Source organism: Oncorhynchus masou, chromosome 11, assembly GCF_036934945.1.
Source record: "Oncorhynchus masou masou isolate Uvic2021 chromosome 11, UVic_Omas_1.1, whole genome shotgun sequence".
In the NCBI taxonomy this organism is placed as follows: domain Eukaryota; kingdom Metazoa; phylum Chordata; class Actinopteri; order Salmoniformes; family Salmonidae; genus Oncorhynchus; species Oncorhynchus masou.
The window spans coordinates 15068988-15140112 of record NC_088222.1 but is presented as its reverse complement, the minus strand read 5'-3'; the positions used below and the strand labels follow the sequence as shown (position 1 = coordinate 15140112).

The 71125-nt window shown below is 42.1% G+C and overlaps 4 protein-coding genes across 7 annotated transcripts; 3 read left to right on the top strand and 1 right to left on the bottom strand.

The window, feature by feature from the left end:
• Nucleotides 1-16677: 16677 nt before the first annotated feature.
• Nucleotides 16678-30823, bottom strand: mfsd14ba (major facilitator superfamily domain containing 14Ba). The gene is made up of 12 exons (XM_064977501.1): nt 30488-30823; nt 28817-28915; nt 27468-27530; nt 26917-27044; nt 26436-26550; nt 25049-25267; nt 24662-24775; nt 22122-22193; nt 21456-21568; nt 20465-20562; nt 18863-19026; nt 16678-18593 (listed from the first exon to the last, which is right to left on the bottom strand). The coding sequence occupies exons 1-12, from the start codon at nt 30566-30568 to the stop codon at nt 18351-18353; spliced, it is 1509 nt and encodes a 502-aa protein (XP_064833573.1). The 5' UTR covers nt 30569-30823; the 3' UTR covers nt 16678-18350.
• A 2313-nt stretch (nt 30824-33136) lies between these two features.
• On the top strand, nt 33137-47698 carry zmp:0000001301 (uncharacterized). The gene is made up of 17 exons (XM_064977042.1): nt 33137-33250; nt 33334-33376; nt 33525-33603; nt 34010-34098; nt 34445-34591; nt 35407-35458; nt 36051-36151; nt 37527-37612; nt 37789-37870; nt 38158-38243; nt 38370-38457; nt 38616-38664; nt 39092-39185; nt 39995-40095; nt 40250-40334; nt 40500-40604; nt 46894-47698. The coding sequence occupies exons 1-17, from the start codon at nt 33137-33139 to the stop codon at nt 46996-46998; spliced, it is 1506 nt and encodes a 501-aa protein (XP_064833114.1). The 3' UTR covers nt 46999-47698.
• A 157-nt stretch (nt 47699-47855) lies between these two features.
• On the top strand, nt 47856-64756 carry LOC135548172 (spindlin-Z). 4 transcript variants are annotated; one of them, XM_064977498.1, is made up of 7 exons: nt 47856-47961; nt 54253-54394; nt 54623-54712; nt 55384-55429; nt 57793-58055; nt 60100-60333; nt 62226-64756. In XM_064977498.1, exons 3-7 carry the CDS (start codon nt 54658-54660, stop codon nt 62423-62425), a joined length of 798 nt encoding a protein of 265 aa, XP_064833570.1. In that variant the 5' UTR covers nt 47856-47961; nt 54253-54394; nt 54623-54657; the 3' UTR covers nt 62426-64756. The 4 variants fall into 4 exon arrangements, with proteins under 4 accessions (XP_064833570.1, XP_064833569.1, XP_064833572.1 ...); XM_064977497.1 differs by having other exon boundaries at nt 54581-54712; XM_064977500.1 differs by lacking the exon at nt 55384-55429.
• Nucleotides 64757-66020: 1264 nt separating this feature from the next.
• nxnl2 (nucleoredoxin like 2) lies at nt 66021-68191 on the top strand. Its single transcript, XM_064977118.1, has 2 exons — nt 66021-66615; nt 67365-68191. The coding sequence occupies exons 1-2, from the start codon at nt 66314-66316 to the stop codon at nt 67534-67536; spliced, it is 474 nt and encodes a 157-aa protein (XP_064833190.1). The 5' UTR covers nt 66021-66313; the 3' UTR covers nt 67537-68191.
• The last annotated feature ends 2934 nt before the right edge of the window (nt 68192-71125 follow it).

Below are 71125 nucleotides of genomic sequence, written 5' to 3'. Positions count from 1 at the left end.
CACATGTAGTTGGATAGTTTACCTATCTAGGTATAATTAACTGCCATAGTTATTTGTGGTGGATGTACAGCAACAGATCCATTTAAATTATTCTATATGTTAGGATATGTGCAAACGAGAGGTTTGGGACTCTTACTGGTCTATTAATTCATTTTCGTTCAACTGTCGTACCATACCAGAACCCAAGATAGCTTGTTTTAGACATAACTCTGTATGAATTTAAGTGGTTACATTTCTCCAGCCCCATCCTTCATTTCCCAAAATAGTGGGGGACAGTTATTTTGTTTCAACTGTGGTTTGCCCCTTTAATATATGATTCATGAGGCTGGATTTCAAAATGAAAAATATGTTTAAAGCATTCAATCTCAATTTTTAAAAGTGGCAATTACCACACGATTGAACAAAGTAACTTCCTATTGATTGGTTTTGCAATGCAAATGCATTGTCTCTGTGAGCCAGGTCTAAAACACAATGACCACTCACAGCTCTATTTTGCTGTTTTATCTCTTTCCTAGATTCTACAAAACAGAACACACATTAAATGGGGCGTTGAGTCGTGATGCACGGAGAGAGAATAAAGTGGACTTTCATATGAATGAAACTTGACTAGTCTCTGTGCTGCTTTCCCCATGTCAGGACTGAAGGTCCTCTTCCTGCTTCTCCACTGTAACAGACTGAACAGGTAGAGGTGTCAGCTGTTGAACACTCTTTAGAAAGAGACATAGCTAGAGCTCTTTTCTCTGGGGGGATGGGGTGTAGCTGGCAGTAGTGGGAATTTCCTGATGGCTCCCAGTTCACTGATGGCTCTCCTTCCCTGACTCTTCCTCTGTCTACCAGGTCAACTGGATGTTGGTTCAATCAGCCTCAGCCAGACAAACCCAAAACCACTGATGGCTCTCCCTGTGTAGTGTGTACCAGGTCTGAGTATACAGACAAACAGACAAGAAGGACAGACGCAGACAGACCCAAAATTAGGTTTGATTATACAATTGAAAGTTTGCTCAGACAGCCGCAGATCAGAAGAACCCAAAACCACTAACGGCTCTCCCTGTGTAGTGTGTACCATGTGAGTATACAAATGAATGTTGTATCAGACGAACCCAAAACCAGATGATGATCATAAGAGAGCCTTCCAATCACCATCAAAACCCAAATGGCAGTGAAATTAAAGTGTATTGCTCCGTCAATACCAGACAAGTAACTGCACATTTCTGTGCTAAAACAGCATCTATATTTATTTTCTTAGTGACAAGGGTCAGTTTCTCTGAGACAGATTAGGCCCAGTCCTGGGCTGAAAAGCATTTGAGAAAGGATCCGAGAAATGCCCTGTAGAGCAATGGAGATTCACGCATATAAATTGACATGTTGGTGTTGACATATGGTGTTGCCTTTCTATGTATGTGATTATGGGATTGAGTTGCTGGTAAAGAGATGGTAGCTAACTGCCCTGGACTAATCCCTCTATCCAACACAGTGATTTATTGAGCTGCTCCTGTCTGTCTTTGTGAGCTTCCACTAGCCTGGCTGGCTGCCTGTCTGCCTCTGCTCCCGGTCCTCCTGGCTCTCCTTGTCCCCAACCAATGCCTGCTGACCCCGGGAGGGTATAGAAGCTCAATACCCAGCAGTCTCTGGATCAGTCTAGATAGGTCCTGACTAGATCTCATAAGAGGATAACACTTTCTCTTTATTGTGGCCTTCAACTATCCCCACAAACATCCTTACAATCTCCTCACTATTTTAACGAAGTCTGGTCTTCATAATGGAGATGGCGTCACAGCTGATCCAGATAAAATGGGATTTCCAGTGAACCAATAGTAGTGAGCTTCCGCAAGGCTGGTGAGGAGGACCCCCACAGTTCAGAACAAGACTTTAATCCATGGTACTTCCTCAGAGATAATGTCTTTCCTCTAGTCTATTTCCTGCACCCCACTGGCATGCTGGGCCTGATTCAATGACTCTACACGCAATCATGAGATGATTCTGAGAAGCTCTGAGATTAGATGAGGTGTGTTCATGACTGTGCGTGTGTGTGTTTGTGTGTGTGCATGCAGTAAATGTTGTGGTGGGATGTACCAGTATGTTTGGGAAGTGAAAATCCACTGTTGAGCTTGTAACGGATTGAAGTTGCCTAGGATTACACCCAGGACACTTTACAATCCTACAGTATGTAGATGGAGTCATGCATGGGTAGACTGATCTCTCTCCTGTTCACTCAAAATCCTCCCAGACAGGGGGATTTCCACAGTGTAAACACTTGTGGAAATACATTTTATTCAAGAATTCACATGATCCATTCAATCAATATAGTATTTTACAGTTGAGATGTGATCTGCACACTGGTTTATGAAAGTCAGAAACATCTACTTGCCCAAAGAGAATTGCAATTTTTGTGTATGATATCTTGATTATTCCATAACCCCAAAGCAGCCTGCACTAAATTTCCCATTAGATTCACTAATCATTTTCTAAAGGAGAGCATTACATGAAACTAGGAACATGAAAAGCGTCTCAACAACCAGATCTTGTATCCCACCTTACCTGGTGTTTGTATGGTGTTTTATTCCTAGAGCATGCGGAATGAGAAGGAAAGAAAGGAAGGAATATATGTGTATGTTATTGTTACCTATGATCATCAACTGTCAATTTACACAATCATTTATGTCACATTTTATACATTTTCTAGTACTCTTATAAATATGCATACAAGCAACGAAGCACAAACTTCTTGACTTCCACTGTAAGGTCTGAATCCTATTTTCTCTCACTTTTCTGAGACAGTTGAAGGAGTTATTTCTGGAAGAGAGACGGTCCTATCTGGACTTGATAAGACAACAAGAAAGATGCTTCTGTATCATGTCTGTAAGTGGACACCCTCAGTCAGTCGGCCTGGACTCAGCGCTTCAAGTAGCTGAAGTCTAATTTGTGCTAATCTCGGTTGGGGCTTTCTCCTGAATTTAGCTGCCCTCCTCCAACCTCGCCTTAAAAGAATCGTGAAATTATCTATTTTTCGTCTTTGGGATGGTGAATTAATACAGGCCCTAACTGGTTCTAATTCAGTCCTCATTATATTTTCTTGCAAAACTTGCAGAAGCACATGAGACTTTTTGACATTCAAAAGCAAAAATTCCCCATTAACTAATTCATGCATCGCTTTTAAGTTTTAATATGGTTTTAATGGATCCATTTATGAGAGAAAATTGGTAGTCTGAAATTCTCAAGAAGTTCACTCCCTCTCTCTCTGACTCTCTTTCTTTCTCTCCATGTCTCTCTTTCTCTCTCTCACCCTGTCTCTTTATCTATCTGACTCTCTCTCCCTGTCTCTCTTTCTCTCTCTCACCCGGTCTCTCTGAGTCTGTTTCTCTCTCTCTCTCTCTCCATGTCTCTCTTTCTCTCTCTCCCTGTCTCTCGTTCTCTCTCTCCCTGTCTCTCGTTCTCTCTCTCCTTGCCTCTCGTTCTCTCTCCCTGCCTCTCTGTCTCTCTCTCTCCCTGTCTCCATCTCCCTGTCTCTCTTTCTCTCTCTCCCTGTCTCTCGTTCTCTCTCTCCCTGTCTCTCGTTCTCTCTCTCCCTGTCTCTCTCTCTCCCTGTCTCTCTCTCTGTCTCTCTCCCCCCCAGCCCTTCTCCCCCTCCCTACTCACTCTCTCTTTCTGGGAGGATCAGAGTGTCCATCCATTGTGACAGAGTGACAGTGGTGAATGTATCTGTTCTGTGGCAGTAAACAAAGGGAGAGCTGGGTAAACAGACAGCCTGGTAGCCAGGGGCTGGGATGGGGCTGGCCGATGGAAGTTCATCAGGCTCAGGCCCAGGGTCTGAAAGTGTGTCACAAATGGCACCCTATTCCCTATATAGTGCACTACTTTTGACCTGGGTGCATAGGGTTTTGGTCAAAAATAGCGCACTACATAGGCAATAGGGTAATATATAAGCAATAGGGTGATATTTGGGACGCACATTTGAGTCGGCCCGAGGAATCTAAACAACACAAGGGGGATAGAGGGTGGGATAGCAGGGGAGTGCGGTCTGACTTACACCCACACAACAGACCACACTATACATCACACTGGCAGGGGATGTATTTACAGTTAACAAGCTGGGAGCGGGGGGGTAGAGAGAGAGGGGAGAGAGTTTGTTTTATTTTTATTTAACCTTTATTTATCCAGGTGAGTCATTTAAGAACAAATTATTATTTATAATGATGGTCGGACTAGTGAAGACTGGGGTGGCAGGTAGCCTAGTGGTTAGAGCATTGGACTAGTAACCGAAAGGTTGCAAGATTGAATCCCTAAGCTGACAAGGTAAAAAATCTCTCATTCATCCCCCGAACAAGGCCCACTGTTCCTAGGCTGTCATTGTAAATAAGAATTTGTTCTTAACTGACTTGCCTAGTTAAATGACGGTTAAATAAAAAATAAGAGAAAGAGAGCCCAGTTCTGAGAACCATATGTTTCTTAGAGAATGGTGCAGGATACCCAACAAGCTCATAATATTCTAATAACCATGTGTTTCTTAGAGAATGGTGCAGGATACCCAACTAGCTCATAATATTCTAATAGCCATGTGTTTCTTAGAGAATGGTGCAGGATACCCAACTAGCTCATAATATTCTAATAACCATGTGTTTCTTAGAGAATGGTGCAGGATACCCAACTAGCTCATAATATTCTAATAACCACGTGTTTCTTAGAGAATGGTGCAGGATACCCAACTAGCTCATAATATTCTAATAACCACGTGTTTCTTAGAGAATGGTGCAGGATACCCAACTAGCTCATAATATTCTAATAACCACGTGTTTCTTAGAGAATGGTGCAGGATACCCAACTAGCTCATAATATTCTAATAACCATGTGTTTCTTAGAGAATGGTGCAGGATACCAACTAGCTCATAATATTCTAATAACCATATGTTTCTTAGAGAATGGTGCAGGATACCCAACTAGCTCATAATATTCTAATAACCATGTGTTTCTTAGAGAATGGTGCAGGATACCCAACTAGCTCATAATATTCTAATAACCATGTGTTTCTTAGAGAATGGTGCAGGATACCCAACAAGCTCATAATATTCTAATAACCATGTGTTTCTTAGAGAATGGTGCAGGATACCCAACTAGCTCATAATATTCTAATAACCATATGTTTCTTAGAGAATGGTGCAGGATACCCAACTAGCTCATAATATTCTAATAACCACGTGTTTCTTAGAGAATGGTGCAGGATACCCAACTAGCTCATAATATTCTAATAACCACGTGTTTCTTAGAGAATGGTGCAGGATACCCAACTAGCTCATAATATTCTAATAACCATGTGTTTCTTAGAGAATGGTGCAGGATACCCAACTAGCTCATAATATTCTAATAACCATGTGTTTCTTAGAGAATGGTGCAGGATACCCAACTAGCTCATAATATTCTAATAACCATGTGTTTCTTAGAGAATGGTGCAGGATACCCAACTAGCTCATAATATTCTAATAACCATGTGTTTCTTAGAGAATGGTGCAGGATACCCAACTAGCTCATAATATTCTAATAACCATGTGTTTCTTAGAGAATGGTGCAGGATACCCAACTAGCTCATAATATTCTAATAACCATGTGTTTCTTAGAGAATGGTGCAGGATACCCAACTAGCTCATAATATTCTAATAACCATGTGTTTCTCAGGTGGGAATTTCAGTACTGCAGCATAACGTTTCCTCATTGTTCTATTTAAAGTCATGTTCTCAGAACATTAAGAAAACTTTCTATAAAAACCACAAGAAAACCTTAGTAATGTTCAGAGAATGATATTGTAAAACATACACATTCAGTTCTCTCTGTCCTCTATGTTGTTAAGGGTGTTCAGGATGAGTAAAAAATAAAGAAAAAGAACATGGCATGCTCCATCCTGGTGGCGTAGTGCACTACTTCTGTGGATAGAGAACAGAAGGTCAAAGGTTTGAATATCACTGACGCCGTGTTTAATGCATAATCAAAATAATTTCCCTGTGTCCTATCTGTGCTTAGAGTTCTAAACAGTTAACCTAAACTAGCAGTGTTATTTAAAGTCTTATTGAAACATGTTCTCAGAACTTTTTTTACCTTCAAATAACTTATCATTTTAAACCTTCCGGGAAAACTTTCAGGGAATGCAGCGTCATTCTCAGAACCTCCCTGCAACTGTTTAGAACTCTAAGCACAGATAGGAAACAGGGAAATTATTTTGATTAGGCATTAAACATGGTGTCAGTGATATTCAAACCTATGACCTTCTGTTCTCTATCCACAGAAGTAGTGCACTACGCCACCAGGATGGAGCATGCCATGTTCTTTTTCTTTATTTTTTACTCAAAATGTATGTTCCCAGAACAGCAAAAATGCTAACTTCCGTTCTCAGAATGTTTAAAAAACATTTTACCAGGGGGCAACGTTCCCATAACCAAAGGGAAAACAAGAACGTACGTTCCTACGACGTCCATGGAACCAAATGTGCTAGCTGGGAGAGGAATGGCTAACCTGCAATGAAATGAAACACTTTTCCAGGATACTGTACTGGAATCTGTTTATGACCCCCCTCTTCCTCTCCCTTTCCTCTGGTATCTGAGGGTGATGTCCTTATCTGTGAGGGTCTTGAGGGGTCCAGGCCAGACCCTGGTAATACTCCTCCCCAGGGCCATCTGGTTTCCTTCTAAACACACATTCAGGTTCTGTAATTGAATCCAATCCAAGCCATTTTTATTTTCATTCCGTCCTACTCAAACACCTTAGGATGTTCAACTTTTTTTGTTTGATTTCCATCTGCCCTCTCATGAGAAACAGCAGCTGCTCTAAAATAAAACATTTCCTGCTGGCCAATCATTTCCATAAGAGAGTAGACAGTGTTTGATTATATGTGACAAAAGGGCCATGTACTGTCAGGTAATAAAGAGACTTGTGGGTAAGAAGGTAGATGGGAATGGAATGAGAAAGGGCAGTTGTTTTTGAACTTGAAACTATCTGCAAAAAGTCACTACTGCAACAACAAAATAAACAACTTAAGTAGGACACTCATCAACATCTACTTCAGAAGGACAACTTTCTTCAACAAGAGTTTATCTCTTTCAAGCAACAGACTTCTAACAGGTCAAATGGTAATTGAAACGGATATGGTATAAACGAAAAAAGCACAAACATCCCTTTTGAAATTGGTTTGATGCACTGTGAGCCAGAAATGGCAACAGTAATTATACGAGCTACCCTCCTTTCTCTAACAGCACACTCCCCAAAGACCTGAGACATTTACATTATTTAAGAGGGGTCCTGTCTCTGCGACCTGAAGTCATTAAGAGAGAGAGATGTAGAGGGGGAGAGAGATAGTTTATTTATTTTCCCTTTAGTACTTTAACTATTAGCACATATGACATTTTAAATGTCTTTATTCTTTTGGAACTTTTGTGAGTGTAATGTTTACTGTTCATTTTTAGTATATTTTTTGTTTATTATCTACTTCAATTGCATTTGCAATGCTAACTTGTGTTTCCCATGCCAATAAACCCCTTAAATTGAATTGAAATAGCTAGAGTGAGACTGAGAGTGAGAGTGAGAGAGAGAGAGAGTGAGAGTGAGAATGAGAGAGAGAGACCTGTTGCCACAAGAAAAGGGCAACCAGTGAAGAACAAACACCATTGTAAACACAACCCATATTTATGCTAATTTATTTTCCCTTGTGTACCCTTAACCATTTGTACATCGTTACAACACTGTATATATACATAATATGACATTTGTAATGTCTTTATTGTTTTGAAACTTCTGTATGTGTAATGTTTACTGTTCATTTTTATTGTCTATTTAATTTTGTATATCATCTACTTCACTTGCTTTGGCAATGTTAACACGTTTCACATGCCAATAAAGCCCCTTGAATTGAATTTAATTTAATTGAATTGATTGAATTGAGAGAGAGACAGAGAGACAGAGAGACAGAGAGAAAGTGACAGAAAGAGAGACAGAGAGAGAGAAAGAAAAGAAAGAGAGAGAGAGAGAGAGAGAGAGAGAGAGAGAGAGAGAGAGAGAGAGAAAGAAAGGGAGAAAGACAGAGAGAGAGAAAGTCAAAGAGAGAGCGAGAGAGATAGAGTGGCTAGGCTGAGCAACTCTCTTTCTCTCGTTGACTCCCTCTTGCTCTCCCTCTGCCCTATGGTTATTACTACAACACAGAGCCAGGTTGGGGTTTCCAGCTGAAGTCATTGGCTGTGTAATTATCCCAGACTTAATAGTCTCAAAACCCCACCCGAGGCAACAGTGACTAGGGTCTACTTTCAATGACTCTTTTGGTAACTTTAATGAAGGGAAAAAAAGTGTTTGGCTTGGGCAACTTTCCCAACAAATCACGAGGTAAACATGCCAGAAAGTCATAATTCGAAACCAACATTTTCTGACAAAAACTTTTGCTGGAGTTTTAGTTGAGGTAGTTGATGCAAACTAGTCACTTATGTAATGCACTCATTAAAAATAACCTCTGTGATCTCCTTCTTGCTAGCTACTATTTTGTATTTTATTTAAGCAGATATGGTAGTGACGTACACTACCGTTCAAAAGTTTGGGGTCACTTAGAAATGTCCTTGTTTTTAAAAGAAAAGCACATTTTCTGTACATTAAAATAACATAAAATTGATCAGAAATACAGTGTAGAAATTTTTAACATTCTAAATTACTATTATAGCTGGAAACGGATGAGTTTTAATGGAATATCTGCATAGGCGTACAGAGGCCCATTATCAGCAACCATCACTCCTGTGTTCCAATGGCACGTTGTGTTAGCTAATCCAAGATCAACAGTGAAGAGGCAACTCCGGGATGCTGGCCTTCTAGGCAGAGTTCCTCTGTCCAGTGTCTGTGTTATTTTGCCCAGCTTAATCTTTTGTTTTAATTGGCCAGTGAGAAATTGCTTTTTCTTTGCAACTCTGCCTAGAAGGCCAGCATCCCAGAGTCGCCTCTTCACTGTTGACGTTGAGACTGGTGTTTTGCCATTACTATTTAATGAAGCTGCCAGTTGAGGACTTGTGAGGAGTCTGTTTCTCAAACTAGACACTTTAATGTGCTTGTCCTCTTGCTAGGTTGTGCACCGGGGCCCCCCACTCCTCTTTCTATTCTGGTTAGAGCCAGTTTGCGCTGTTCTGTGAAGGGAGTAGTACACAGGCGTTGTATGAGATCTTCAGTTTCTTGGCAAATTCTCACATGGAATAGCCTTAATTTCTCAGAACAACAATGGACTGACGAGTTTCAAAAGAAAGAATTTTGCTGTTGGCCATTTTTAGCCTGTAATCAAACCCACAAATGCTGATGTTCCAGATACTCATCTACTCTAAAGAAGGCCAGTTTTATTGCTTATTTAATCAGAACTACAGTTTTCAGCTGTGCTAACATAATTGCAAAAGGGTTTTCTAATGATCAATTAGCTTTTTAAAATGATAAACTTGGATTAGCTAACACAACGGGCCATTGGAACACAGGAGTGATGGTTGCTGATAATGGGCCTCTGTACGCCTATGTAGATATTCCATTAAAACATCTGCCGTTTCCAGCTACAATAGTCATTTACAACATTAACAATGTCTACACTGTATTTCTGATCAATTTGATGTTATTTTAATGGACAAGAAATTTGCTTTTCTTTCAAAAACAAGGACATTTCTAAGTGACCTGAAACTTTTGAACGGTAGTGTAGGTAGTGACATAGTTCCTCTATGCTTAAAGAGTCCGTCATTGTAACATTAGGTTACCCCTAAAAATTGTGAAAGACTCCAGCCACCCCAGTCATAGACTGTTCTCTCTGCTACCGCACAGCAAGCGGTATAGGAGCGCCAAGTCTAGGTCCAAGAGGCTTCTAAACAGCTTCTACCCCCAAGTCATATGACTCCTGAACAGCTAATCAAATGGCTACCCAGACTATTTGCATTGCCCCCCTCTTCTAAGCTGCTGCTACTCTGTTTTTATCTATGCATAGCCACTTTAATAACTCTACCTTCATGTACATATTACCTCAATTACCTCGACACAGGTAACCCCTGTATATAGCACCGCTATTGTTATTTACTGCTGCTCTTTAATTATTTGTTATTCTTATCTCTTACTTTTTTTTAGGTATTTTCTTAAAACTGCATTGTTGGTTAAGGACCTGTAAGTAAGCATTTCCCTGTAAGGTCTACCTACACCGGTTGTATTCGGTGCATGTGACAAACACAATTTGGTTTGATTTGAGATTATAGGAGTTTATTAGTCACATGCACAGGGTCGCAGATGTCATCGCAGGGTACACTGAAATTCTAACGCTCCGAGCTCCAACAGTGCAGGTCAAAAAAAAGAGAAGTGAATGAGACATTAATAATAATAATATACACATTTACAACTGTAGCAATGATAAATATTCATTGAGGGGTGGGGGCAGGGTAAGTGTCCATTGTGGGGGTAGATAGTCCGGGGGGCAGACGGGGAACAGGAGAACAGGTAGCTAGCTGTCTAGTCATGGATATACAGGGAGTACAGGCAGGGACTGAGGACACACCTTTGTGGGACCCTCGTGTTGAGGATCAGTGTGGAGGAGGAAATGTTGCCTACCTTCACCACCTGGAGGTGTCCAGTCAGGAAGTCCAGGACCCAGTTGCATAGGGAGGAGTTCAGTCCCAGGGTCGTGAGCTTTGTGATGAGTTTAGAGGGCGCTATGGTATTGGAGGCCGAGCTGTAGTCGAACAGCATCCTCACGTACAGCATCCTGTACGCATTTATTTTGTCCAAGTTGGTGAGGGCAGAGTGCAGTGCAACTGTTGCCTAGGGTCGGGTTTTCGAGACTAGCCAATTAGTGAGTGAATCATGTGGCAATGCAACGTTTACTCCGTTCGCAGGCAGACAACAGCCACTCTCACTACCCTTGTCTCCTCTCACTGTAGATCTGCATTCCAATTCAAATGAGCACCTTCACTTTTCCCTTCACTTGGAGTGAGTCCTCCAGTGAGTCCTCAGTGCTAGAGACGTCACTACAGACACCTTGGTTCGAATCCAGGCTGTATCACAACCGGTCGTGATCGGGAGTCCAATAGGGCGGAGCACAATTGGCCCAGCATTGTCCGGGTTTGGCCGGTGTAGGCCGTCATCGTAAATAAGAATTTGTTCTTTAACTGAATTGCCTACTTAAATAAAGGGTAAATAAAACAATTATAGTGACGCATCTATGACGTTTCCCAGATGAAGCCTTTCCCAAACGAGGGGAGCGGAGAGGAGGTAAGAGGTTGCAAGTACAGTAGATTGGGGCACGCCTTAGCTCCACTTCTTTTGAGGTATTACTACCCTCTGCCTGTGCTCCTCAGTTCCTACAGAGGTGTGATGCAGGCCTTCACTCTTGGCTCCGGGCATCCTACCAGGGACGTATAAGAGACTTATGAAAGGCATGGTGTTTAAGCGGGATTTTCACTACAAATGCCATTAGTGATACTGATTAATAAGGAGATTATGCAGTCTGAAGCTTTGTCCCAAATTGCACCCTATTCCCTAGTATACATTGCACTACCTTTAACCAGAGCCCTATAGGGAATAGGCTGCCATTTGGGACACAGTTGAGGATTTAAGACTTCCACTTGGAAAGAACATAGGAACTTTGGGCTCAATTCAATCCGTACACTCTTACAAGAAAAAGGTGCTATCTACAACTTAAGGGTTCTTCGGCTGTCCCTATAGGAGAACCCTTTGAAGAACCCCTTTTGGTTCCAGGTAGAACCCTTTACACAGAGTTCTAAACTCAGCAAAAAAAGAAACATCCTTTTTCAGAACCCTGTCATTCAAAGATAAATCATAAAAATCCAAATAACTTCACAGATCTTCATTGTAAAGGGTTTAAACACTGTTTCCCATGCTTGTTCAATGAACCATAAACAATTAATGAACATGCACCTGTGGAACTGACACTAACAGCTTACAGACGGTAGGCAATTAAGGTCACAGTTATGAAAACTTAGGACACTAAAGAGGCCTTTCTACTGACTCTGAAAAACACCAAAAGAAAGATGCCCAGGGTCCCTGCTCATCTGCGTGAATGTGCCTAAGGCATGCTGCAAGGAGGCATGAGTACTGCAGATGTGGCCAGGGCAATAAATTGCAATGTCCGTACTGTGAGACGCCTAAGACAGCGCCACAGGGAGACAGGACGGACAGTTGATCGTACTCGCAGTGGCAGACCAAGTGTAACAACACCTGCACAGGAACAGTACACCCGAACATCACACCTGCGGGACAGGTACAGGAAGGCAACAACAACTGCCCCAGGTACACCAGGAATGCACAATCCCTCCATCAGTGCTCAGACTGTCCACAATAGGCTGAGAGAGGCTGGACTGAGGGCTTGTAGGCCTATTGTAAGGCGGGTCTTCACCAGACATCACCGGCAACAACGACGCCTTTGGGCACAAACCCACCATCGCTGGACCAGATAGGACTGGCAAAAAGTGCTCTTCACTGATGAGTTTCGGTTTTGTCTCACCAGGGGTGATGGTTGGATTCGAGTTTACCGTCGAAGGAATGAGCGTTACACCAAGGCCTGTACTCTGGAGCGATTTGGAGGTGGAGGGTCCGTCATGGTCTGGGGCGGTGTGTCACAGCATCATCGGATTGAGTTTGTTGTAATTGCAGGCAATCTCAACGCTGTGCGTTACAGGGAAGTCATCCTCCTCCCTCTTGTGGTCCCCTTCCTGCAGGCTCATCCTGACATGACCCTCCAGCATGACAATGCCACCAGCCATACTGCTCATTCTGTGCGTGATTTCCTGCAAGACAGGAATGTCAGTGTTCTGCCATGGCCAGTGAAGAGCCCGGATCTCAATCCCATTGAGCACGTCTGGGACCTGTTGGATTGGAGGGTGAGGGCTAGGGCCATTCCCCCCAGAAATGTCAGGGAACTTGCAGGTGCCTTGGTGGAAGAGTGGGGTAACATCTCACAGCAAGAACTGGTAATTATGGTGCAGTTCATGAGGAGGAGATGCACTGCAGTACTTAATTCAGCTGGTGGCCACACCAGATACTGACTGCTACTTTTGATTTTGACCCCCCCCCCCCCTTTGTTCAGGGACACATTATTCCATTTCTGTTAGTCATGTCTGTGGAACTTGTTCAGTTTATGTCTCAGTTGTTGAATCTTATGTTCATACAAATATTAACACGTTAAGTTTGCTGAAAATAAATGCAGTTGACAGTGAGAGGGCGTTTCTTTTTTTGCTGAGTTTACATGGAACCCAAAAATGGTTCTCCTATGGGGGCAGCCGAGGAACCTTTATGGAACCCTTTTTCTAAGAGCATAGCACTGAAGATTGATCTGCATTGTTGATAACATATACCTGTAGGGATTCAGTTGTGGTTCAATGCTAAGTCTGGATGTATTAACTATAGGTATTGTATATTTAACCGGCAGGAAATGAATGGTGGCAGGTGTTAACTTTAATGCCTTTGCCTTAAACTTAATCTGACCCTGGTTCTTAAACCTAACCACAAACCCTATGCTTAAACTTCAGTTTTTATTCTGCCAGTCGAATACAGAATTGCTTAACTATAATCCTTCAGAAAATACATTTTAATTTACATTGTTTGCATTTAACTCTTACATCCTATAAGGATGAATTAAGAATTGTGATAAAAACATTCAAGATTTATTGTGAAGAGAAAAAGTGATGACAGAAAAAGTGTCTGTAGGGTGTTTCCAGCTGCTAAGAGTCTTTTGCTGCCTTATATGACCTGTGGTCACCATGGAAACACGTGAAGAGAGAGAGAGGGGGGGGGGGGACAGGGGGGAGGAGAGAGAGAGAGAGAGAGAGAAAGAGACAGAGAGAGAGAGAGAGAGAGAGAAAGCTGTCACCAGTGGTGTAAATTACTTAAGTAGTGCATTCAAGTAGTTTTATGATAATTTTTTGTACTTTACTTGTTTATATTTGACAAACTTTTACTTCACTCCATTCCTAAAGGAAATGTCCTTTATTAGTCCATACATTTTCCCTGACTCCCAAATGTACTCATTACATTTTGAATGCTTAGCAGGACAGGAAAATGGTCTAATTCACACACACTTATCAATAGAACATCCCTGGTCATCCCTACTGCCTCTGATCTGCCTGACTCACTAAACACATGCTTCATTTGTAAATTATGTCTGAGTGTTGGAGCGTGACCCTGGCTAGCCGTAACGATTTATTTTTGCATTTATTTTTTTAAGAAGAAAATGGTGCGTCTGGTTCGCTTAAAATAAGGAATTTTAAATGTTTTATACTTTTGATACTTAAGTATATTTGACTTTTACTCAAGTCGTATTTTACTGGGCGACTTTCACTTTTACTTGAGTAATTTCCTATTAAAAGGTATCTTTAATTTTACTCAAGTATGACAATTGAGTACTTTTTCCACCACCCTAATGCTAACCCTAACTTTATTTAAGCTTTTTGATTTTAATTTATGACAAAAGCAAAATGTTTGTTTTCATACATTTTTACAATATAGACAATTTTGACTGCAGCTGGCTCAGCTCTGAGAATGGCTCAGCTCTGAGAATGGCTCAGCTCTGAGAATGGCTCAGCTCTGAGAATGGCTCAGCTCTGAGAATGGTTCAGCTCTGAGCCAGCTGCAAATAGCTCAGCTCTGAGCCAGCTGCAAATAGCTCAGCTCTGAGCCAGCTGCAAATAGCTCAGCTCTGAGAATGGTTCAGCTCTGAGCCAGCTGCAAATAGCTCAGCTCTGAGCCAGCTGCAAATAGCTCAGCTCTGAGAATGGTTCAGCTCTGAGCCAGCTGCAAATAGCTCCGCTCTGCCTCCTGGACAAGACTCATCCAAATAAACGCCAGCCTGCCCTGCCCACTCACAGCTCAAATCTTCCATCTTGATTTCTATTGGGAAAGTACACAGCACAACACCGCCACCATGTGATCAAAATATGAATAACATTAAAATAGGTTACATTACTTGACTTCGGTCATGTTTTTTTATTATTACAATTCAACCTTTGATTTTTTTTTTCAAGACAAGACTTAAGAGGTATATATATACATAGCCTGTGTATATTTCATTTGTTTGGGTTATCATGAGCAATAACTTCCACTTCATGGACACTGTTAGTCCGCATCCCAAATGCCACCCTATTCTCTATATAGTGCAATAGTTTTGACCAAAACCCGATGGGGCCCTGGTAAACAGGCCCTGGTCAATGGATCCTGGTCAAAAGGAGTGTATTAATAAGGGAATAGGGTGCCAGTTTGAGACAAAGCTATAGTCATTTGTCTTATCTTCAGAAATGAACATGTTCACTTGTTAGGCACGTTTGTATAATAATCCTCTCAGAGATGCTGGGTGAAGATACAGACATAAAGAGCACATGGTGGAATGTGTTGTCTCAGTTATAAATCCTCATCATACAAACAAAACTCTGAAGTTGATGTGTAACTATGACAACAAAATCATCACCATGTTACACAAAATTAGAAAAATACTTCATGAGGTGCATTTCAGGGCAACAAAGTTCTAAACATGTTCCCAAAATATAGCAGTCCTAGAGATATGAATTGTAACCATTCCGAAATACTTTTCCATAACATATACAATAGTCTTCATCATAGAATTCATAATACTAATAATTCCTTTTTTACTCTTACAGGCGGGTACAATATAACACTGGAGGAAATCCAACAACAGTCACTGACTGAAAGTAGCTGTTGACCTTCTGACATCAATTTATGGATTCTTGGTCAAAATACTTCACAACAGGATTGGGGTTGGAGGTGACAGATAGGAAGCTTTACCTTCTCCTGCTCACTTCAATCATTTCCCTCGCTGATAGGAACCTGCGTACATGTACCTTAGAGAACAAGGAAATGACTGGCAAACCATCAGGGGAAAGCAGAAGCACTCTCTGTCTGAGCACAACCAATCAACTGTATACCTAATATATTGTTTATCGTTTCATTTCAGAGACAGACAGGAAGACATGTGTAGCTGTGTCTTTCTGTCCCCATAGCCACTTTTTGGGGAATATAAATACTTTTAAAAGTTCACATCCAGATACAACACATTTTGTGAGCTTTCTAATACTCTACTCTTAAAAAGATCCATGGACAGCGAGTCACTATTCATGCATTATGCATACAAACAGGAATCTCCTTCAGTACATACTCAACTTGACACGGTATTGAGTACCTTTACATACAGCTGTAGGTAGGTCTAGACAAACTACTTCTTCATTCACATTAGGGAAAACAACTTGGTGTTGTTGTTCATTGGGGGTAAATATTAGTTTTAAAAGCCTAACCCGTAGGTATACAGGCTAATACCTTTAATTCAATACAGTATGTACATATGAACATTTACAAATTGTGACAACCTCACAGAAAATAATCATTATGTACAATAAAATTGTGCCCCTAATGGATTTGATCAGGTCAAATTGCTTTCTCTTAATTTTACATTTTATAATCCCCGGGTTAGTGAAGTTTTACTCTTGGGGCGTGAAAACTATTTGAGATAACGATAGTTTTGCGTTAAAATCAGACTTCAAAATAAGTATTTTTTAAAGCTGAGGTAGCTTGCAACACTGGGACATATTTAGTGAAAGAAAATAAACAATGATTGAAAGTCATGATTTTGTCACCCCCCCCCCCCCACACACACACACAAAAAAACACACACAGGAAAAACAAAAATCCACCCCATCATATATTTCAGGGTAAGGTTATACTTACAAAAAAAGAATAAAAACAATTCTCCCAAAAATTACAAAAAGAAAACCAGTAAAAACTTGTTTCTCTAAGTTAAATACATTATTATTACTACCAGAGTAGCCTAGGCATTTCTGTCAATATGTTGCAGAACATTAGCAATATAATTTTTACAGTATGGATAATATAAATAAAATACCTCATATATTTTAAGATAAAAACCCTTTTTAGTACAGTAGCAATCAAGATTTCACAGACTGAACAGAAACTGCAGAGCACTGCATAAAACCATGACAACCATAACCTAATGGCATCATCCACACCTCAGCACTGCCTCCTACTGACAGGAGGCCACATTTAGTGAATATCTTAAATTGTTCTCACTATACAGAAACACTTTTAGCAGTTACTCTAGGACCAGTGGTTCAAGTACCAAAACTCTGCACAATAAAGTGAGAAGTTGAGATCTTGGGAGTAAAAATTACACCAAGATCTTATCTTCCTATGTCAAATATCCTATCATCCTAATCTCCCATGTTTACCCACCAGTTATAAGACAATGATATGATAACTGCTCTCTGAATGATATGAATTGTTGTAAGGCTTGTGAACAGAAGCTCCCCTGAAATATCGGACTTACAGTATACATCTCATACATTTTATAATGTTGTAATCTTATGGCTGCTCATAGTGAACAAGCTTTCTAAGTAAATATTTTAAGTGTTGTTGACTGACTACTGGCACATATCTCCTTGCATTTCAGACTCGGTTTAAGCCTCCTTGTGTTGAGGTACCATTAGGTGTGGGCTACAGTAAATGCTGAGCTTGAAGATGCGTTAAAGCAATAAGATGCCGGGCACAGCAAGCTCTTTCCCTTCTACCTCTATTGAACAACTCAATCTACCCAGCGGGCAAACCTGGTTGAAATGGCACCAGATACCAACCAGTAACCAGTTTTGCCCGCTGGGTCCGCCATCTTCGCTGTCGCTCCCTTCAGGATTAAAACTTAGAGGTCCTAGAGGTGAACCTCCCCCCCAAAAAAGCATCCCCTGTAAGATCAATACATCATAAACAGCAAATCCAATCCAGCTAAAAATTAAAAATAAATACTAGTTTTTATGGGACAGGGGCGGGGACTGGTTGGTTGTGCAGTGCAGAGTTGCACAGAATATTGAGGTTGGTTAGCTAGGCCTCTCTCCCTCTCCTCCGTTGGGGATACGTAGGCTACATGGGGGCGTGGTATCCATAGATGGGTGTAATAATACCAAAGCCGCCTGCTGCCCTCCATCCTCCCTCAGTCACACAACGCTGTCCTGCAGGAGCCACCTGCTGCCCTCCCTCAGTCATACAACGCTGTCCTGCAGGAGCCACCTGCTGCCCTCCCTCAGTCACACAACGCTGTCCTGCAGGAGCCACCTGCTGCCCTCCCTCAGTCACACAACGCTGTCCTGCAGGAGGGGCCTACTGCCCTCCCTCAGTCACACAACGCTGTCCTGCAGGAGCCACCTGCTGCCCTCCCTCAGTCACACAACGCTGTCCTGCAGGAGCCACCTGCTGCCCTCCCTCAGTCACACAACGCTGTCCTGCAGGAGGGGCCTACTGCCCTCCCTCAGTCACACAACGCTGTCCTGCAGGAGCCACCTGCTGCCCTCCCTCAGTCACACAACGCTGTCCTGCAGCAGGGGCTCAAAGTCCTCGTCACTGGTCGGGGCTGGCGTGTCCTCGTCGCTGCCCGGTAGCGGGGTGTTGATGTGGACGCCGGCTAGCATGGAGGTATCCTTGGCGTCAGCGCAGGTCACCACAGAAGGTTTGGTGTTCTCAGGGATAAACAAGGCTACCAGGAAGGCCACCACCACCGTGCATGAGCCCAGCAGGAAGGGAGGGCCGGGGATCAAGGATTTCTGTATGGAGAGAGACACGGTATTATAGATACAGAACTTCATTTTTCTGTAGGAACTTAATTTGACATTCATACAACACAAAGAATATAACCCATCTCTGAATAAAGAAACAGAACGATGAAGGAATATGGCAACGGGAAGATTGCAAGTGCCTACTTAGGAAGAAACATGTTTTAAAGCTAAATGAGACAGAAATGTATACAGCTATATAAAGTCTGCCTATACTAGATCCACAATGACGATGTTATTGGTGATCGTGATTAATTTACCTCAGTCGGGGGGTTAACAGGTAAAGGGTCGATGGGGTACTCTCCCTGGATGGGATCGATTGTGTTCAGCTCTACGTTAAACATGAAGAAGATAAGTCCGTACAGCGCCGGGCCCAGACCGTTACACAGGCCTCGGATACCAGTGATCATCCCCTGAACCAGACCTGAGGAGAGACAGGTTATACATTTATTTTTCAGGGACCATGAGTACCTGTGGTCCCTGGGCAGAACAGCATGACATCACAGATGATACAGCATACAGATACATAAACATCCATGAGACATTGTTTTAAGAACAAAGTCAAATGATAAACATAGGATATTTTTATTTAACTAGGCAAGTCAGTTAAGAACAAATTCTTATTTTACAATAACGGCCTACCCCTCCCCTAACCCGGACAACGATGGGCCAAATGTGCACCATCCTATGATGGGACTCCCGATCACAGCCCAGTTGTAATACAGCCTGGGATAGAACCAGGGTCTGTAGTGACGCCTTTAGCACTGAGATGCAGTGCCTTAGACTCCTGAGCCACTCAGGTGCCTTACATTTCTGCTATACGTCCGCTATGAAATAAATAGTCAAAGTTAAAAACATCCATGCCTTTATATACTGTGGTGTGTCTTAATGGAAAATGTCAGTAAACATATTTTTCATACTGATTTACTTTAAAAATGACAATGGAGGGGGAGAGAGCAGGACAAACCGGAGAGAGCAGGACAAACAGTCAGATTACATGAAGGGAAATATCTTAGAGCAGGACAAACAGACAGATTACATGAAGGGAATATCTTAGAGCAGGACAAACAGACAGATTACATGAAGGGAAATATCTTAGAGCAGGACAAACAGACAGATTACATGAAGGGAAATATCTTAGAGCAGGACAAACGGACAGATTACATGAAGGGAAATATCTTAGAGCAGGACAAACAGACAGATTACATGAAGGGAAATATCTTAGAACAGGACAAACAGACAGATTACATGAAGGGAATATTTTAGAGCAGGACAAACAGTCAGATTACATGACGGGAAATATCTTAGAGCAGGACAAACGGACAGATTACATGACGGGAAATATTTTAGAGCAGGACAAACAGACAGATTACATGACGGGAAATATCTTAGAGCAGGACAAACAGACAGATTACATGACGGGAAATATCTTAGAGCAGGACAACCTGACAGATTACATGAAGGGAATATTTTAGAGCAGGACAAACGGACAGATTACATGACGGGAATATTTTAGAGCAGGACAAACGGACAGATTACATGACGGGAAATATCTTAGAGCAGGACAAACGGACAGATTACATGAAGGGAAATATCTTAGAGCAGGACAAACGGACAGATTACATGACGGGAATATTTTAGAGCAGGACAAACGGACAGATTACATGACGGGAATATTTTAGAGCAGGACAAACGGACAGATTACATGACGGGAATATTTTAGAGCAGGACAAACGGACAGATTACATGAAGGGAAATATCTTAGAGCAGGACAAATGGACAGATTACATGAAGGGAATATTTTAGAGCAGGACAAACGGATGAAGTACATATAGAAAAGAGAAATAAAGGGAATGTCTTACCTTGCTTATCTGGGTCTGCACTGCGAGACACCAGGGCACTCACTGCAGGAAAGGTGATACTAGACATGGCTGCTACTGCACCTGCAGCCCACATCATCCTACACAGAGAGGAGACAGTGGTTAGCTAGACACATACAGTATGAGACATTTTAGCTATAGGAACTAGTAACCACACCCTCAGGACCAGCCCCTCTGAGCACGCTCAGTGACCTCTGACAAAACTGATCACGATTCCCCTTCACTTTTGCTTCCTTTTTTTTTTTAGATCATTTTTAATTTGAACAAGAGAGAGATAATTGCATTAAGTTTTTTTTAACAATAAAGTGGACAGTCAAGGACTTGTAATATTCTGTATTTCTAAAAAAAGTAAAAATAGTGTGAGTTCTAACTGTTGTCTAACTGTACTTAACTGTCAACACAGGCCAGCCCTGTTGATAATACTCAGGTAGCCACAGTACAGGCCAGCCCTGTTGATAATACTCAGGTAGCCACAGTACAGGCCAGCCCTGTTGATAATACTCAGGTAGCCACAGTACAGGCCAGCCCTGTTGATAATACTCAGGTAGCCACAGTACAGGCCAGCCCTGTTGATACTACTCAGGTAGCCACAGTATAGGCCAGCCCTGTAGATACTACTCAGGTAGCCACAGTACAGGCCAGCCCTGTTGATACTACTCAGGTAGCCACAGTACAGGCCATCCCTGTAGATACTACTCAGGTAGCCACAGTACAGGCCAGCCCTGTAGATACTACTCAGGTAGCCACAGTACAGGCCAGCCCTGTTGATACTACTCAGGTAGCCACAGTACAGGCCATCCCTGTAGATACTACTCAGGTAGCCACAGTACAGGCCAGCCCTGTAGATAATACTCAGGTAGCCACAGTACAGGCCATCCCTGTAGATACTACTCAGGTAGCCACAGTACAGGCCAGCCCTGTTGATAATACTCAGGTAACCACAGTACAACAGACAGAGTTGAAGGTGACCCACCATGGTTCTGACCCGAAGCCGTACCAGGCCAGCTGTAGAATCTGGAAGCCCAGTCCCAGAAGCACCGTGTTCTTGTTTCCAATAGTTCTCATCAAGACTGTGAGAATAAGTGTCTGCAACAAGAAGCAAACAATTAATACATTTTAAAAAATTATCATTAAAAAAAAATCAAATGTTTTTATAATGCCCAATCAGAAGTCATCACAAAGTGCTTTACAAAGTGGTAATTTATTTATTATTTATTGTAGTCACACATAAATATTGGATTCATAGGAATTACACAATTTGCGACATTACATTATAATGCCTTTTTAGAGCGGGCATACATCGGACTAATAACCGAAAGGCTACAAGATCGAATCCCCGAGCTGACAAGGTAAAAATATGTCGTTCTGCCCCTGAACAAGGCAGTTAACCCACTGTTCCTAGGCTGTCATTGAAAATAAGAATATGTTCTTAACTGACTTGCCTAATTAACTAATGAAAATAAAATATGTCAGCATTCTTCACATCTAAACGTGGAACTTGATTCAATTCCAAAGGACAATAACTCATTTGAACTGACACATGTTGTTAACCGAAGACTTGATTAGAACTGATTGTTCAGTAACACATTGCAGTCACTCACAGACAGTTAAATGGAGGAGTATTGCGGGAGATACATACCTGGGCTATGATGGAGAGGATTCCAACCACCCCGATGAACACTGCGATTGTTGCCGATGAAAAGTTAATGACCTGAGATAGAGAGATTGAGAAATAAAAATAAATGGAGAGCGAGACAGAGAGAGAAAGGGAGAAAGACAGAAAGAGAGAGAGAGCCATAGACAGAGGGAGAAAGGGAGAAAGAGAGAGCCATAGACAGAGGGAGAAAGAGAGAGCCATAGACAGAGGGAGAAAGGGAGAAAGACAGAAAGAGAGAGAGCCATAGACAGAGGGAGAAAGGGAGAAAGAGAGAGAGCCATAGACAGAGGGAGAAAGGGAGAAAGACAGAAAGAGAGAGAGCCATAGACAGAGGGAGAAAGGGAGAAAGACAGAAAGAGAGAGAGCCATAGACAGAGAGAGAAAGGGGGAATGCTTGAAAGAGAGAGCCATAGACAGAGAGAGAAAGGGAGAAAGACAGAAAGAGAGAGAGCCATAGACAGAGGGAGAAAGGGAGAAAGAGAGAGAGCCATAGACAGAGGGAGAAAGGGAGAAAGACAGAAAGAGAGAGCCATAGACAGAGGGAGAAAGACAGACAGAAAGAGAGAGAGCCATAGACAGAGGGAGAAAGACAGACAGAGAGAGAGCCATAGACAGAGGGAGAAAGAGAGAGAGCAGAGAGAGAGGGAGAAAGGGAGAAAGAGAGAGAGCATAGATAGAGGGAGAAAGGGAGAAAGAGAGAGAGCCATAGACAGAGGGAGAAAGTGAGAAAGACAGAAAGAGAGAGCCATTGACAGAGAGAGAAAGGGAGAAAGACAGAAAGAGAGAGAGCCATAGACAGAGAGAGAAAGGGAGAATGACAGAAAGAGAGAGCCATAGACAGAGAGAGAAAGGGAGAAAGACAGAAAGAGAGAGAGCCATAGACAGAGAGAAAGGGAGAAAGACAGAAAGAGAGAGAGCCATAGACATAGAGAGAAAGGGAGAAAGACAGAAAGAGAGAGCCATAGACAGAGGGAGAAAGACAGACAGACAGAGAGAGAGCCATAGACAGAGGGAGAAAGGGAGAAAGAGAGAGAGCATAGATAGAGGGAGAAAGGGAGAAAGAGAGAGAGCCATAGACAGAGAGAAAGAAAGACAGAAAGAGAATGACAGAAAGAGAGAGCCATAGACAGATAGACAGAAAGGGAGAAAGACAGAAAGGAGAGAAAGGGAGAAAGACAGAAGAAAGAGAGAGAGCCATAGACAGAGGGAGAAAGAAACAGGAGAGAAGCAGACAGAGAGACAGAAAGAGAAAGAGAAAGCCATAGACATAGAGAGAAAGGGAGAAAGACAGAAAGAGAGAGAGCCATAGACAGAGGGAGAAAGGGAGAAAGAGAGAGAGCCATAGACAGAGGGAGAAAGCCATAAAACGGCATTAGTCTCCCTCTTTACTCTAAAGCCAATTACATTATTTGACATGATGAAGTTTACCATGGTTCCCCAGCACAGTCGAGCCAGTCGCGTGTTTGTTTGTAAATGGCACAACAGGAGAAAGCAGGAGCAGGTGAGTCCAGCTGTGTATTGACACGGATCCCGTTTTATATTGAAAGTCAGTGTTTTTTTTGCTTCAAGAGTGATCAGGGACGTGTAATTCTTGTTTTCCTTCATCGAAAATACATTAATGCAACATATTCGGCAGAAAATAGTTTAATTGTCATCAGATGACAACAGAAGTGCAATGCTCCTACCTATACATGTATGCTCCTACCTGTATATGTATGCTCCTACCTGTATATGTATGCTCCTACCTATATATGTATGCTCCTACCTATATGTATGCTCCTACCTATATATGTATGCTCCTACCTATATATGTATGCTCCTACCTGTATATGTATGCTCCTACCTATATATGTATGCTCCTACCTATATATGTATGCTCCTACCTGTATATGTATGCTCCTACCTATATATGTATGATCCTACCTATATATGTATGCTCCTACCTATATATGTATGCTCCTACCTATATATGTATATGTATGCTCCTACCTATATATGTATGCTCTCCTACCTACCTATATATGTATGCTCCTACCTATATATGTATGCTCCTACCTGTATATGTATGCTCCTACCTATATATGTATGCTCCTACCTGTATATGTATGCTCCTACCTATATATGTATGCTCCTACCTATATATGTATGCTCCTACCTATATATGTATGCTCCTACCTGTATATGTATGCTCCTACCTATATATGTATGCTCCTACCTATATATGTATGCTCCTACCTGTATGTATAACTTTATGAGCTGGATTTCCTCATGTTTTGCAATTAGTTTATTTACATTTGCACTCGTTCACATATTTAGCTAGCAGCCTCCATGGAAATCCTCTTTTACTTGTGCTAATTTTGTTAGCATTCTGGTAATAGACGCCCAATTGTTTTTTTGCGTTTTTTTGGAGACCCCTTTTGTACTAAGCCAGTAATACTGTAAATCCTGGTGTGAGAGAAGAACTGTATCAGGATTTGAAAATCTGGATACAGTCCGACCCGAGGAAAAAGTTGGATATTTACCTGTCTAAGATATAGGAAGAAACTGGAGTATTGACCAGCCTCAGGTAGGTAGGACAGGAACACGGTTATACAGATGAGAAGAACTGTGGGATCCTTTCCCACTTTCCTCATCGACTGCAAACAAGAGAGACACCAAAGGCTTTAAACTAACAGAGAGAGACACCAAAGGCTTTAAACTAACAGAGAGAGACACCAAAGGCTTTAAACTAACAGAGAGAGACACCAAAAGCTTTAAACTAACAGAGACACCAAATGCTTTTCAAAATGGCCACAAACACTGATGAAGCTAGGTAGCCTACTAACGTGTATGTACGTATAGTATATCCCAGACCGATCTCATTGACTCATAGCATGGTACAGCATGGCATAGAATACTGTAGCACTCACCTGGAAGGGGTCTGCCTGCTCCCAGGTGATAGGTGCTCCCCAGGTGTTGAGTCTCATCTTCTCCGGTAGGGACTCAGGCACGGCCAGCAGGATGAAGCAGATGTCTGCCAGAGCCACGAGCGTAGCCACCAACACCACCAGGTTGTCACCGTAACACGCGGACAGGTACGCCCCGATGGCTGGACTCGTCACCAGGCTGGCTGCAAACGTAGCCGACACCTAGAGGAAAACACACAGAGGACAAGGTGTGTTTTAAACTAGTCTTTTTTTAGGTCTATTTATATTTAATCACGATAGTCCACTCAGCAACAATTGTCACAGTTTTCCATGAAGTCCTGTAGTGTATTTATTATTTTTTAATGGTATTGGAGCCAATAGCTATCAATGACCCAATGTATGCAGCTATTTTTCACATTTAACAAGTGGTTAAGCTATACAAAGGAAACTTAATTCATGTTAATGAATGCTGTTCTTCATTCAACGCCAAGACGCAAAATACAAAGTGAAAAGGATGAGAGAATTCAATGGCATACGACACACTCAAGGGACTGCATGAGATCTGAAATCACTGTGTGAAGGATTGTAAAAACATGACACAACCAACATCTATTCAACACAACAGAACACATTGCATAACGCATATAGAAGTGCAGAACTTGATCTTCACCCATATAACTGTCAAATAGAATTGGAAAGATGACAAGATATAATTATCCACTACCCTTTACCCCAATCAACTGAGGAAAACATTGTACATCAGAGATGGGCAACTGGCGGCCAAACTTACTGTTGAGAGTTAGTAGGATACACCAGGTACAATTTCAAAATATGGTTGTGCATCAGCAGTTGTTCTCTTGTTATGTCAGTCACTGACAGTCACTCAATTAGCCCATGTCAGCTAAATATTTTGTTGATTGGTAAGTTATTAAGAATTACCAGCCTGGGGGGCCCCATTGATTTTGCTAGTCACACACTCAGATATCACATTCAAAACCAAAAACATTTCTATCCACCATATTGCAAAATGTGTAGAATTGCATGAAATTAGTTAGAAAATTGCTCAATTTCCTCTCCGCCCCATAGCAAAATGTGTAGAATTGCAGCAAACTTGTTTTAAAACTAACATTTTCTCTACGCCCCGCTTTCAAGAGGAGGAGCTGCTAAAATATTTTGCTCGCAAGGTGGGGGCCCGCAAAAAAAAATACTTTGCTTATGGCCCTCAAAAGTCTAGGGCCGGCTCTGACTGCATATGTAGGTATGGATGTGGGTACGCAGAACAATGAACCGCTGCGGCCCCTCATGATGAGTTCAGATGTTTTGTGGCCCCCACTCCCATCAGTTACCCATCCCTGCTGAAGTCATAATAAAAATGTAACTAGCTCTTTACCAGTCCATATGCTGTGCTTCTTTCATGCTCCTCAGTGACATCAGAGACATAAGCAAAGATGACAGAGAAGGTGACAGAGAAAGCCCCTGACATGGAAATCGCTGCAAAGTACCACCTGAGGGAGAAAACATGATGTCAGTCACATCCAAGGCAGTGCATTCCACACCACAAATAAGATCAACAAATAAGATCAACAAACACTCCTACAGACTCTAAAGCTAAAGATCTATTGACAGGCATCAAAATGTTTACCAATTTGAAAGGCTGACTGAAATTGTTAAAACAGACAGCTATATGGTAGTGTGTGCATAGGTGGGATAATATGGTATTTTCATCTAAACTAGCACTGTTACAACAGCACTATACAAGATTCCCTGTTTACATGTACTTATTGTTTAATTCAAATCAAAAGACACAATGAATACTGAACCAAATCACAGCAGTGTTTTTTTCTTGGTCAGAAGAGAGGTGCAGGACTTACCAGGGACTGAGTCTCATGAGCGGGATTGGGGCACAGGTGAAGAACACAGTGACTAATAGGAAGGACCGCCTGCCCCACACATCTGACAGGGCACCAATCAGAGGGGCGCTCATGAAGGACAGGAGGCCCTGTGGCGGAGGAGGGTGAAGAGGGGGAGGAGCCTCTGTTAAGAACATCATGTTACCGGGAACCCGTAATGAGAAGCCTCATTGATCTTTAGTGTAAATGAGAGTGAGCTGAATTATAATCAAGTAGCAGCAAGAAAATGGCTGCCCTTTGCTCTCCTGAAATGACATATGATAAACCTATAATTAAACTTATACATCCACTAGTTATGAAATAATAAGATACTAGATTTTTTTTAAATGGAGTACCAGAATACATTATAGAGTGCTGCTTTTGTTCAATCGCTCAGGGATGCAACTCTACGGGGATCCTCATAGCAGTGACCAATAAATTACGTAATTGGTTAATTATTTTGGAGATATACTGTTCGTAGTCTGCCAAACAACATTTGTGTATTTAAGTTACTTCTATGCCTGATATCTTACCTTCACACCTTGAATAAGGCCATTCATCAGAAATGTGTGCTGTGGAAACGTTTCATGTAAAACCTGCAAAAATAAACCACAGAGAAACCACAAAGATCTTTAAAAGGGGGCTCTTGCACAGATAGGGTGCCAACTGCCAAGAAACCATAGTCACACACACAGACAGCTGTGTGCTTAACAAGCGGTTTTACAAGCCAAGAAACCTACCCTACAGAGAGAAGACTAGAAGAGACAGATGGGGATGAAATAAGAGAGATTGGCAGTGAGAGAGTGAGAAAGAGAGCAAGAGAGAGTTGATGGCTGTGCTAGAGATATACTGAACAAAAATATAAAACGCAACAATTTCAAATATTTTACTGAGGTAAAGTCCATATAAGGAAATCAGTCAATTGAAATAAATGCATTTGGCACTAATCTATGGATTTCACATGACTGGGCAGGGGCACAGCCATGGGTAGGCTTTGGAGGGCATAGGTCCACCCTCTAGGGAGCCAGACCCAGCTGAACATAATGAGTTTTTCCCCACAAAAGGGCTTTATTACAGAGGGAAATATTCCTCAGCGCCCCCATCAGACGATCCCACTGGTGAAGAAGCCGCATGAGCTGGTCTGCCGTTGTGAGGCCGGTTTGACGTACTGCCAAATTCTCTACAATAACAGAGCCGGCTTATGGTAAAGAAATTAACATTAAAAATTTTTGGCAACTGCTCTGTTGAGCATTCCTGCAGTCAGCATGCCAATTGCACACTCCCTCAACTTGAGTCATCGGTGGTGTTGTGTGACAAAACTGCACATTTTAGAGTGTCCTTTTATTGTCCCCAGCAAAAGGTTCACATGTGTAATTATCATGCTGTTTAAACAGTTTCTTGGTATGCCACACCTGTCAGGTGGATGGATTATCTTGGCAAAGGAGAAATGCTCACTGACAGGGTTGTAAACAAATTTGTGCACAACATTTGAGAGAAAAAAGCTATTTGTGCATATGGAACATTTCTGGGATCTTTTATTTCAGCTCATGACACTTGGGACCAACACTTTACATGTTGCATAGATAGATCAAATAGATAGATAAAATAGATAAAATAGATAGATAAAATAAAATGGATAAGATAGATAATCTTGCAGCAACAGGACATTTGAATTATGTGAATTATAATGAATGGTCATTTTATAGAGGTTGATACATTTTTCATAAAGAGAAAGTCAAGTCTAATTTCTAAATGGAATTTACAAACTTCAGAAGCCATTTAAACCTCAAATACACTAAACATTTTAAATGTCCTGCTTCAGGGTGATCAAATTAAGATCCTACATCTGAAAACAGACAGGCCAGCTGGAGATGGAACTCACTGTCAGCATGGGAGTGGTGAGGAGACCCCAGGCAAAGAACTCCAGGAAGATGACCACAACAGCATGGGAGACACTGGGTCTGCCAATACCATGGCCCGGCTGCAACACACAGGAAAGAAAGGTGGCCATTTTAGACCGTGTTCGATCCAATTTTAAAACATTCATCAAATTAACAGCTCTCACAGTGTGATCATTTTTTCAACAGCATTTCAAAAAGGCTACCATTTACTGAGTCTATTGTCTAATGATGCTGACTGAATGGGATTATCTAGATTAAATCAGTCTAAATCTAAATCAATAAAATAAAGAAATCCCACTGCTCCACTTCTCTTTCAAGGTGAATAAGTCACTTTCTTTGCTATTTGAAGACATCCATGTGGGGATCTCTGAAGGAGTCCATCAGTGGTCTTTGAGGAAGGCAGAGATAGGGGAGCACAGGCCCCTAGCTACTTCACAGCACAGTGATGCAGCCTTCAGTCTTGGGAAGATTGGGACATGGCCGTTTAATGACAGTAGAGATCGAAGGTGGGCCTTCTATTACTATCCCTCGTGTTGATGACAGTGAGTGCACTGAGTGTGTCTGTGTATATGTGATATGTATGCATGAGTGAGAACTGGGGGAGAGTGTGATGTCATCTCAGCTCGCTGTCATGCAAGGTGCAAATCACGTCATGATCACCAAGCCTAATCTGTGGAATTAGACATACAGTAGCCAGGCTTTATGGCGATTCAATCACTGCTGGCTTTTCAATGTTGTGACAAATAGAGTCAGGCCTAAGCATTTAGTTGTGTTAATTACAAATAAAACCCCTAAAATAAAATTCATGTCTCAATCCACTTTGATGCATAGCTCAGACTAATAACAGAAGCCTTGTTAAACCTTGAATACACTACACTTTTGCATTGCCTGCTTTGTAGGGTAATTCTCCCCAAAAAAAGAGTTATTAAATTAAGATCCTACATCTGGATAGTACAAAATGTAATGTTTTCCTTTTAAAAGTTTTTTTTATGCCATCTGTGATTGTGTTTTTGGTCCAGGTCATCCTCCCTTTCCAAGGTAACACCATGGTAACTCCTTACATGGTCCTGACAGCTGGCTATTGGCTAGAGCACAGCCAGCATCATCAACAACAACTATTATCCAAATATGAATTTGAAAACAATACATTATCATGATCATGCATTCTGTCTATGAATACATGATTATGGAATTATCATGCAAATAGCTTGCGTTGGTTGGGGGGAAGCCGGAGGATGTTATGTAATGTCAGCTGCATATCAATATTATGCAGGCTTCAATAAGCTCCTCCGCAGCTATAGGCCGAGATATTACCGGCCGCGTCCTTCCAATAGGCGTTCCAACGTAACCATCTATCATTATTGATCATCTAATAACACATTGACCCACAATTCAAAACGGATTAGTAATAGCTTTAGCGCAAGAATGTGTCGCACTTTAGGCTGACAGAGACGTTTCATTTTCACAAGGTATCTCGAGTACACAATGTCCGCTTATGTCATTGCCTGCTGCTACCGCAGGCGCACTCACAGCTGATACTCCACCGTTGGCAGTTTATGTGAAATCGGTTACATTGTTACATTACACAAATACTATAGGCTACATTCCCGGTTGCAATAGGCTACCGAAATAAAGACGATTAATTCACATACCGTGGGCCCATCTTTCATGATAATTTTCTTGACCAACACTATACGGTTGGCACCCTGTTGATCTTTCTCTCCCGGAGTCATCTCCTCATTACATTTTGCCGGAGTTACATAGAATCCATGCTGCGTAGGGATCTTCGGTTCACCCGCTTCTTCCAGGATGCCTTCTTATTTAGCCTTGGAAGGCTAACTGTAAAAAAAATACGTGTTTTATAACCCAGTAGTCCGACCGAATCGACAACAAATGCGAATAATGTACAAAATGGATATTGCAAACGTCATCAACACGTCCTCTCGATTCACTCTGTACAGAGGACAGCGCACTCCAGCGATGGAAGATTAGAGATGGTGCTAAAGGTACTGACTGCGGATCAGTGTGTGGTTTTATGGCACCGTTATACGCATCAGCTTGATGTCTGGGGAAGGTTTAGAAAACTGGTCTGGGACCAGATTTAGGGCTCAACACCGTTTCCTGCAGCCACGAAAGATGGACGCGCAGTACCCGGAAACAACTAATCAATTGTGGTTTATTCTCTGGTCCAAATAAAACATTTAGTTGTGGTTAACTTTATTGAATTGAAAGAGAGAGCATAACTCAGCTGTTTTCTAATATCTAAAATGCTATATGTGGCAGGGTAGCCTAGTGGTTAGATCGTTGGACTAGTAACCGGAAGGTTGCAAGTTCAAACCCCCGAGCTGTCGTTCTGCCCCTGAACAGGCAGTTAACCCACTGTTCCTAAGGCCGTCATTGAAAATAAGAATTTGTTCTTAACTGACTTGCCTGGTAAAATAAATATTTGGTCGGCCAAATAAGGAAACATATGCTGCATTGCATTCTAAGTGTTTTACCCAGAAATACCATGTCAAAAATAGGATTAAGATTCCATTGATTTTATTACTGCTCCGATGCTTTTAGGATCACCTTCCATATAGTAGAAAATGATGCATTGCCGGTTTTCCTTGCAGGTGTAATTGAATGAAGCGCTGCCTACCAATGTCCTTTTTTGTTCATGGTAAATGTCTTGCATGCTCAAATGTGTATACCAGGTGGGTAAGTCATGTGAAACGTATTGCTTTACTGGTAGTTTGTGCTCCATGAGGTCTGTTTGTGGTCATCACTAGGCAACGAGAGTGTTCAGTTTACAGTACCTGCACGGCAAAGGTGTGTCTGTAAGAGGACACGGTGCTTAACCAGCAAACTATTCTAGGATCACCTGAGGCAGATTCCTTCTCCACCAAAATATTTATGGTACATTATTTAACACCAGGATTACTTCAGGTTGGCACTTTTTCAGTAAAAGATATTGATCATCTTTAGAGCTTTTTATGCCTGTTTCTGTAGACAGAATGGCCTTAGCAAGTGGACACTGGGTTGCCAAGGAAACGAAAGGTAAACCGCCAAGCCCCAGGTAAGTGTGTGTGTGTGTGTGTGTGTGTGTGTGTGTGTGTGTGTGTGTGTGTGTGTGTGTGTGTGTGTGTGTGTGTGTGTGTGTGTGTGTGTGTGTGGGTGTGTGTGTGCGTGCGTGCGTGCGTGTGTGTGTGTGTGTGTGTGCGTGTGTGTGTGGGTGTGTGTGCTTCTCTCATTGACCACTCAGCTTTTCCCCATCATCGCCTCAGGTAAGTGTGTGTGTGTGTGTGTGTGTGTGTGTGTGCGTGCGTGCGTGCGTGCGTGTGTGTGTGTGTGTGCGTGCGTGCGTGCGTGTGTGTGTGTGCTTCTCTCATTGACCACTCAGCTTTTCCCCGTCATCGCCTCAGGTAAGTGTGTGTGTGCTTCTCTCATTGACCACTCAGCTTTTCCCCGTCATCGCCTCAGGTAAGTGTGTGTGTGCTTCTCTCATTGGCCACTCAGCTTTTCCCCATCATCGCCTCAGGTAAGTGTGTGTGTGCTTCTCTCATTGACCACTCAGCTTTTCCCCGTCATCGCCTCAGGTAAGTGTGTGTGTGCTTCTCTCATTGACCACTCAGCTTTTCCCCATCATCGCCTCAGGTAAGTGTGTGTGTGCTTCTCTCATTGGCCACTCAGCTTTTCCCCGTCATCGCCTCAGGTAAGTGTGTGTGCTTCTCTCATTGGCCACTCAGCTTTTCCCCGTCATCGCCTCAGGTAAGTGTGTGTGTGTGTGTGTGTGCTTCTCTCATTGGCCACTCAGCTTTTCCCCGTCATCGCCTCAGGTAAGTGTGTGTGTGCTTCTCTCATTGACCACTCAGCTTTTCCCCGTCATCGCCTCAGGTAAGTGTGTGTGTGCTTCTCTCATTGACCACTCAGCTTTTCCCCATCATCGCCTCAGGTAAGTGTGTGTGTGCTTCTCTCATTGACCACTCAGCTTTTCCCCGTCATCGCCTCAGGTAAGTGTGTGTGTGCTTCTCTCATTGACCACTCAGCTTTTCCCCGTCATCGCCTCAGGTAAGTGTGTGTGTGCTTCTCTCATTGACCACTCAGCTTTTCCCCGTCATCGCCTCAGGTAAGTGTGTGTGTGCTTCTCTCATTGACCACTCAGCTTTTCCCCATCATCGCCTCAGGTAAGTGTGTGTGTGCTTCTCTCATTGACCACTCAGCTTTTCCCCGTCATCGCCTCAGGTATGCCCCCAGTATTTTGTTAACTTGGCTGAACATGCCTCTCTAGAAGCAGATGGAAAAACAACATAGTTGTTTCCATGTTTAATTTCTCCATTTCCACATATCTCCACCTTCCCAGGCACAGCCATGCGCTAGCTGTGGCCGGGAATATAGCTTTCCTGTTTGGAGGGGTGTCCACCATATCCCATGAGGTGAATCTCACTACCTTATGCTACTAATTGGTAATCTAAAACACTGCAATGAACCTAACAATGTATTTCCCATTGTTCTGTAGGAGGAGCAGCCAGTATATTTGAATGACTTCTACATGCTCACAGGTACAGTATAATTATACTCAATGAGCTCAACCAAACACATGTAGGCTACAACTAAATAGCCCTATTGACAGTCTAGATGAATCATAATACAAGCAATATAATGTCATTTCTCACATATAATTACTCAGTTTCAGCCATATGTTTCTAGTTTCAGCCGCTCACATCACATGGGAGGTGATGCCACAGAATGGGGTTGTACCCTCAGCAAGAGAAGGACACACACTTTGGTAATTGATATACTGTATACAGCATCTTAACAATTAGGATATCTCAATTACCATTTCAACCTCAGACCATACTAATATGGTATGCTATTTGTCTACAAATCAACCATGGAGACATTCATTGAGACATCTGTTAAGTCTACTGCTTTGACATAGGTAAGATTACAGGGCATGAAGTTCCTTGGGGCGGCAGGTAGCCTAGTGGTTAGAGCATTGGGCCAGTAACCGAAAGGTTGCTAGATTGAATCCCAAGCTAACAATGTATAAATCTGTCATTCTGCCCCTGAACAAGGCAGTTAACCCACTGCTCCTAGGCTGTCATTGATAATAAGTATTTGTTCTTACCTAGTTAAACAAAGGTTAAATAACATTTAAAAAATTGTAGATATATTCTCCTTGCCTTCCGCAGTGTGGTTAAAGGCAAGCTCTACCTGTTTGGAGGTGTGGCCAGTCCGCAGGCTGGAGAATGTCTTCCTGGAGTCTACTGCTTTGACATAGGTAAGATTACAGGGCAGGGAGTCCTTGTGTTATTTCAGGGATGCAGTGGAGATGATAAGAAGGAACTCAGCCTCGACTCAAAGATAACATAATTGGTTAAAACTCCAGATTCTTTGCCACTTCCAGTGTCAATGATGAAAGAGCTTAACTCCCCCAAACTAACATTGCCATAACAACAACAACTTTGAAAGATTAGTAGCTGTAGCGTTTATTATTTTCACGACCCATGCCATGCTTAGGGTGAGATTGTGATATTCATTACTGAGTTTGCTGAACAGTTTATTGTAACTAAAACTACACAGTTTAACACGGAGTAAAGCGTGCCCTCTGGTCTCATTTGCTATAGTGTCATTGACGTGGGAGCGGCTTGCCACAGGGGGTGTGTCTCTTAGAACCATCAGACACAGTTCCGTCTCCGTGGGAGACAACATTTATGTCTACGGTGGGCTCCTAGACGGTGTCCCCACTGATGACCTCATGGTGTTCAACACAGGTCAGTGTGGGCCAGGGTGGAGCCATGGTCACCACAGGTCAGTATGGGCCAGGGTTGAGCCATGGTCAACACAGGTCAGTATGGGCCAGGGTGGAGCCATGGTCAACACAGGTCAGTATGGGCCAGGGTTGAGCCATGGTCAACACAGGTCAGTATGGGCCAGGGTGGAGCCATGGTCACCACAGGTCAGTATGGGCCAGGGTTGAGCCATGGTCAACACAGGTCAGTATGAGCCAGGGTGGAGCCATGGTCACAACAGGTCAGGGTGGGCCAGGGTGGAGCCATGGTCACCACAGGTCAGTATGGGCCAGGGTGGAGCCATGGTCACAACAGGTCAGTATGGGCCAGGGTGGAGCCATGGTCACCACAGGTCAGGGTGGGCCAGGGTAGAGCCATGGTCACAACAGGTCAGTGTGGGCCAGGGTGGAGCCATGGTCACCACAGGTCAGGGTGGGCCAGGGTAGAGCCATGGTCACCACAGGTCAGTATGGGCCAGGGTGGAGCCATGGTCACAACAGGTCAGTATGGGCCAGGGTGGAGCCATGGTCACAACAGGTCAGTATGGGCCAGGGTTGAGCCATGGTCACCACAGGTCAGTATGGGCCAGGGTGGAGCCATGGTCACTTACAAGCATAGCAAACACTTTCATCCAAATCAGTGACCCTGTTGCTGTCAGTTCGAACCCACTGATTAGGAAGTAAATAATAAATAATGCTGCCGTGGAGGTTAACTTAGGTCAGAGGAAATATTTATGCATGTAGAGTAATTCATCTCTTCAGTCTCTTTGGTTCAGAGTATGACTACTTGTGTTTCAGTCTCTCTGAACTGGACCCCAGTCAAGACCACTGGCACTCTGCCATCTGCAAGGTAATTTACACCATCGTAAACATAAGAAGCCTAACTAGTGGTCTCAAATGACAGAAATGAGCTAAAGATTCTCCTGTTGAAAGGATGCATCATTACATTTGCTGGGTTTTAGCTGATATTGTACGCCAGAAGACTTGTTTGTTAGCTGTGCTGCATTCCATCACAGAGTGTGCGTGAAAGGTTGCCATGGCACAGTATGTTGACAACAGCAACCAATAGGGTAACGGACGACCTCATGTGAAACTATATCTGAATGCCATCTGTCCTCCATTGAAGCCCCCCAGTACTTGGCACGGTTCAGTCATGACCGTTCCAAGGACGGCCAACAGTCTAGTACGGGCACTCTCATCCTCATCCCAATCTAAATTCACACAGCCCTTGCCTTGCAACAACAGGCTATAGACAACAAGTTTGGCTTCATTTCAGTTCTGAACTTAGTTCAGTTCAGTCCAGTTTTTTGTCAGTACAAACACTTATTTTAGTTTTGACAGATTACATTGTAGCCTAATATATCCCTTGTTGACATGCTCTGATCCTACAGATGCAGCCTGCTACAGTATTTGCCTGTGTCTGTGATGTTCTGTCTTTGTAGATACAACCACACGTTTGCTGTAGTCAGTGAGCAGGTGTTCATGTTTGGGGGATGTGCTGAGGATGGCTGCTACTACAAAGACGTTCATGTTCTCAACACGGGTAAAGAAATGCTAGTGCTCCTACAGACTTTGCATGAGCTGATATTCTTTACATTTTACACATTTTAGTAAACCCATTGTGACATCATTAGAATAGGGGAATGTTCTAATCAAATCAAAACCTCAGTAAACAACTGTGATGCAAATTTGTAATTCTGAATCATAAATGACATCAAACCGCTGTAATGCTGTTATTCTAAACTCATGGTGACATCAATAATACATTATTGATGTCACATTGGAATTGTCAGAATAGATGAGGTAAAGAGGTCAATCGAACTCTACCAAAACAATGGAATTTCCATGAAAATGAGTGGGGTAAAGATGCTGTGGGGGAAGATCCCGATTCTCCTCATTGCACCCATCAAAATTAGCCTACATTAGGCTATTGTTTATATGTGTATTTTATACTATGTTGAGGGAAAAATCAGAGTATAATCCTTGTATGGAGGTCAACCCCAATACATGTTCATGTCACTGTCACCAATCAACAGCATTATAGTTAAAAAACTACTTTGACTACCTCTCACAATTTATGTGTGCTAGCTATGCTACCAGTTTATACAAAACAGTAGTTAGCATTTAGCAGTCACTTCTTCTAAACCTAAAAAGGGACTACTTCTAAATGTTATGCAGCGAAAACAGAGAAATATATCCAAATAGGACTTCAGTAACCACATTGTGGACCTGTTTCAATACATCAATCATGACGGATTTGACAACTATCCATTTTGTTAGATCAGATTTGTTGTATGTGCGCCAATCCGGCATTCCAACTTCTTTCCCTCATGGTCTGCGGTCCATTGACCTCTTTGCTGCATCTATGATGCTGACCTGAAGTGACCTCATCCTCAAACAGCCCACATAGGGTTCCAAAAGGGTTCTGTGGCTGTCCCCATAGAAGAACCCTTTTTGGTTCCCCTCTGGGGAAAGGGTTCTACATGGAACCCAAAAGGGTTCTATCTGGAACCAAAAGGGTGCTACCTGGAACCAATAGGGGTTCTTCAAAGGGTTCTCCTATGGGGATAGCCAAAGAACCCTTTTTGGTTCTAGTTAGCACCTTTTTTTCTAAGAGTGTTGTGGGACTTCATAAATGACATCACTACCAGCAAACCATTGTGATGTAATGTTGTAATTCTACATTTATTGTGACATAAGTAGTGCATTATTGATGTCACAGTGCAATTATCAGAATGGGGCTCAACTTGTCTGACCTCATCCTCAGACAGCCTATTCCGACATTATGAATAAATCACCAGCAGCCAGCCACTATGATGTAATGTTGTTATTCTAAACTCATTGTGACATCAATAGTGCATTATTAATGTCACAGTGGAATTGGGCTGAAGTGAACTAAAGTGACCTGTCATTCTCAGAAACCCTGGTGTGGCAGAGGTATGGTGTGAAGGGGGAGTCGCCCCTAGCCTGTGCAGGTCAGACCCTCACAGCACATCATGACAAGGTATAAACAACACACTAAATGCCCCCTCACCACCTACCAAAAATATCAAATGATATTGATATTGCCAGGCAACAGAATGCTTGAATCAATAAATCCTTATAGGACCATGAATGTCTACTTTGGTGTTATTCATGTACTCAATCATGCTCTTATTATTTGAATATCATTCAATTCAGGATATTTACTTGTTTGGTGGAAAATGCACCAGTCAGGATGGAACAGTCACATCAACCAATGAAATTCATAAATTAAGCATTGGTAAGTCAAACAGCATAATCACGGTTTCTACTATATTAGCATGGGCATTTGAATACTGCATGTATGCTGCCCTCGTGTGGAAAAACTCCTTGCACAAAAATCCATCCCTCGTTCCTTCAAGCAATTATTATTTGTTTTCAGCGGTTTGAAGAAAGATCCCAGGTTTACAGATAAAGGCCTAGTAGCTGACGTGGAATGACATTTCCCCTCTTTCCTGTCTCCCTCCCTCCCTCAACTTGTCTCCTTCCCTGCCCCCCCCCCCTCCCCCTCCATCTCCACTGCTCCAGCTAAGATGAAATGGAAGGTGCCTCTCTATGTGGGGATTCCTCCGGCCCGCCGTCATGACCATACAGCCTTCATCCTTCACAGCCATGTGTGTGTGCGTGTGTGTGCGTGTGTGTGTGCTTGGATACGTGTGCACGCACATCTGTGTCATCTGTCTATCTCTATCTCTTCCTCTATTTCTCTCTCTTAATGACCTGGTGTTCGTATTATGCAGATATATGTATTTGGTGGCAAAAATGAAGAACAAGAATTCAATGACCTGAAGGTGATGAAATTGATTAACCCATCCGAAAGACAGCCAGGTAACACAGCCTATATCAATTTCAAAGATTTCCAATACTTGGGTAGTTTTTTGCCATTCCGTTACACTTTTACATCTTTCTTCAACCTTTATTCGTGTGTCTCTGTTTGATGTCATTTGATAAGCCGGTTCTGCACTTCCTTTCGGTTCTTCTAATAGTGATGAAGGAGATTCTATCTGAGTTTGGGCTTCAGGGAGTCAGCCATGGGTTAGTATTTTGTTATGTCAGCTATCCTATTCAAACTACAATTAACATTTTGCTCTCTTTTGCAGACTTATTTTTCAGGTTTGGCTGTGTTATTTTATGTTAACCTACAGATGTAGAATCTGAACCAGTCTCCTACAGCAGAAAAATAGTCCTGCAGCAAATTATTGTGTGGATTTGAATGAATTTACATTTTTGTAGTTGTTGATATATTTTTCATAAGAGAAAATCAAGTCTGGAATTTTTGTGGAAATTACAAAATGTAGAAGCCTTTTTAAACCCCAAATACACTACAAGTTTTACGTTTCCTGCTTTTGAGGAAAGTAATTTTTCAACAGGATGATCAAGTTAAGACCCTACACCTACACAGTTACAGTTATTCAAATTAGGTTTCAGGTTTCACAAAGCTTTTTCGCTCTCATTTGATCAGCTTTGCGCCAACAAAGGTCCCCAATGTCAAGTATGAGCTGAGTGAGTCTCCATCTCTGCTTTCTGTGAGGACGGATGCAGCTGCCTCTGCACAGGTGGGTCACATGAAAAGCAGTGAACTGTTCACCAAACTGCATAGAGGCATTGTTACTGTATGATGTAGTAACTTAATAAAACATTTTAAAGCAGTCAATCAATCAATCAAATGTATTTTTAAAACCGTTCTTATGTCAGCAGTTGTCACGCAGTTCTATACAGATACCCAGCCTAAAACATTAAAGAGCAAGCAATGCACATGCAGATGCAGAAGCGCAATGATTAGGAACAACTCCCTAGAAAGGCAGGAACCTTGGTAGAAACCTAGAGAGGAATCAGGATCCGAGGGGTGGCCAGTCCTTTTCTAGCTGTGCCGGATAGAGATTATAAGAGTACATGGCCCGGTCGTTCTTCAAGACGTTCAACCTTTTGTAGATGACCAGCTGGGTCAAATAAACACCACAGTTGTTATAGAGGGTGCAGCAGTTCAACACCTCAGGAGTAAATCTCAGTTGTCTTTTCATAGCTGAGCATTCAGAGATGGAAACAGAAGGTCCGGAAAATAATTAGAGAGAGAAAGGGTTGAAACAGCAGGTCCGGCACAAAGTAGCATGTACGGAGAAACAGGTCAGAGTTCCATAGCCTCAGGCATGAACAGTGGAACTGGATTGGTAGCATGGCTGGGTGGAGTGGGGACAGGCAAGAGTAGTTAGGCCAGGTAGTCCTGAGAGAGAGAGAGAGAGAGAGAGAGAGAGAGAGAAACGTTGTAAGACATGCTATTATATCCAGGTAGTAGCAACTTGCTCACATACTGTTTCTATAACAACTTGTAGTCTGTATGTTTATCATGCTGATGTTACATCCTTAGGTTACAGCCCAAAGAGACTTCAGTGCCGTCCGAGATGAGGCGATGGATATGATCCATAAAGCTTTCTCCATGCTTGATGGAGAGTTTCAGAAGCTTGACAGGTATTATGTTTTCAATCTAGGTCCAAAGTTTGACAAACAGGTTTGACAAACAGGTCAAACATTTTCCTGACCAATAAACTCTTCATTAATTGACTGAGTGACTGACAAACCGATTCATTAATTCATCCATTCAATAAGTTATTCATTACTGTAGAGAAAGGTCAGAGCTTGCTCAGTCTGCAGCTGCTCTTCAGTACAAGAGAGAATCTCACCAAGCCCACCATCAGCAACAGGAGGAGGTAAAGGCTCACTCATAGTTCAAGATTATCATTCACTCACTCATTCACTAAATATGTAGCTTTCCAATAGTTCCCCTTTTGTGTGGTTGAATAATTTCTATTCTATGAAATAATGGTTTTCCATGAAGAATGATGGAAGCTTTGTTTGTGGTTTTGGTGTTGCAGGAACTACAGGAAATGATTGAGCGACACAGAGCCCAGAATGAGACCTGGCTACGTGCACGGGCAGAGGAGAATGACAAGGAAAGGAAGGGGCTGTGTAAACTCAGGGTGTGTAGTGGTTACTAACCAAACACACACACACGCACACACAAACACACAAACAGTAGCACAAACATAAACATGCATGCAGTTCCAGGTGTAGAATTAGAAGTGTATTCCTGAAGTATAGGAGATCACATGTGAAGTTGTATTCAGTTCAGTTTAATTTCTAGTGGATGATCACATGACATTATGGGTTTTTGGGGAGTGTATGACAGTTGTACCTTTCAGCACTAGGCTACCAGAAAACCCCTCATCTGTTCAGAAAAGGTAGCCGTCCACCTATGAATATGCCCATGTGCTTTTTCTGAAGTGTACGCTCAATGTCCTGCTGAAAGCCAGGTATAGGGCATCTTTTTTTCCATATAATTAGGTATTAGAATACTAGAACTGAGATTAACCTTCTTATGATGGTCCAAGGGTCAGTCATGTTTGTCAGGGAGTTGGTCAACCATGGTTAGCCAGTGCTCTGATAAGATATTGTGTAAAACAGTAAATGTGAAGAATTTATCTGCACTGTGCCTTCAGAAAGTATTCACACCCTTTGACTTTTTACACATTTTGTTGTGTTACAGACTGCATTTAAAATTTATTAAATTGAGATTTTGTGTCACTGACCTACACACAATACACACAATACCCCATACCCCATAATGTCAAAGTAGATTTTTTTTAAACACATTCATTAAAAAGGAAAAGCTGAAATGCATTGAGTCAATAAGTATTCAACCCCTTTGTAATGGCAAGCCTAAATATGTTCAGGTGTAAAAAGTTGTATAATACGTTGCATTCTTTTTGAATGACTACTATGAAGTCTTTTCCACCTGCGGCAGGGGACGAGGAGCACACAGGAGTTCGCTTTGGACTTTCGAACCCTGGCCTCTGGAGCGGGATGCAACGACAGGGCCCTGATTGACCACTATCGCTGCAGTGTGCGCGAGGACGTCCGTCGAGAGTTGGCCTGCAGAGACACCACCCTCAACTTCGACCAGCTGGTGGACCTGTCCATTCGGCTGGATAACCTGCTGGCTACCCGTGGACATCCAGATTGAGGTCTGTTGGTTCTATCCCCCAGCACTACCGCTCCGATGCCCATGGAGTTGGGAGGTGCTGCGCTCAGGGAGACCGGAGGAGGTCTGGTTAGCTTGTCATGACCCCAATGTTTCGAGGCAGTGGAGGGCTCTCGCGGGGTGGTCGCGAGAGTGCTCGGGGAGGTGTTTAGGGGTTTCCGTAGGTGCTACTACGGTAGAAAGTCGAGACCACAGTGCGCATTCCCCCCGAATATGCCGATTTGGCTCTCGCCTTCTCCAAAAAGAAGGCGACTCACTTACCACCCCATCAACAGGGGGATTGTGCGATAAATCTCCTGGTAGACGCTGCACTTCCCAGGAGTCACGTGTATCCTCTGTCACAGGCGGAGACGGCGACTATGGAAACATGTGTCTCCGAATCCCTGCGTCAGGGGTACATTCGGTCCTCCACTTCCCCCTCCTCGTGTTTCTTTTTTGTGAAGAAGATGGAGGGAGGCCTTCGCCCGTGCATTGACTATCAAGGCCTTAATCAGATAACTGTGAGGTACAGTTACCCGCTACCTCCTATCGCCATGGCGATTGAGTCAATGCACGGGCGCGCTTCTTCACCAAACTTGATCTCAGGAGTGCTTACAACCTGGTGCGTATCTGGGAGGGAGACGAGTGGAAGACGACGTTCAGTACCACCTCAGGGCATTATGAGTACCTTGTCATGCCGTATGGGTTGATGAATTCTCCATCAGTCTTCCAAGCCTTTGTAGATTACATTTTCAGGGACCTGCACAGGCAGGGTGTAGTGGTGTATATTAATGACATTCTGATATACTCAGCTACACGCGCCGAGCATGTGCCCCTGGTGCGCAAGGTGCTTGGCCGACTGTTGGTGCATGACCTGTACCCCAAGGCTGAGAAATGTCTGTTCTTCCAACAGTCCGTCTCCTTCCTAGGGTATCGCATTTCCACCTCAGGGGTGGAGATGGAGAGTGACAGTATCTCAGCCATGCGTAATTGGCAGACTCCCACCTCAGTAAAGGAGGTGCAGCGGTTTCAAGGGTTTGCCTATTCCTACCGGCGGTTTATCCGAGGTTTTGGTCAGGTAGCCCATTACCTCACTGCTGAAGGGGGGACCGGTATGTTGGCAGTGGTTGGCTGAGGCGGACAGGGCCCTTGGTCACCTGAGGGCTCTGTTTACCTCGGCTCCCGTGCTGGCCCATCCGGATCCCTCTTTGGCATTCATTGTGGAGGTGGACGCATCCGAGGCTGGGATAGGAGCCATGCTCTCTCAGCGCTCGGGTACGCCACCGAAGCTCCGCCCCTGAAATTATTTTCGAGGAAGCTCAGCCCGGTGGAGGGAAACTATGACTTGGGGGACCGGGAGTTGTTGGCTGTCAACAAGGCTTTGAAGGCGTGGATACATTGGGTTGAGGGGGCTAAACACCCTTTTCTCATCTGGACTGCCCACCGCATTCTGGAATACATCCGGGCGGTGAGGACACTGAACCCTCGCCAGGCAAGGTGGGCCATGTTTTTCACCCGTTTTGTTTTCACCCTTTCTTACAGACCAGATTCCCAGACCGTGAAGGCAGACACACTGTCCCGGCTGTATGACACAGAGGAGCGCCCCATGGATCCCACCCCCATACTCCCGGCATCCTGCCTGGTGGTGCCGGTAGTGTGGGAGCTGGACGCGGTCATTGAGCAGGTGTTGTGCCCGCTCCCCTCCAGTGTCCCGCTGGGCGTCTGTACGTTCCGTCTACTGTTCGTGACCGGCTAATCTATTGAGCCCACACGTCAGCCTCCTCTGGTCATCCAGGCATCGGTCGGACGGTTAGCTGTCTGAATGGGAAGTACTGGTGGCCCACTTTGGCTAAGGACGTGAGGGTTTATGATTCCTCCTGCTCGGTGTGCACCCAGTGTAAGGCTCCTAGGCACCTGCCCAGAGGTAAGCTACACCCCTTACCCTTTCCACAGCTGCCATGGTCACACCTGTCGATCGATTTCCTGCCCGATCTCCCCTCATCACAGAGAAAAACCACGATCCTGGTTGTTGTGGATCGTTTCTCTAAGTCCTGCCATCTCCTCCTGCTGCCTGGTCTCCCTATGGCCCTACAGACTGCGGAGGCCTTGTTTACACACATATTCCGGCACTACGGGGTCCCTGAGGACATAGTGTCTGATCGGGGTCCCTAGTTTACTTCGAGGGTCTGGAGGGTGTTCATGGAACGTCTGGGGGTCTTAATCAGCCTTACCTCGGGTTTTCACCCCGAGAGTAACAGGCAGGTGTAGAGAGTAAACCAGGATGTGGGTAGGTTTCTGAAGTCTTATTGCCAGGACCGGCCGGGGGAGTGGGCAGCGTTCGTTCCCTGGGCCGAGATGGCCCAGAACTCGCTCCGTCACTCCTCTACTAACCTCTCCCCCTTCCAGTCCATACTGGGGTATCAGCCGGTTCTGGCTCCTTGGCATCAGAGTCAGACCGAGGCTCCTGCGGTGGACGACTGGTTCCGGCACGTGGAGGAAACATGGGGCGCCGCCCATGTTCACCTTCTGTGTGCCGTGCTGCTCCAGAAAGCCAGCGTAGACCATCACCGCAGACCAGGTCAGGCTCTCGACAAAGAAACCTGCCCCTCCGCCTGCCCTGCCGGAAGCTGAGTCCGCGGTTTGTGGGGCCATTTAAAGTCCTGAGGAGACTGAACGAGGTGAATTACAGGTTAATCTTCCCCCCGATTACCGTATTAACCCCTCGTTCCAGGAGTCTGTCGAGAGGCCTACCATGGCGAGAAGCCTTCAGTACCTCGTGGACTGGGTGGGGTATGGTCCGGAGGAGAGATGCTGGGTTCAGGTGGAAGACGTGTTGGTCCCGTCAATGCTGCGGGAGTTCCACTGTCATCCGTCCGGATCGCCCTGCGCCTCGCCCTTCAGGTCGTCCCCGAGGCCAGTGTCGGTGCCGCGCGTCAAGGGGCAGGGGTACTGTCATGACTTCTACCGAAGTCGGTTCTTCTCCTTGTTTGGGCGGTGTTCGGTGATTGACGTCACCGGTCTTCTAGCCATAGCCAATCCATTTTTCATTTTCCATTTGTTTTGTCTTGTTTTCCCACACATTTCCTCATTATGTGTTGTGTATTTAACCCTCTGTTCTCCCCATGTCTTTGTCTGGTATTGTTTGTTTGTAAGTGCTTGTGCACATGTTGACTGGTGCGCGTCGGGTTTTGTACCCAAGTTGTTATTTTCTTGATGCCTTTGGTTTTGGTATTAAACTGCTCCGGCTATTACCTAGTTCTGCTCTCCTGCGTCTCACTTCCCTGCCACCAGTTACGCACCCCTTACAATAACCTAAAATACAAGGCCAAATATACACTGGAGTTGCTTACCAACACGACATTGAATGTTCCGGAGTGGCCTAGTTACAGTTTTGACTTAAATTGGCTTGAAAATCTATAGCAAGACTTGAAAATGGCTGTCGAGCAATGATCACCAACCAACTTGACAGAGCTTGAAGAAATTAAAAAATAACCATGTGCAAATAATGTACAATCCAGGTGTGCAATGCCCGTAGAGATTTACCCTGAAAGACTCACAGCTATAATCGCTGCCAAATGTGATTAGAACATGTATTGACTCGGTGGGTTGAATACTTATGTAATCAAGATATATGTTTTACTTTTCATACATAGAATAGAATTTTTCTTCCACTTTGAATTTACAGAGTATTTTGTGTAGATGGTTAACAAAAAATGACAAATCAATTTTAATTCCACCTTGTAACACCAACAAAATGTGGGAAAGAAACAATGTCTATGGATGTGGAAATCAAGACCATTCCGAACGGCACCAAAAATGATATGTCCAAAGGGCATCTGCGCCGACTTGTGCTTACTGGGGTGTAGTCTACCATGTCAGCCTGCATTGGAATTTTATGAATGTCCATCCATGTGGTAGGCCCACTGTTTGTAAAATAGGCAGTTGCTTTGGCTTAATTTGTCCTGATGTCTTTGACTAATCAATTTGGCTATTCAAGCTCTGAATATCAGCTACCCAACTTTATCAGAAGTTATCCTATTTGAAATGTGTTTTTTTTATAGCTAGGATCAGCTTGTAAAAAAATGTATGGATACAAACTTGAAACCACTGATCATAATAATGGGATGAAACTCCTGGACAATAGTTGTGATAGTCCATTCCATATTGTCCATTTTATTTTGACCTGTATTGTTTTTAGGATATGTTGTTTATTAACATGACAGCACATTTTTTATTTGATTGATCGCCATTTGGGTTAGGCTATTTGCAGTGGTGTAAAAATACTTTAAAGTACTACTTAAGTAATTTTTTGGAGTATCTGTACTTTACTTATATTTTTACTTCACTAAATTCCTAAAGAAATTTTCCCTGACACCCAATAGTAGTTGTTACATTTTGACAGGAAATTGGTCCAATTCACACACTTATCAAGAGAACATCCCTGTTCATCCCTACTGCCTCTAATCTGGTGGACTCACTAAACACAAATGCTTCATTTGTAAATTGTCTTGAGTGTTGGAGTGTACCACTGGCTATCCGCCAATAAATAGAACAAATACAATTGTGCCATCTGTCTGCTTAATATAAGCAATTTGAAATGGTTTATAGTTTTACTTTTACTTGTGATACTTAAGTACATTTTAGCAATTCCATTTACTTTTTATACTTAAGTATATTTAAAACCAAATACTTTTAGACTTTTACTTATATTTACTTTTACTCAAGTATGACATTGAGTACCTTTTCCACCTCTGACTATTTGATTGGAGAAACCGGCATCATGATGTAAAAAGTGTCTATCTCATTACATTGTCATACATTTTATCTCCAGCCTATGCTACAGAAAATGCCACATACTATTTCCACTATATCCTATATCTGCTACATGATTTATGTTAGATACATTTTTTTTGACGGAACGTTGGTGGATCGCTGCATGCTGGGAATGGACTGGATAAATATGTTGCTGTCCCTGCCTTTGACAAAGTGGGCACTGGTGATTACAGGGTGGCATCAGCGCTCACCTAAAAAGCTAATATGCCACTGGTTGAGAAAGTTACTAATTATTTTTGGGCAGAAATATGTTAGGTTACATGTGTTATTGGATGTGCGTCTTGGACAGTTTAGCTCTGAAAATGCCGTCCTCGTCAATCTGCCGCCATACGTGGCTGATCATTCCTATTGTGAGGGTCTAGTAATTTAATAGGATCTTTATGCCTTTTTCATACATTTTCCCTCTCTCTTCCAAGGAGGAGATTGTGCACGAGCAGGGTAGACTGGAAGAGGAGCAGGAAAACATCCAGAAACGCAGCGAACATCTCCTATCCATCATGCAACAGTTTAAAGGCATGTGAAGACACGTAACCGTGGCAACCAACTTGGCCGTGCAGAGTTTGTGGGTCTGGCTTACTTTCCAAGGATGACCAACTCAAAAGCATCTGTAAAAAGGAAATGTGACATTCATTTGTGTTTTTCCACTGGTGGGTGTGTTTGAATAGTTAGCATTTTGTGCATAGCTAAGATGAACTTTTGTTGTCTTTTGCCAGATAGCCATAATATCTTTAGTGAGACAGGGGGATATGGAATCAGGAATGGTTGCTAAAAAATTCCTAGGACATATCAAAATTGGTCATGATAGATCTCAACAAAATGTTGTAAAGGAGAATAATTAACTGAGTTGTAGATTGATGTAGCCTAATCATGTTCATAAAAATGTTGGATTATTTGGCATATTTTGTCAAATCTGCATAAAACAACTTTCTGTTCCCTCATCTTTCAAATAATCCTACACTGAAGGCTTACACTTTTATGAACATACTTTAAAATAACTGACAGAATGTTATATTCTAAATGTGGGCAAACCAGATATTTTCTTAGGCAAACCCTGTGTGGGAATAGATAACTCACAAATTAAACCAAAAAAATAATAGAAAAAATGCTTTGCATAAGAATTGGTTGTCAATTAAATAATTTACTCAAAGTGCTTTCCTATTGTCCTCCAATTGTTACCAGCCCTGTCACAGCATAGAGATTAAATTAAATGAATAAAGTATTATAATTCTTAATTCTGTGTCGCAGTCAAACAAATGCGCAGGCGCAGAGCTGTCGGTTCGGGAAAAGCAAAATGACTCACTATTTTGCAGGAAGACAGAATTTATTGCACCAATTATGTATCGTGCTGTAACACTTTTTGGCAGAGGAAGGGGAGGGGATGGTTTTTGTCAGTAATCAGGGTTGCCATCAAACGGATACTGACTGAGGCACAGGGGAGAAAGCGGGATAGGAAAATATCTTGCTAAAATTTCACAATAAAGCGGGTAAGATATTCCGAAACACAAACAGCTATTCTCACACACAGGAAGCCTGCCACAAACATTAATTCAAAAGGTCTCTATGCGAGCGCGTAACATGACTCTTCAAAACTGGGGTGGAAAGGAGACTGGTTTGGGGCATTTGTCTTCATTTGAAAATGTGTTTCTTGTCAGCCAGAGTATGGTCCCTGTTGGTTCGACTGCACCGTTTCTCTGCGGGGATAGTAAATATGGCTGACACTGACCACTAGTGTAGCTCATGTACGGTGCTGGTTGCAGACGGCATTTATCTTACATTGCAAGACATTGTGTTGTGATGTCTTCAATCGATGAAGCAATCACTTGATTGAAAAGAACTGGTTACGAAGTTAACTAGCTAGGTCTAGTTAGTTTGGTTTGTTTGTTAGCCAGCTAGCTAATGTAAAGGAAAATCTGTTTCAACAACATATTTGGCTGGACTGTTTCAAAGACTAACGTTAGATTGCCCAGCCAAAGACAAATTGAAAACAGTGTTGTATGCCAAATGTGCAATACAACAAATAATTGTCTTTACATAGCTAACTAAACTGATACTTACTAGCTTATAAACTGTGGTAACTTTTTGTACTTCAATGTAACTAGCTAGCTACCAAGGATTTCCGTTTGTTGTAACATAATCTGTCCAACCTAACAACTGTTAAATGATCTTGCGGCATTGTGCCGAGTTCCTCAGTCTGTTGACACAGTCCCAAGCTTCCTATCTGGCAACCAAAGCAAAGGTCACACTGCACAATGTCATGAATCACGATCAACTCATCTGCCCGACAGACTATTCATTCAGTGTCAAGTGAGGTGGGGCGGGGACTCTGACAGCTATTTATTATATGTGTTCATTTGTGTCCTATATTTGATGCCAGTCTGTTGAGCATTTACAAAGGAGAAAGTAGACCAGAGGTATTGGTGGGGTCACCAAGATGTCAGCGTAAATATTAAAAAAATAATGATATATATATTTTAATATCACTAACAACAACAAAATAAACTAATTTTGAATTGCATACCTACAGTAGAGAAGAGGGGCATACATGTTTTTATGATGTCAACTTTATTTCTCAACTCCTAATATTGAGCAAATTACACTCAATGGAGTCAATTACACTCACTGGAGTATCTGACATAGACTTTGAAAAAGCACCCGCGAGTATCGGCTGCGGAAAGTGAGATTTCTTGACCAAAACATGGCTCACCTTTTGTTTTAACCAGCTGAACAGCTGCGCTATTAGTGAAAATGTGTCTGGAGTTACCTTTCTATCTTATGGGCTATGTTAGAGTTTACACTTCTTCCAATAATAATGTATAACATAATAAATTTAAAAATCGATCTAACATCTATTAATTTTAAAATGTTGATTACTACTCCTTGCCATTCACCCGATGATAAGACAAGATGTACAAAACATTTTTTGCTAACATAATCGGGGTCCCTGGTTCGCTGGTTTGCCTGGGTGGAGGTCCCTGGGCAAGAAAAGATTGAAGACCCCCTGAAGTAGACGCATTACAAGTTGATTAGGCTAAGCCATTCCGTGTTTGGAAAATATCTGCACAAATGGATGACAGTTGGCATGAGGCCATTCATTCTGCCTTTGTCTAATCAAACATGAATTATGACAATGTGGTTTTACGTGATTGAAACTTAAACTACTCAGGGATGAAGTTAAGGTCTGAAAGTCAGTTGCTGTCGGGCAAGTCGGCAGTCTTTTTTTGGTTGCCCGGAGATTACATGCAGAAATGCCATATACAGTGCCTTCAGAAAGTCCTCACACCCCTTAACTTTTAAAATTGATTAAATATAGATTTTTTTTCATCACTGGCCTACACACAATACCCCATAATGTCAAAGTGGAATTATGTTTTTATATTTTTTTTACTAATTCATTTAAAAAAAATGAAAAGCTGAAATGTCTTGAGTCAGTAAGTATTCTTCCCCTTTGTTATGGCAAGCCTAAATAAATTCAGGAGTTAAAATGTGCATAACAAGTCACATAATAATTTGCAATAATAGTGTTTAACATGAATTTTGAATGACTACCTCATCTCTACCCCACACATACAATTATCTGGTACCTCAGTCGAGCAGTGAAGTTTTGTACTTCACAGATTCAACCACAAAGACCAGGAAGATTTTCTAATGCCTCACAAAGAAGGTCACCTATTGGTAGATGGGTAAAAAAAGAAACAGACATTGAATATCCCCTTGAGCATGGTGATGTTATTAATTACACTTTGGATGGTGTTTCAATACACTAAGGCATCCTTCCTAACTAAGTTGCTGGAGAGGAAGAAAACTGCTCAGGGATTTCACCATGAGGCCAATGTGGACTTTAAAACAGTTGGCATTAAATGGCTGTGATCAAGAGAACTGAGGATGGATCAACAACATTGTAGTTACTCCACAATACTAACCTAAATGACGGAGGGGAACCTGAAGGAAGCCTGTATATATATATATATATATATATATATATATATATATATATATATACACACTACTGGCCAAAAGCTTTAGAACACCTACTTATTCAAGGTATATTTTTATTTTACTGTTTTCTACATTGTAGAATAATAGTGAAGACATAAAATCAATGAAATAGCACATGGAATCATGTAGTAACCAAAAAAGTGTTAAACAAATCAAAATCGACTTTGTATTTGAGATTGTTCAAATAGCCACCCTTTGCCTTGATGACAGCTTTGCACACTCTTGTCATTCCCTCAACCAGCTTCATTAGGTTGTCTCCTGGAATGCATTTCAATTATCAGGTGTGCCTTCATAAAAGTTAATTTGTGGAATGTCTTTCCTTCTTAATGTGTTTGAGCCAATCAGTTTTGTTGTGACAAGGTAGGCGGGGTATACAGAACATAGCACTATCTGGTAAAAGTCCATATTATGGCAAGAACAGCTCAAGTAAGCAAAGAGAAATTACAGTATCATTACTTTAAGACATGAAGGTCAGTCAATACGAAAAATGTTAAGAACTTTGAAAGTTTCTTCAAGTGCAGTTGCAAAAACCATCAAGCGCTAAATGATGAAACCGCCACAGGAATGAGGACTGACACAGGAATGGAAGACCCAGAGTTACCTCTGCTGCAGAGGATAAGTTCATTGGAGTTACCAGCCTCAGAAATTGCAGTCCAAATTAATGCTTCACAGAGTTCAAGTAAGACACATCTCAACATCAACTGTTCAGAGGAGACTGTGAATCAAGCCTTCATGGTTGAATTGCTGGAAAGAAACCACTACTAAAGAACACCAATAATAATAAGCGACTTGCTTGGGCCAAGAAACACGAGCAATGGACATTAGACCGGTGGAAATTTGTCCTTTGGTCAGGATTCCAACCGCCGTGTCTTATCAGATGTGGTGTGGGTGAACGGATGATTTCTGCATGTGAATTTCCCACCATGAAACATGGAGGAGGAGGTGTGATGCTGTGGGGGTGATTTGCTGGTGACGCAGTTTGTGATTTTATTTAGAATTCAAGGCACACTTAACCAGCATTCTGCAGCGGGACGCCTGGTTTGGGTTTAGTGGGACTATCATTTGTTTTTCAACAGGACAATGACCGAACACACCTCAAGGCTGTGTAGGAGCTATTTTACCAAGCAGAGTGATGAGTGCTGCATCAGATGATCTGGCCTCCACAATCCCCTGACCTCAACCAAATTGAGATGGTTTGGGATGAGTCAGACCGCAGAGTGAAGGAAAAGCAGCCAACAAGTGTTCAGCATATATGGGAACTCCTTCAAGACTGTTGGAAAAGCATTCCAGGTGAAGCTGCTTGAGAGAATGCCAAGAGTGTGCAAAGCTGTCATCAAGGCAAAGAGTGGCTATTTGAAGAATCTCAAATATAGAATATATTTAGATTTTGTTTAACACTTCTTTTGGTTACTACATGATTCCATATGTGTTATTTCATAGTTTTAATGTCTTCACTATTATTCTACAATGTAGAAAATAGTACAAATAAGTAGGTGTTCTAAAACTTTTGACCGGTAGTGAGTGTATATGTATATATAGTGTGTGTGCCATATATATATATATATATATATATATATATATACATACATACATACATACATACACTATATATACATACATACACTATATATACACACACACATATATATATATATATATATTACACTCACTACCGGTCAACACCTACTTATTTTTACTATATATATATATATATATATATATATATATATATTATATTATTATTTAAACCTTTATTTTACTAGGCAAGTCCATTTAGAACAAATTCTTATTTACAATGATCCCCTACCAAAAGGCAAAAGGCCTCCTGCAGGGATGGGGACTGAGATCATAAAAAATAGGACAAAGCACACATCACGACGAGAGACACCACAACACTACATAAAGAGAGTCCTAACATGACAACACAACATGGTAGCAACACAACATCACAATAACACGGTAGCAACACATGGAAGCAGCACGAACATGGTACAAACATTGTTAGGCAAAGACAACATCATACTGCTTGCAACAAGTTGCTAAAGTAATAATGCAAAAAAATGTAACAATGCAATTAACTTGATGTCCTGAATACAAAGTGTTATGATTGGGGCAAATCCAAATACAACACATTACCGAGTACCACTCTCCATATTTTCAAGCATAATGGTGGCTGCATCATGTTATGGGTATGCATGTAGTCATTAAGTACTGGGTAGTATTTCAGGAAAAAATACATGGATTGGAGCCTAGCACAGGCAAAATCCTAGAGGAAAATCTGGTTCAGTCTGTTTTCCACCAGACCCCTTAAGAGGAATTCACCTTTCAGCACGAAAATAACCTAAAACACAAGGCCAAATGAACACTGGAGTTGCTTACCAATAAGACAGTGAATGTTCCTGAGTGTCAGAGTTACAGTTTTGACTTAAATCTACTTGACAATCAATGGCAAGACCTGATAATGGTTGTCTAGCAATGATCAACATCCAATTTGGCAGAGTTTGAAGAATTTTGAATTGAATAATGGGCAATTGTTGCACAATCCAGGTGTGGAAAGCTCTTAGAGACTTACCCAGAAAGACTAACAGCTGTAATCGCTGCCAAAGGTGATTCTACAAAGTATTGACTCTTTGGAGTGAGATATTTCTGTGTTTCATTTTTCAATGCATACAATTTCTAAAAACATGCTTTCACTTTTATCATTATGTATTGTGTGTTGATGGGTGAGAAAAAATATATTTAAACCATTTAGAATTCAAGCTGTAACACAACAAAATGTGGAATAAGTCAAGGGGTATGAATATGTTCTGAAGGCCCTGTACAGTATTGCCTGCATTTCACCCAGCATAGGAGAGGAGAGAAAGATCAGTACTTGAATTCTTTGTATTTAGGTTATTGTCAGTAAAAACATTCGCAGAGCAGGCTCAACATGCCCAACTGCCATAAATGCCTCACATTTTTTGTCTTTCACTTAAAAAATGTGGAGGAACAAGAAAGATCAGCTTGGCTACTGGGTCATCCACCTCAAAAAGCAGAAGAAAGAGGACTTCAACACCCACCATCTCAGATTGTTCCCAAATTGTGTGCTGTTAGGTTTATGTCCCATCCTACATCCTGATATTACCAGGTCCTGACCTCTAGATGGTGCTGTTCATGCTACAGATTAAACATACTGTAGACCTATTCCATTTCTTAGACAAAAAAAGAACGCTTTTAGATGGAGATCCTCCACTGAGCATGCTGTTTAGTCCAAGAGTAAGTATAACAGCCCTCGCTGGCCACTATAAACAGATGGCAGTTGTGGCATTATTGATCTGGTGGTTTGTGAAAAGACTTGTGTTGTGAGCGGTTTTACAGGAATCATTCTGGATAGTCACACTGCTGATTTGATACTCATGTTGGCCTAAAACAAGACTGCAATATATGAATGGGTTCTTGTATATAGGCATAGTCTGCAGTGCAGAGAAGGTACCAGCAGTTATAGTGGTCTAGCATAGAATTAGAATGATTCATGAATCATTCTAATTCTATGAGTAGAACTGACAGGACAGGACTAGTTTAATCCTGACATTTCCACACAAGTGGGATGGAAGGGGTTCCTTTATCATTTTTTCCATCTTGATGTTTTCGCCCAAATGTTTGGGGAGCCTGCTTTGGTTTGAAATAGGCTTGGTAAACAAACACAAAGCTTTCCGATTTTTTTTAGATTAAGTGCAAAATTTGACATTAAAGTGACTGAATATCTTCACATGTATATCAGCATTTCTTTTGGTTTGCAGGTCTACCCAGAGTCCTGATGTGATCATCATCCCAGAACAGAAACATTAGCCTGCCCCGAAGTCAGTCCTCAACCAACCGTGGACAATCTGGATTGGATATCAAAGATAATCCGTCTTTATCCCCGTTATCTGCCTGCACTGGGTAGACACTTTATTTTTTTCCTCCCTGCCTGTTTCCATTTTCTGAATTGGTTGCCATATATAGATTTTCACTTTCTGACTTGTTACCTTCCTCTGACTGGACTCTTCTATTCAGATGTATTCCCTGGCTATCGTCCATCTCTCTGGGCTATAACATAAATCATTCATGTTTTCATTACGTTGGCAGTTTTACACCCCAGACCTCGTACCATAGATATTTTCACCCTAGTCTGGCAGCTAGACTGCTCCACTATACCCTGATGAATGAAGACCCCATTCGGGAAGAGTGCGCCCGGCCAGAGATCCAGAGCCGATGCAGGTTAGTTTGGCTTTAAAGGGATAGTACACCTACATTTGAAAATTACATATTGGTTTCCGTACCCTGTAAGCAGTCTATGGACGATGTATGACAGCAATCCATGCTTTGGTTTAGTTTCCCTGGCACTGTTTCCACATGCTGACATTTGAGCATTTGTGCTACAAATCCCATTTGCGCTCTTTATAGATGTTGTCGGCGTCCCAAATGGCACCCTTTTTCCTTTATTACTCACTTGCTTACTTAATTAGTCCCATCACTCCTTTGGGCTCATAGGCCATCGACGATCCTCTCCAGCTCGTTCAAGCCCGTGCCGATTCTCTTGGTGAGGGCGTCCTCTCTTCCTTTTGGCTTGCTGGTTCCAGGATAGAGCTTGCCTGGTGATGTTGGAAACACCTGGAGGACACCTATTCCCTTTATAGTGCACTTCTTTGGACCAGGGCCTTTAGAGGCTCTGGTCAAACGTAGTACTCTAATTGGCCTATAGGGAATCGGCTGCCATTTGGGGGGGACAGCCTTTGTTGTTTGCTCGTTATCTTCAGGTTACACATATAATCCGGTACATTTAGCCTACTGATAAGAGTAGATTAGCTACTGAATACATTCACTACAGTCATTTGCACTAGAAGAACGTTTGATGTTTTTTTTGTGATGTTTTTTTATTTTTATCTAAGGACACACAGGTGTTTCTTCAAACATGAAGAAAAAGGACTCCCACAAGTAAGCCAGGAATCCTTATGCACTGTACTTACCTTAGCTTTGTGATTGTGCCAATGTAGGCATTCGACTGTTCTAAATGTATACATGTTGTGTAGTAGTATTACATTAAAGCTGGTTTCAGGCTAGGCTAAAACCATCTGTTGTCTGCTTAGTTTTTCCAAGGTAGAGAACATCAGTTGTGCTTGCTAAGATAAGTCAATGATTAAGTCTAGTAGTGCCATGCTGAATACCTGATATCAGATACTGGTCTTAAGTGGCCTGCTGAAGTTAATACAGGGTTAATAGGAGCTGTGTAGGGACACTACCATGGTCAGGGTTAGAATCAGCTGTGTAGGGACACTACCATGGTCAGGGTTAGAATCAGCTGTGTAGGGACACTACCATAGTCAGGGTTAGGATCAGCTGTGTAGGGACACTACCATGGTCAGGGTTAGGATCAGCTGTGTAGGGACACTACCATGGTCAGGGTTAGGATCAGCTGTGTAGGGACACTACCATGGTCAGGGTTAGGATCAGCTGTGTAGGGACACTACCATGGTCAGGGTTAGTATCAGCTGTGTAGGGACACTACCATAGTCAGGGATAGGATCAGCTGTGTAGGGACACTACCATGGTCAGGGCTATATTCACACTTGAAAGAATACCATCTTTAAAGGACTCCTGTAGACATGTCAAGGGAAGGAAGGAAAGAAAGCAGATTTTGTCTGTAATACATTGCCATGGCCTACATACACTACATGACCAAAGGTATGCGGACACATGCTTGTTGAACATCTCATTCCAAAGTCATGGGCATTAATATGGAGTTGGTACCCCCTTTGTTGCTATAACAGCCTCCACTCTTCTGGGAAGGCTTTCTACTAGATGTTGGAACATTGCTGCGGCGACTTGCTTCCATTCAGCCACAAGCATTAGTGAGGTTGGGCACTGATGTTGGGTGATTAGGCCAGGTTTGCAGTCGGCATTCCAATTCATCCCAAAGGTGTTCGATGGGGTTGAGGTCAGGGCCCTGTGCAGGCCAGTCAAGTTCTTCCACACCGATCTCGACAAACCATTTCTGTATGAACATCTCTTTGTGCACAGGGGCATTGTCATGCTGAAACAGGAAAGGGGCTTCCCCAAACTGTTGCCACTAAGTTGGAAGCACAGAATCGTCTAGAAGTCATTGTATGCTGTAGCGTTAAGATTTACCTTCACTAGAACTCTAAGGGGCCTAGACCAAGACCAATATTCCTCCTCCACCAAACTTTACAGTTGGCACTATGTGTTTGTAACAGTATAGACTTTACGTCCGTCCCCTCGCCCCGACCTGGGCACGAACCAGGTCGGGGCACACGTCAACATTCACCCTCGAAGCATCGTTACCTATCGGTCCACAAAAGCCGCGGCTCTTGCAGAGCAAGGGGAACCACTACTTCAAGGTCTCAGAGCAAGTGACGTCACCGATTGAAACACCACTAGTGCGCACCACCGCGAACTAGCTAGCCATTTCACATCAGCTACACATTCATGCAGGTAGCATTCTCCTGGCATTCTCCAAACCCAGATTTGCCCGTCAGACGACCAGATGGGGAAGCATGATTTATCACTCCAGAGAACACGTTTCCACTGCTCCAGAGTCCAATTCCGGCAAGCTTTATACCACTCCAGCTGATGCTTGACATTGCGCATGGTGATCTTAGGCTTGTGTGCGGCTGCTTAGCCATGGAAACCCATTTCATGAAGCTCCAGACGAACAGTTCTTGTGCTGATGTTGCTTCCAGAGGCAGTTTGGAACTCGGTAGTGAGTGTTGCAACCGAGAACATACCTTTTTTATGAGCTACATGCTTCAGCATTCAGTGGTCCTCTTCTGTGAGCTTGTGTGGCCTACCACTTTGCGGCTGAGCCGTTGTTGCTCCTAGACGTTTCCACTTCACAATAACAGCACTTACAGTTGACCAGGGCAGCTCTAGCGGGGAAGAAATTTGTTGAACTGACTTGTTGGAAAGGTGGTATCCTATGACGGTGCCACGTTGAAAGTCACTGAGCTCTTCAGTTAGGCCATTCTACTGCCAATGTTTTTCCTATGGATATTGCATGTCAGTGCTCGATTTTATACAGCAACTGGTGTGGCTGAAAAGGTCGAATCCACTAATTTGAAGGAGTGTCCACATACTTTTGTTTATGTAGTGTATTTCATTATTTGAATATTGTATCCTATTTAATATATAATAATGTAATACCAGACTTATCTAGAAGCTAATGTACTGTGAAGGACTGACAGCCAATTATCAAAGGTTTTCCCTCTTCTTTTCATTGGCTACGTGGATATTTGTTTCCCCAAATCCCTCTCTTCTCATTGGCTGAAATCTGAAATGTACAGGAAACACAAGAACAGCATGGGCCCCAACAAGGTGGTGTCGTCGTCTGCGCCCCGCCGGAACATGGTGGGCTGTCGTATCCAGCACATCTGGAAGGAGGGGAGCACTGCGTCTCAGTCGCTGTGGAAAGGCATGGTGCTGGACCAGGTGCCTGTCAACCCCTCGCTTTACCTCATCAAGTACGACGGCTTTGACTGTGTCTACGGCCTGGAGCTACATAAAGATGAGAGGGTGCAGGGACTTGAGGTGCTCCCTGACCGTCAAGGTATGAACTTGGTCTATTGTGCATTCGGACAGTATTCAGACCCTTTGACTTTTTCCACATTTTGTATAATTACAGCCTTTTTCTAAAATTGATTACATTTTTCTCTCATCAATCTACACAATACCCCATAATGACAAAGCAAAAACAGGTTTTTAGATATTTTAGCAAATTTGTAAAAAAAATAAAAATAAAACATTTGAAATATCACATTTACATAAGTATTCAGACCCTTTACTTAGTACTTTGTTGAAGCTCCTTTTGCAGCGATTAAAGCCCGAGCCTCAAGCATTTTGCTACACTTGCATTAACATCTGCTAACCATGTGTATGTGACCAATAAAATTTGATTTGAGTCTTCTTGGGTATGATGTTACAAGCTTGGCACACCTGTATTTTGTGAGTTTCACCCATTCTTCTCTGCAGAACCTATGAAGCTCTCTCAGGTTGGATGGGGTGCGTCGCTGCACAGCGTTTTCAGGTCTCTCTGGGCTCTGGCAGGGCCACTCAAGGACATTCAGAGACTTGTCACGAAACCACTCCTGCGTTGTCTTGGCTGTATACTTAGGGTCGTTGTCCTGTTGGAAGGTGAACCTTCGCCCTAGTTTTAGGTCCTGAGCGCTCTGGGGCAGGTTTTCATCAAGGGTCTCTCTGTACTTTGCTCCGTTCATCTTTCCCACGATCCTGACTAATCTCCCAGTCCCTGGCACTGAAAAACATCTACACAGCATGATGCTGCCACCACCATGCTTCACCGTAGGGATTGTGCCAGGTTTCCTCCAGACGTGACGCTTGGCATTCAGGCCAAATTAAACCAATCTTGGTTTCATCAGACCAGAGAATCTTGTCTTAGAGTCCTTTAAGTGCCTTTTGGCAAACTCCAAGCGGACTGTCATGTGCATTTTACTGAGGAGTGGCTTTCGTCTGGCCACTACCATAAAGGCCTGATTGGTGTAGTGCTGCAGAGATGGTTGTCCTTCTGGAAGGTTATCCCACCTCCACAGAGGAACTCTGTAGCTCTGTCAGAGTGACAATTAGGTTTTTGGTTACCTCCCTGACCAAGGCCCTTCTCCCCTGATTGCAAAGTTTGGCCAGGTGGCCAGCTCTAGGAAGAATATTGATGGTTCCAAACTTCTTCCATTTCAGAATGATTGAGGTCACTGTGTTCTTGGGGACATTCAACTCTGCAGAAATGTTTTGGTACCCTTCCCCAGATTTGTTCCTCGACACAGTCCTGTCTCGGAGCTCTACAGACAAGTCCTTTGACCTCATGGCTTGGTTTTGCTCTAACGTGCACTGTCAACTGTGGTACCTTTATATAGAAAGGTGTGTGCCTTTCCAAATTATGTCTAATCAATTGAATTTACTACAGGTGTACTCCAATCCAGTTGTGGAAACATCTCAGGGATGATCAATGGAAACAGGATGCACCTGAGCTCATGTTCGTGTCTCATAGCAAAGGTTCTGAATACTTATGTAAATAAGTAATTTTTTTACACTTTCTCATTTTGGGTTATTGTGTGTAGATTGATGAAAAAATATATTTTCATCAATTTTAGAATAAGGCTGTAACTTAACAAAATGTGGAAAAAGTCAAGGGCTCTGAATTCTTTCCAAATGTGTATATATAGTGTCAACATTGTTATCTCAACATATTGATTTACTGACTAGTGATCACACGATGTGGATAAACCACTATCATAGACAGGCTTTTTTTGTGCTCTAATGGTCTTCTATGTTCATATGCGAATCTTTCTAAGATTTGTCTGTGCAAGAAATGGGGCGTCGGGGTAACCTAGTGTTTAGAGCGTTGGACTAGTAACCGGAAGGTTGCAAGTTCAAACCCCCGAGCTGACAAGGTACAAATCTGTCGTTCTGCCCCTGAACAGGCAGTTAACCCACTGTTCCTAGGCCGTCATTGAAAATAAGAATTTGTTCTTAACTGACTTGCCTAGTTAAATCAAATAAAAAATATGAATTGTAATTGAAGTGCTTGTTGGCTTCATTACCAATCATCCCTGTCCCATATTTTTGTTGACCTGTTACAGCCTCCACGCGTGCCAGCGATGTCAACCTGGCCGACACGATGATAGGGAAGGCTGTAGAGCATATGTTTGAGACGGAGGACGGGACTAAAGACGAGTGGAGGGGCATGGTTCTGGCCCGAGCCCCCATCATGAACACCTGGTTCTTCATCACCTACGAGAAAGACCCCGTTCTGTACATGTACCAGCTCCTAGACGACTACAAGGAGGGAGACCTGAGGATCATGCCTGACTCCAGTGAGTACAGTAAAAATGTGGTTAAAGCCGACAGCATGTATGAGACTCTCTGTCTTATTACAAAGCTTATAATATGTTATGCAGGTATGGTAATACTAAAATCTGAGAGGTAAACAGATCTCTCCATCCAACTATAGTGTTCTTATAACAAAATACTAAGCAGTGTAGACCAAATCCCAGTATGAAAATGTTTAAAATACTTAGTAGTGTAGACCAAATCCCAGTATGAAAATGTTTAAAATACTTAGTAGTGTAGACCAAATCCCAGTATGAAAATGTTTAAAATACTTAGTAGTGTAGACCAAATCCCAGTATGAAAATGTTTAAAATACTTAGTAGTGTAGACCAAATCCCAGTATGAAAATGTTTAAAATACTAAGCAGTGTAGACCAAATCCCAATGTGAAAATGTATAAAATACTAAGCAGTGTAGACCAAATCCCAGTATGAAAATGTTTAAAATACTAAGCAGTGTAGACCAAATCCCAATGTGAAAATGTTTAAAATACTAAGCAGTGTAGACCAAATCCCAGTATGAAAATGTTTAAAATACTAAGCAGTGTAGACCAAATCCCAGTATGAAAATGTTTAAAATACTAAGCAGTGTAGACCAAATCCCAGTATGAAAATGTTTAAAATACTAAGCAGTGTAGACCAAATCCCAATGTGAAAATGTTTAAAATACTAAGCAGTGTAGACCAAATCCCAATGTGAAAATGTATAAAATACTAAGCAGTGTAGACCAAATCCCAGTATGAAAATGTTTAAAATACTTAGTAGTGTAGACCGAAAACCAAATTCTGAAAATGTATAAAATTCTAAGCAGTGTAGATCTAATCCCAATGTGCAAATGTTTTAAATACTTAACAGTTGGACCCCAGGAAGAGTAGCTGCTGCTAATGCAACAGCTAATGGGGATCCTAATCAAATACCTAATCCAATGTGAAAATCATCTGGAAATACAGATTAGAGACTCGGTTTTATAGCCTCCATCTTTCCGTAGCCTATTCAAAATGTTTTTTTAATTTGAAGCTTTGCTCCTGGTCAAACCTTTGAGTCTAAGTACATTTTTATCAAATCAGTTAAATAGGCCAAATGTTGATGTTGCACAGTGCACACAATAAAATAATACAGAATATTAGGTAGAATTATGTGCTGCTCACAGACTGACAGGCTAACATCACATTCAAATATTCTCCTTCAACGGAAATAAATAAAACATTTCAGAGAACCTCGTAACATTCTCCATCTACCTATAGTGATGCCATTATGAAAATACAAGCTGTCGACCAGACAAATCCATTATTTTAGATACAACAAAAAATGAACGTGCGAAACTTCAATGCCAGACAAGTCAAAACAATTTTGCTGGCTGCGCGGCAATAAAGCAGCATTTTCTTATCTTTCGGATCCATTTGGGTCCGATACAGACCCAATTGGAATTGGACCCAGCCCTCTCTCATCTCTTACATGTTTCGGGTCGGATTTGGTACACCTCGAATCCAAATGGGGTATGGTATTGACTTTCAAAGAAATGAACGGGTCCTGTTAGGGACAGGTGGGAAGTTTGCAGGTCCATTTCTCTCCGGATGGTGAGGCTTCTCTTAACAATGATCATAGCCTACTCTTTGATGTTCTCCCTTAATGATTAAAGCTATCATCATTGTTATGGTAAACTTACTTTACATAGCCCTCTATTCCTATGGGGAACAACCAAAACGGTCCACCAGTTCTTCTGCTTGTCTAGGGATTAATTTAACCTGACATTGACAGGCCACAATAAACCTGTTTCTGTGTTGTCTCTGCCTGTTGATTTGATCTCAATTGGACTAACCTGGTTAAATAAAGCTAAATGAATGAATTGGTAAACGTATGTGTTTTCTTCTCCCCCAGATGACACTCCGCCTGCAGAGCGGGAGCCAGGGGAAGTAGTGGACAGCCTGGTGGGGAAACAGGTGGAGTACGCCAAAGAGGACGGCTCCAAACGAACTGGCATGGTTATCCACCAGGTGGATGCCAAACCCTCAGTCTACTTCATCAAGTTCGACGACGACTTCCACATCTACGTCTACGACCTTGTCAAGACCTCCTAAGGCGACCTTTTACCCTTTGACCTTTTCACACTACTGAGCCGAATCGAGCTGTACAGGGCTGGCCTGGTTACACGTACATCCACCATAGCTGAAAAGACTATGCGAAAATATGTTAGAGGTGGTACAGTTTGGTCCACGTCGGCACGGTAGTGTGAACAGGGCACTGGGTCTCTGGGCCTAGAGGACAGGGGGTCTATCTGGGGAGTTAATGATGGATGCAGGAAAGACTATGGTCATCATCACCACATGGAACCTTACCTTATCCACCAACTTTTCTTAAATATATCTCGAACGTTTCGTGCAAAAGCTTCTTTGAGATGCGACAGATGGACAGCTAGATTGGATATTTCACTGAAGCCTTTGGATTGCTACTAAAGCATCTTGTGTTCTAGAATCTAGTCAGAAGAGAGAGAGGGGAGGGGTCACTGTGCAACTGAGTTATTGGCCACTTGATTGGCTAAGAAGACTATTTGTTTCTGCAACTGGCTATCCCCTATCAGAGTAAAGATCTGAAGGATTTGTTACATAGATCCCTTTGTAAGGGGAGGGACGGAAAAAGATATCAGCGTTATTTGAACACTGCATATTTACTGCGACCTTTAAAGTGAATTACTATCTGGGTTTGTTTCCATCTCAGAGAATTGTTCAATCCTTGACTGATTATATTTGTTTGTTTGTAATGTTAAAAGATACACAACAACATATGAAGTGAGCAAAGGCATTTGTTGAAGTTTTGTGAGGGACATGACCATTGTTTTAATTCAAATGTTTTCTTTGTTTCTTTAGTTAAATACTGATGCCGATATTTGCAGTTTTATCTTCAGCACTAATTTCAAAGAATCCACTCAGAAAACATTTACTCAGTTGTCTTTATAAGTTTTGCCTTTTAATAATAATTATATGTTGATCATTCTCAACAAAACACTATTCAGAATGGTTGACCAGTGAGAACGTTAATCTGTAGTCCTGAGACTGAGTTTGTTCATTGGGCCTTGCCAAAGCCCTCGACCCTTATCATTCATTATCCAATCATAATAACAGCAATAATTATTATAATTATTCAGATAATACTTATGTTTGTTATTATCGTTCCTGTAGTCATATGTTTACCTTTTTTTTGGGGGGGGGTCAAGCATAGTTTCTATTTTTGTTTATTTTTTACTTTCATTGTTATACGTTATTTAGAGACATCTTCTTCACCTCTGTCTTTGTGTTAAACAGACTTTCTGTTTAATTGGCATAGTAACCTTTTAGTAAACTGTTTTATCATGCCTTTAAAAAAATAAAGACAGTATGGTGAAAGCACTGCAAAGTATTTGGAAACTAAAACTTCAAACCAGCTCCTCAAAAGTGTTCTCAATTCAGCAGTACCACTACAACAATACTAAAGTGTTTCTAAAATCTTCACACAACTGTTAATTCACAACAAGTATTAAAAACTTTAAAAGCAACACCCACTTTATAGAGTGCATGTAATATTGTACTCAAGGAAAGGTTACTAGCCTCAATTAGACTTTTATTTGTCATATTTTGTTGAGATGAGCTGTTTCCCGCCATTATTTAAAGCTTATAATAATGTAGTTAAAATGTGATAGCCGTTTCTGGCTTTCTCTGTGTGTGGGCGGGTGTGTGACAAAACAACATTCACCAGATGCCCCTAGTTGGCCCCTTTGGAATGTTACAATGGTTGTCAGAGAAACAGTGGACTACTGAGCACTCTAGAACCTCTGACATACAGATGTTGTTAATTACTGTAGTAACATTTAGTGGTCATGTGACTGTAACCCCTCCTCTACACTCCTCTGCCTTACTACTCTTTCTCCATGCCCTTCTTGACCTTTAGCAGTGTTTATTCCCAGTCTCTGGAGAGGTAGTATAGTCCTGATATTTTCATTAGCCTGTGGAGTAACAGAACAGATGTGCCGTTGTGACTGATTTGCGATTAGATAAACCACTGCATCTCCAGCTGAAGTGCCTGCAGAGACATATAAAGCCCATTAGTTTTTATTTTTACATTTTATAACTGTTTTTCTTTCTTTGACTGTATGGCTGAATGGTAGCTTTAGAAATGAAAACCTGAGAGATTATGTGTATTGGTTATAATGAGGCTCATAATTCGAAGACCCCATAAGGTACCGTATACACCTCTGTATCTAAGAAAATAAACACAAGTATCTTATGTATCCTGTTGTATTCCAAACCGAAAACTGACTTGTGTTTTATGCAAGATGTCACCTTCAGGAAAATAGTTGAAAGTGTTTGATGGATTGGCATTTCACACTGTGTTTGATGTTGGTTCATTTTGGGATAAAAAAAAATTTTAAAAGAGAATATGAAAATAGTCCATTATTTTTGCATGAGTAGCGGAAACAGTAGAACTGTAAGTGGAAGCTTGTGTGAGATACACACATGCATCTGTCATAACTTTTTCTATGAGGTTATCTTCATTCTGTTACCTGTTGTGATGCTCCCTTTTTTCTTTTCCTGTTTTGCATTTCTTAAGAAAAGCAAAGTCATTTTTTGTATTACATTTTTGATTCTGCTCTGCTATAGGATGAAACTCACTGGGGTTGTATGAGGGGCCAATAGAAAGGCCACATGATGCCAGTGTTACACAGCATTTGAGGGATCATATCTTTCACATACAATACCAATGTTGTCCGTAAATATTTTTTACATGTATCTTTTGAGTGCCACAAGGAAAGCATGATCTCAAAGAAAAAGGCCTTATAAAATTGGTAGAGAGATGTTTATACAGCATATATATATGAGAGAGAGATATGTGTGTGTATATATATATGTGTGTATATATATATGTGTGTGTATATATATGTGTGTATATATATGTGTGTGTATATATGTGTATATATATATGTGTATATATATATATATGTGTGTGTATATATATATATATATATGTGTATTTATATATATATGTGTGTGTGTGCGTGTATGTATGGGGTGTGCAAGGTAGGTAGCACATCTTAGTTACATATCAGAAGAATAAACAATGTACATAGACACTTTAAAGAGAAAATATTAGGGTTTTCATTTCTCAAAGTTACTCTTAAATCAGTTTAAAATAAGATTGAAAACTATGATTTACTGTATATGGTCCCTTTTAGATGCTGTTGCTCTTTTCTAACTTGTAAAATACATTGTATAGTTGATTCTTCATGTTTGTTGGCATCTACTTCAATGGCTTCTATTTGAACTGGTAATTTGTTATTACTCTGAACAATGTAGAGTTAATTTGATTTGCTTTAGGGGTATAAGCATTTAAACACATGTTACTTAGATCTGTCATTTTTATAATTGTTACGTAAGTATCCTTATAACATTTGAGAAAATAAAAATGTAATGTGAGGTTGTGTGGTGGTTTCTTTCTTATGGTTTTTCTGCTTTTAAAGATGCCAGACTTAGGTATTTCTCGTACAGAAGATCACTCCCCTCAATCAAACGTATTCGTCACATACACAGTGTTCAGCAGGTATAAAGACATAAGGCTATTTGCATTGTGTAAATATTACTGATTGTACCTTTAAATAGTTACGTAGAGGACTTAGGACACTGATTGGCCACGTGAGATGTCAATCAAACTGGCAGTTTGTTTTAGCCAACCAACAGTAACTAGCTCTACAGCAGTCGATACAGTTCGTTATGACAGGTTGTAAGGTGATAGTAACTATCTCTATATAGTGATTGAAGAATGAAAATGATGACCGTTTTGCACTTCTACGAGTGATTTCACGTCTTGGTTAGTAACGGTTCACCGCGAGTAACTGCTACAACTGTAACCGTCTTAAACTGGTTTTGACTACAGTTGCCTAGGTCGTTAGTGGCTATCCTAAATATGTTTGTATATAACTAGAACTGTTCGATTCGACCATGGTGGAGGTTTTTGTTGGGAAAACTCTGCTCAATAAAGAAGGGGATCTTATTGATTCAGAGGAAACTCTCAGGAATAAAGTAGTAGGAATATATTTTTCTGCCGGCTGGTGCCCGCCTTGTCGAGATTTCACCCCTTGTCTATGCGATTTTTACACGGAACTTGTCGAGGAGAGCGAGCCACCTGCACAGTTCGAAATAGTTTTCATATCTTCTGACAAGTCAAGTGATGATATGGTGGAATATTATCATGACATGCACGGAGACTGGCTGGCCCTGCCATGGACGGATCAATACAAACAGTAAATTCTTAGGATGTAGCTTATTTCTTGTAGCCTATTCCTATTTGAGTTATTGTAAATAGCCTAGTGACACAAAAATGTCTACATACATTATGGCTGAACCATTCGTATATGCTTTTCCCCACGGTTTGTATCCTATCCCATAGCATAGCAGGCTAACTGTGGGCTACGGGCTTTTTAAAGGGTTTATGCGTCACCCTCTGAGGGTTTAGGTTTAAAAATAGGGCAAGGTCTCTACGTGCCTGATTAGCCAAAGTGATTGGAACTCTGCAAGGCTAGCCTACTGTATGCTCTGACACATTGGGATCTGTATTTTATGTTGTAGAACAGTGGTTCCCAACCTTTTTCGGTTACTGTACCACCAACTGAATTTTGCTCTGCCCAGAGTACCCCTGAAGTACCCCCTCATGTGCACTTTACCAGTAGGCCTATTGGCTCATGAGTCTTCTCAAGTACCCCCTGTGGATTGGCCACGTACCCCCAGGGGTCCTAGAACCCCTGGTTGGGAACCACTGTTGTAGAACATGTGTTCTGAAATTGTTATTCTCACCCATTTGATTGATAATTGGCCTATCAATTATGAGAAACGTGTGTAGCTATCCTGCAACATCCCTCTCATAATTGGTTTCTGTGACTGACACAATCCTTTGTGCCTTCATAAAAAGTGAATGTATTATTTTTGCCTGGTATGGACCATGTGGTGATAAAGACCTGATTGTGCCCTGTGCTGTTCCACTTTCCCTTCCCAGTGATCTCAAGAACAGGTACAAAATCACAGCAGTCCCCAAGCTGGTGATTGTGAAGGAGAATGGAGATGTGATCACAGACAAAGGCAGAAAACAGATCCGGGACCAGGGCCTGGCCTGCTTCAGGAGCCGGCTTGAGGTGGCCGAAGTCTTCCAGAACTTTAAAGCTTCCTAGACATTCTAAAATACATCATTCTACATTCTAGAGCACCTTCCTGCTCCTAACCCATAGACTGTTCTTTTCTAGCTGTCTATTCTAAACTTCTGCACTACAATGCAATATTGTCTATATTCTAAACTTCTACACTACAATGCAATACTGTCTATATTCTAAACTTCTACACTACAATGTAATACTGTCTATATTCTAAACTTCTGCACTACAATGTAATACTGTCTATATTCTAAACTTCTATACTACAATGTAATACTGTCCATATTCTAAACTTCTACACCAAAATGTAATACTGTCTATATTCTAAACTTCTACACCAAAATGTAATACTGTCTATATTCTAAACTTCTACACTACAATGTAATACTGTCTATATTCTAAACTTCTACACTACAATGTAATACTGTCTATATTCTAAACTTCTACACTACAATGTAATACTGTTTATATTCTTACCTTCTCCACTACAATGTAATAATATCTATATTCTAAACTTCTACACTACAATGACAATATGTCTTTTTTTCTAATGAATAGACATGAGTGGCTTATATTTTCAGAATACATATTTTGAGGTGTTTGGACATTTTTTATATTTAGTTTTATATGACTTAAAATGCACAATAATGATTAAATCCTTTGCTGTCTGTTTACAGTCTGATAGTTATTGTAAAGTGTTATGATGTTATGTTATGGAACAATCAAGTCAGTGCCATTCCCCAGTGTGCCATTAGAATGCTAAAAGAAAACCCCATAGGATAGTATTTTCACCATTGTTAATTCACCATAGCTAAGTTTCACTCTTCATTGCCTGCGCACCTCTTTGCATTTAATCACAATCATTTTGTTTTCCTTGTAAGTTGGCAAGCTCTTCGACTTTGATTACGATAGTCAACAGTCAGCACACATCCAAGCCTGTCTCTATAGAATAGATTGTTATTTAGGTTACATAAGGCCCTTGTTGTAGTTACATAAAGAGAATGCTCCAGATATGTTATTATAACAAATCATGCTGATGTCAAATAATTGAATAATGTCCACTTGATGGATGCAAAACTAACAAGGTAACGCTAATGCCTTTGCACGTTATTCCAGTGCTATCCTTTATACCACAGGATGTCGACATAGACTCACTTATAAGGCTGCATCCTCAGCTAGAGATTATATGCTACAGCACTTCTCCCTCCCCCATAGAGTTTATGTTTTTCCACCTATTATCTTTTGTGAGAAAGCATTTCATGTAAACAATGTATTTTTAAGAATATTTTGAGAGAGTTGCTATTGCAATATGTCAAACAGGGAAACTAGTTTGAGGGGGATTTGACCAAATGCTAAACTGAACATGATCCTTTGAATTAAAAAAGGCTTGACAAAGTAGAGGAATTTTGTGTTAAACAAACCTCTGAAATGCCATAGGCATAGCGCTTGTTCAGTCAAATCAAATTTTATTTGTCACATACACATGGTTAGCAGATGTTAATGCGAGTGTAGCGAAATGCTTGTGCTTCTAGTTCTGACAATGCAGTAATAACCAACAAGTAATCTAACTAACAATTCCAAAACTACTGTCTTATACACAAGTGTAAGGGGATAAAGAATATGTACATAAAGGTTCTATTAATGAGTGATGGTACAGAGCAGCATAGGCAAGATACAGTAGATGGTATCGAGTACAGTATATACATATGAGATGAGTATGTAAACAAAGTGGCATAGTTAAAGTGGCTAGTGCTACATGTATTACATAAAAATGCAGTGGATGATATAGAGTACAGTATATATGTATACATATGAGATGAATAATGTAGGGTATGTAAACATTATATTAGGTAGCATTGTTTAAAGTGGCTAGTGATATATTTTACATAATTTCCCATCAATTCCCATTATTAAAGTGGCTGGAGTTGAGTCAGTGTGTTAGCAGCAGCCACTCAATGTTAGTGGTTGCTGTTCAACAGTCTGATGGCCTTGAGATAGAAGCTGTTTTTCAGTCTCTCGGTCCCAGCTTTGATGCACCTGTACTGACCTCACCTTCTGGATGATAGCGGGGTGAACAGGCAGTGGCTCGGGTGGTTGTTGTCCTTGATGATCTTTATGGCCTTCCTGTAACATTGGGTGGTGTAGGTGTCCTGGAGGGCAGGTAGTTTGCCCCCGGTGATGCGTTGTGCAGACCTCACTACCCTCTGGAGAGCCTTACGGTTGTGGGCGGAGCAGTTGCCGTACCAGGCGGTGATACAGCCCGCCAGGATGCTCTCGATTGTGCATCTGTAGAAGTTTGTGAGTGCTTTTGGTGACATGTCAAATTTCTTCAGCCTCCTGAGGTTGAAGAGGCGCTGCTGCGCCTTCTTCATGATGCTGTCTGTGTGGGTGGACCAATTCAGTTTGTCTGTGATGTGTATGCCGAGGAACTTAAAACTTACTACCCTCTCCACTACTGTTCCATTGATGTGGATAGGGGGATGTTCCCTCTGCTGTTTCCTGAAGTCCACAATCATCTCCTTAGTTTTGTTGACGTTGAGTGTGAGGTTATTTTCCTGACACCACACTCAGAGGGCCCTCACCTCCTCCCTGTAGGCCGTCTCGTCATTGTTGGTAATCAAGCCTACCACTGGTGTCGTCTGCAAACTTGATGATTGAGTTGGAGGCGTGCGTGGCCACGCAGACGTGGGTGAACAGGGAGTACAGGAGAGGGCTCAGAACGCACCCTTGTGGGGCCCCAGTGTTGAGGATCAGCGGGGTGGAGATGTTGTTGCCTACCCTCATCACCTGGGGGCGGCCCATCAGGAAGTCCAGTACCCAGTTGCACAGGGCGGGGTCGAGACCCAGGGTCTCGAGCTTGATGACGAGCTTGGAGGGTACTATGGTGTTAAATGCCGAGCTGTAGTCGATGAACAGCATTCTCACATAGGTATTCCTCTTGTCCAGATGGGTTAGGGCAGTGTGCAGTGTGGTTGAGATTGCATCGTCTGTGGACCTATTTGGGCGGTAAGCAAATTGGAGTGGGTCTAGGGTGTCAGGTAGGGTGGAGGCGATATGGTTCTTGACTAGTCTCTCAAAGCATTTCATGATGACGGAAGTGAGTGCTACGGGGCGGTAGTCGTTTAGCTCAGTTACCTTAGCTTTCTTGGGAACAGGAACAATTGTGGCCCTCTTGAAGCATGTGGGAACAGCAGACTAAGATAGGGATTGATTGAATATGTCCGTAAACACACCAGCCAGATGGTCTGCGCATGCTCTGAGGGCGCGGCTGGGGATGCCGTCTGGGCCTGCAGCCTTGCGAGGGTTAACACGTTTAAATGTTTTACTCACCTCGGCTGCAGTGAAGGAGAGTCCGCATGTTTTCGTTGCAGGCCGTGTCAGTGGCACTGTATTGTCCTCAAAGCGGGCAAAAAAGTTATTTAGTCTGCCTGGGAGCAAGACATCCTGGTCCGTGACTGGGCTGGTTTTCTTTTTGTAGTCCGTAATTGACTGTAGACCCTGCCACATGCCTCTTGTGTCTGAGCCGTTGAATTGAGATTCAACGGCTCCTTGCCTCCCATTACGTTATGGTCTCTGACTGAAATACTGCCTACACAGTGCTGACTGGGCC

What these genes read in the sequence shown, in the direction of transcription:
- mfsd14ba (XM_064977501.1), bottom strand. Translation starts at nt 30,568, where the DNA reads ATGACTCCGGGAGAGAAAGATCAACAGGGTGCCAACCGTATAGTGTTG. An exon ending in TCTTCCTATATCTTAGACAG is followed by an intron (nt 22,194 to 24,661) that starts GTAAATATCCAA and finishes TCTCTATCTCAG; the next exon opens with GTCATTAACTTTTCATCGGC. An exon ending in CTGTTAACCCCCCGACTGAG is followed by an intron (nt 18,594 to 18,862) that starts GTAAATTAATCA and finishes CTCTCCATACAG; the next exon opens with AAATCCTTGATCCCCGGCCC.
- zmp:0000001301 (XM_064977042.1), top strand. Translation starts at nt 33,137, where the DNA reads ATGTTTAATTTCTCCATTTCCACATATCTCCACCTTCCCAGGCACAGC. An exon ending in TGACTTCTACATGCTCACAG is followed by an intron (nt 33,377 to 33,524) that starts GTACAGTATAAT and finishes ATATGTTTCTAG; the next exon opens with TTTCAGCCGCTCACATCACA. An exon ending in GGCACTCTGCCATCTGCAAG is followed by an intron (nt 35,459 to 36,050) that starts GTAATTTACACC and finishes CTGTCTTTGTAG; the next exon opens with ATACAACCACACGTTTGCTG.
- LOC135548172 (XM_064977498.1), top strand. Translation starts at nt 54,658, where the DNA reads ATGAAGACCCCATTCGGGAAGAGTGCGCCCGGCCAGAGATCCAGAGCC. An exon ending in GGTGCTCCCTGACCGTCAAG is followed by an intron (nt 58,056 to 60,099) that starts GTATGAACTTGG and finishes GACCTGTTACAG; the next exon opens with CCTCCACGCGTGCCAGCGAT. An exon ending in GAGGATCATGCCTGACTCCA is followed by an intron (nt 60,334 to 62,225) that starts GTGAGTACAGTA and finishes CTTCTCCCCCAG; the next exon opens with ATGACACTCCGCCTGCAGAG.
- nxnl2 (XM_064977118.1), top strand. Translation starts at nt 66,314, where the DNA reads ATGGTGGAGGTTTTTGTTGGGAAAACTCTGCTCAATAAAGAAGGGGAT. An exon ending in TGGACGGATCAATACAAACA is followed by an intron (nt 66,616 to 67,364) that starts GTAAATTCTTAG and finishes TTCCCTTCCCAG; the next exon opens with TGATCTCAAGAACAGGTACA.